Source organism: Xenopus laevis, chromosome 2S (genome assembly GCF_017654675.1).
Source record: "Xenopus laevis strain J_2021 chromosome 2S, Xenopus_laevis_v10.1, whole genome shotgun sequence".
Lineage (NCBI taxonomy): Eukaryota > Metazoa > Chordata > Amphibia > Anura > Pipidae > Xenopus > Xenopus laevis.
In genome coordinates, this window is record NC_054374.1 from 150,868,606 (window position 1) to 150,940,694 (window position 72,089).

A 72,089-nucleotide genomic window follows, 5' to 3' on the forward strand; every position below is an offset into this window, starting at 1 on the left:
AAATAATCTGATGTTTTGGTCAAGTATTCATTCTGAGGATATAGTTTTCCTTTAAAAGGTGCATTGTGCAATGTCAAACAGTGCTTAAGTTACGATTAGAGAGCAAAATATTGTGCTATATGGGAGGGCACAATGCTGAACTTTATGTTTCCGGATGCTATTTAGCTAAATATAATTATATCCAATATTATATCTACTTACATTATTTTGTCTTTGTGATATTTTTGAGAAAAGCTGTACAATACAGTATTATATTGACCTGTTATAGCCCTCGTCAGAGAGATGTTTTATTTAAAAATTCGTAACATCTAAGTGCACTTTTTTCATAATAATCAATATATAAAGTAGGGTTACCACCTTTTGCTGCCTGTTACTCCTAGTGGAAGGAGGGCTCTAGGAGCGGTCCCATGATGTCAGGCACAGGTCTGTGATGTAGTAATTGGCCGATCGCTGCGTCAAACTAAGGGAATCCTACCCGATTTTGCTAATTTGGAAGACTAGTCAGAAAGTTTTAACACGGACAGTCCTTCCAAAAACTGGGCTGTCTGGGTCAAAACTGGACAGGTGGCAACCCTAGGAGAAAAATTAATTCACTGCAGCAGGAATAATAGGCTACACACATTATATACATAACTATTGCCTTGTGTTATTGTTTTTATCTACCATAAATGAAGAATTCAGTATTTCTACAAAGGATCTTTATTAATGTAATTCTTTCATGTGTTTGGGTGTGGGAAGGTTGGGTGCATGGGGAGCTAGTCACAGTGTAACAGACACATTAGCACAAGGGCCCACGTATTTGGAGGGTCCTGTAAACCTAAGAGTATTAAAACATTATTATTATTATCTTCTGAAAGATAATGTGGAAAGGCATGCTGTATATATATATATATATATATATACTGTATATATTGTATATATACTGTCATATGTAACACCTCCAGTCATATGAGTTAATGCAAATATACACAGAAGAGATATGCTTAAATTAAACCTCTCTAAAACTGAAATGGTTCTCTTTCCTCCAACTAGTAACTTCCCGGAAGTATCCATTATAGCTAACAATTCCACTATCACCCCCTTTCCCCAGGCCCGGTGCCTTGGTGTTATCCTAGATTCTGCCCTGTCATTCACTCCTCATATCCAGTCACTTATTAAATCATGTCATATCTCTCGTCATATCACATCTAGACTACTGTAACTCTCTTTTAATTGGCCTTCCCCTCCAGAGACTGTCACCTCTCCAGTCCATAATGAACACTGCTGCGAGGCTCATACACCTCAGCAACCACTCCTCCTCTGCCTCGCCATTCTGTCAATCCCTGCACTGGCTTCCGCTACCTTTCAGAATCAAATTCAAATTAATGACCCTGACATTCAAAGCACTTCATAACTCTGCCCCACCCTACATCTCTGAACTCATCTCTATATACTCACCCAACCGCTTACTACACTCCTCTACTGATCTGCTACTCAACTCTTCTCTCATTACCTCCTCACATGCTCGCATTCAAGACTTTGCAAGGGCTGCACCCCTCCTCTGGAACTCTCTCCCACGGTCTGCCCGACTTTCTCCCAACCTTTCTGCTTTCAAGAAATCTCTGAAAACGCACTTCTTTCGAGAAGCCTACCCTCACTCTGCTTCACTACCAAATGCAACACCACATACAGTACCACATTTCTCACCCACTTAATTCCATCTTGCCCACTCCCACACCTTGTGTATTACTCCCTTCCCTTTAGACTGTATGCCTATGCATAGGGCCTTCCTCACCTTTTGTACCTGTATTAATTGTGATGTTTGTTACTCCATATATTCTATGTATGTAATTCATGTGATTTAGTTGTATAATCACATTTACTTTACAGTGCTACGCAATATGTGGGCGCTTTATTAATACATGTTAATAATAAAATATGCTGCACCAACACGACCTTCTAAAGAAATATATTGTCAAATCCTACTAATAAATTAAGTATATTTCACTTTAAGTTAAACTCATAGCATGTTTAGTGTTTTCAACATTTACAATTTTTTTTCCTTTGATGCCAAAACCCAGTTTTCTCATGAACGAGAGGTGATTGTAACAATCTTCTGAGAACTTTTTTCGCATCCAATCCAGGAACTGGATTTCACAATATTAACCACATCCTCTTTTTCAGCGTCATACTTATAAGCCTTTGGGCCAGAGAAAAAGTAAATAAATCCTGAGAAGAATAAGACAGCATTAATACATTTAGTCAGTGTTTTGAGGTTGAGTCCAACAAGAGAACACAATACATTCATTGTGTTTCTGGTATTGTGACCCAGGGTGGAGGTATCTACTGTATCTTTCAGTCTCCCACTAATCTGCCAAAGGGTATTTTGACTCAAACTTTGCTGATCCATACCTTACATAAATACCTTACATAAATATCTTGCATACAGTAAATACCTTACAGAAATACCTTACATAAATATCTTACATAAATATCTTGCATACAGTAAATACCTTACAGAAATACCTTACATAAATATCTTACATAAATCCAATATCAGAAGATTCTTGTGTTTCTTACCATAAACTTCAACTGCTGCATCAATATTTCCTTCTACACTTGGAAATTCATCATCGATGCTCGTTGGATAATCATCTTCCATTATGCTTCTTGTTTCATCGTAGCTATGGGAGGAATAATGTGTGAGGTTGGTTCAGAAATCACAGATGATCTCTTACCAACTAAAAAGCTAGGGGCTGAGCACATACAATCAAAATCCAGACACACACATTTTTACATTTTGACATTCTGACATTATTTTAAAAGAATAAACATACAGACCCCATGGTGATCTGCTTTACTATAGGTTTGCTTCATACATATCACGTATGATTAACGCGTATTATTACAATTATATTGTTAGTTTCAAGTTCCTGCAAAATATACTTCCGTGAATGACAAGTAAATTGACTGGTTGGTGCCAATTTCTAGGGTCCCCCTTAGTGACTAAAATGTATTACTTTCTACCCCAGGTGGACAATCCATTTCTTGAAGATTCCTGGGAAAATGAAAGAGGGCAGCAGTGTGGTGCTCTGATGGACAACTCCCTCGGGCCAGTGCTTTATTTAAAAAAGAGAAGTGCCAACTTGTGGTAGAGAGTTAGCAATTTTGGTCAATGGGGAGTCCAATGAATTTGAGTTTGACTGGACTTTAAGCATAAAAAACATTAAATATTGTCATCAATACAAGTTTGTGCCATCTGGCCTGCTTATTCTTTGCTTATTCTTTAATGCCTTACCATCTTCCATCACTAGAAGAACCCATACCTACTATTCATTTCCCTTCTCTGATTGACCCTAAAATCACCACCTGATGTACAATCAGTTCCAATACTGCACCCCTTAAAGGACACCATCATTTGTTTAATAGAAATAATTGAAAAAAGGGTTGCGCAACTATTTTCTCATTTTTTTGTAATTTTGGCTCAGCTTGGCATATTTATTCTTGCCTGAGCCACATTTGTCCAAAGCTGGTGGTGACAAGCTTCCTTTTCACCTCTCATAGGAAAATTACCTTATATGAAAATAGTAAAAGCAGTGACAAGGGCCACCTGCCTCTAGAGAAGTAACACATGATGTGAAGAGCATAGAGTAATGTTAGTTCTGTCAGTGATTTCAGCAGGAGTGAGCAGCATTGCTGTTATTGCAGCTGGTATATGGTAAATCTAAATAAGTCCACTGACATTCAATAACTATAGGATCAATGAAGTGAGGTGTACCTACATTCATCTACAGTGTGGTCCAGCATGCCCATCTACTTTGATTCCTGGTCCTAAAAATACATTATGGGGATTATTTATTAAAATCCGAAATGTTCTCTCTATTTTCTGAAAACCACTCCGACCAAATCAGCATAGATTTTCCGCCCTATAAGTCAATACATTTTAACAAAAATTTCATGCGTGGGAAAAGAATCGATAAAATCATGAAAAAAAATCTGAATTGTACAATTTGTTTTGGATTAGTCACAAAAACTGAGACCGATTTAACGCCCAAAAACACGAAATCTTCAGATTATTATATGAAACAAAGCACAGATGGGGATATCTTCAAAATGGCAACGGGACATCTGCATTAACTTCTACATCAATTCGGTAGAGTTTGAGTACTTTTGACACCATCAGGTTTAATAAATCTTGAAAAAAAATTTTTTTTTTTCTACGAAAAAATTGTAATGTCCGACCATACAAAAATCTAACTTTAATAAATAACCCCCTAAGTGCAGCCTGTCCAAACACTCTACAAATTGCTCCAGAGCATTGCTCTCCAACCATTTCCATGGTTTGAGGGCTAGATTTTAAGAAACTGATAATATCATACAAGGAGGCCTATTCAGACCAGCGTTTGTCCTGCAAAAATGTCATTGAAGTTCTCATGTAGCTTGCAGCTCTGCAGTTGAACATGCCTGATCCAGAAGATTAGAATTAGAAACAAGTAGAAGTATGGGATCTGTTATCTGAAAATTATCTTGAAAGCTCCAAATTACTAGAATGCCATCTCCCATTGGGGCAAATTCACTAACCGGCAAAAAAGAAAGACCCCAGGTCCCAAGTATTATGGATAATGGGTCCTATGCCTGCATAGTGAAAGAGACAGTATATATATATATACAGTAGGACAACAGCATTTACATGTTCTTGCACCCATCAATTCTCTTAAAATATATACTGTAGGCTTAGGTTAGACTCCAAGAAGGGAAAAAGTGAAGGGAAAACACCGAAACGGGGGTTCAAGTTAAAATAATTTGAATTCATTGTTTCTATTACTTAAACTGTTTGTGTAGCCATTGTTACGACAACATAAATTGTTTTGCAAAATCTTTCTTCCCACTGCATTGAGAGAGAAATATACTAAACACAAACCAAAATTTTTATGTTCTCTGTTAACAACAGAAACTATGATGGGCATTTGTGCAGATGGTCTAGCACATCTTGTCCAACCTCAGTTGAATAACTTGGTTTCCAGTACCTCTTGTAAATGGATACGCCCTCACATTCCTCATGGATCTGTAATACAGTCATAATTGATTTATCTATTTGGGGATACTTTTTGATGTTACTGACTTTCCAAAAAAACTTCCAAAGTCAGGTCATTCATGACTAATCTCACACTATACAAAGCAAACTGTACATACAAATGCATTTTGAATCACTGCTAAATTGCTGAGAACAATTAATCTTGAAAAGCAATAATTTTTCATAGAGTCGTGGATATTATCATTGGATGGCATGTTCATGAATGGGAAAAAGTTGACCCTTAGATATAGAAATGCAGGACTGATGCCCCCAACTGCTTTTGTCTTTTTGTTTTCTCTCCACACTTCTCCCATTGCTTTCACCTCCTTCATCGTGCTCTTTCGTTTCAGTATTTCTCTTCTTTGTAACGTTTTTCATGTGTTGTAGTTTTCTCTTTATTCTGCATATTTCTCCTCTTTCACATATAGACTCCTTCTTTTCCTTTATCTCAAATTAATTTTCATTCCTCCACTTCTTTTAGTATTTCACCTTTTCCATATGTTCTCATATTTTTATCCTGGCCTCATCTTTATCCTCCTTTCTCCTTCTTTACCAAGAACCCCTTTCTTACGCCCCTCTTTTTTTTATTTTGTTTTGTTTCTCTCCTTTCCACTTTTAGTTGTGGCAATAAGTAGAGGAACATTATAATAATCTCCCAAACTAGGTTGCACCTTGTTTGCACAGTAGTAGTAGCGATAGTTGCTGATGCAGGCAAGCAGGCAAAATGAAGAAGAGAATAGTATGTTGACTTGATGAGCTCAACTAATATGTTGCCAGATATGCAGTCACTCAACATGCATCTCTCGACTGGAGCACTTTAAAATCTGTAGGACTTTATTGTTGGGCATCCCTTTGTCCCATTACAGTTTTGGTCTCCATCACTCAAACAGGACATTATTGTATTAGAGAGGTGTCACGGCCGGCACCCAACACCAGAACAAGTGCTCGAATCCTGGGTCTGAGCTAAGCTTCACCAGTGGTGTGACCACCTTTGAGCTTCGGGAGGAGCCCTCAGCCTAATCGGGTGCCACCTGGTCTTACGAGAGGTTCAAGCAAGTGTTCTGGCAGGCAATGGGGCACGGCTGGTAGCTAGAGTCTTTGGGACCGAGGATCACGGTAACAGACAAGGATAAGGCAGAAGGATCGTCAGACAGGCTGGGTCGTGGCAGGCAGAAAGCAAGGGTCGTCAGGCAGGCAAAGGTCAAAACCGGGTATCAAGCAGGAAGGGTACAAGCAGAAGAGTAGTCGGATATCAGGCACTGGTCAGGATACAGAATTCGGGATGGTCAAGGTACAGGCTGGGTCAAACACGGATAATCAGATTCAAAACAGACAAAATAGCACAAGGCTTCAGAACAGAGCACCAGAAACAAGTTCTATCACGGGCAGTTTGCTGGGAGTGGAAGTGGCCTATTTATACCGTTTGGACGCCAAGGTTTTCGCGCCAAAATCGGCGCACACACGCGTCAGGATCGACGCGCGCGCGTCCGCGTCAATAAAGGAAACGAGACGCGGGCGCGCGCGTCCTAAGGAGGCAAGATGGTGGAACCACGAGGCGGGCGTCCCTGCGGCCGGCGTGGCGGGCGTCCCCGCGGCCGATTTACAGCACCCCCAATCCCAGGTAAAACAGATTTCCTTACATTACCCCCCTCTCTAGGGGGGACACCGGACCCCCAGGCTTCCCAGGAAACTTTAAATGGAACTGCTTCCTAAGACGATCAGCCTTGATGTCATCAACTGAGACCCAGGAGTTCTCCTAGGACCGAATCCCTTCCACCTAGTGAGGTACTGGAGTTTGTTACGTACCATTCGGGAATCAAGGAACTCCTGGATCTCAAATTCAGGCTGACCGACAACTTGCACTGGAGGGGGAACAGAAGTAAGGCGAGTATTAGCGGCAGGTTTAAGCAAAGAAACATGAAAAGAATCAGAAATCTTGAAATTAACGGGCAACTTAAGGCGAACAGACGAAGGGTTGATAACAGTAATGATGGGGTAAGGACCAATGAAACGGGGACCCAGTTTAAGGGAAGGAACCTTTAACTTGATGTTTTTGGTAGAGAGCCACACCAAGTCTCCTACTTTATACTGGGGTGCTTCTCTACGACTTTTATCAGCAGCCCTTTTCTGAGCAGAAGTAGCAGTAGACAAAGAATCATGTACCTGGGACCAAATCATGGAAAATTGTTCGACAGAGGAATTAGCGGAAGGGACAGAAGAACCAGAATTAGAGCAGGAAAAGGCTTTTGGGTGTAACCCATTAACAATAAAAAACGGAGACTCCCCAGTGGAGGAGTGGGTAGCGTTATTGTAGGCAAATTCTGCCCAGGGTAATAGTTCTGCCCAGGAAGATTGATTTTCGGACACAAAACATCTTAAAAATTGCTCTAAAGACTGGTTCACTCTTTCGGTTTGCCCATTGGTTTGTGGGTGATAGGCGGTTGAAAAAGAAAGATCGATCCCCACTAACGAGCAAAATGCGCGCCAGAACTTAGAGATAAATTGGACACCTCTGTCTGAAACAATATTACTGGGAAAACCATGCAACTTAAATATATGTTGAATAAAAAGTTCGGACAAAGTTTTGGCAGATGGGAGGTGAGGAAGAGCAATAAAATGACCCATCTTACTGAATCTATCCACCACCACCCAAATTACTGTCTTCCCCTGGGACACAGGCAACTCCACAATAAAATCCATAGAAAGATGGGTCCATGGTCTTTCAGGAATAGGGAGGGGAATCAGTAACCCTTGGGACAAATTTCTAGAAGTCTTGGAGCGTTGGCAGACAGGACAAGAATCCACAAAAGATTTAACATCTTGTTTACAGGTCGGCCACCAAGCACTTCGAGTAAGTAATGAAATAGTTTTACTTACACCAGGATGTCCTGCCATCTTGGAATCATGAACCTCTCTTAGAACCTGTTCTCTAAGGTCTTCAGGAACAAAAAATCTCCCAACAGGAGTGTTAGAGGGAGCGTCTGTCTGAACAGGGGATAACAAAGAAGAGAGGTCAGATTCCAAAGTAGCCACAATGACTTCACCCGGAATAATTGTACAACAGTCATCAGTTTCAGAATATATTGAGTCAAAACTTCTGGAAAGAGCATCTGCCTTGACGTTCTTTGTACCAGGCCTAAACGTCAAGGTAAAGTTAAATCTAGAAAAGAATAAAGCCCACCTTGCCTGTCTGGGATTTAGACGCTTTGCTGACTCAATATACAACAGATTTTTATGGTCAGTGTAGACCGTACCCTGGTGTTTAGCCCCTTCTAATAGATGCCGCCATTCTTCAAAGGCCCACTTGACAGCTAACAGTTCTCTATTCCCTATGTCATAATTTGCCTCTGCAGGAAGAAATTTTCTAGAGAAAAATGCACAGGGGTGTAACTTATTAGTTATCGGGTGCCTTTGAGAGAGAATTGCCCCTGCTCCCACCTCAGAAGCATCTACCTCGACTATAAAAGGTAGTGTTGTATCAGGATGGCGGAGGATTGGGGCAGAACTAAACTCCCTTTTGAGGAACTCGAAAGCTTGGATAGCTTCCGGAGGCCACATACTGGGGTCAGCACCTTTCTTAGTAAGATTTGTGATAGGAGCCACAATAAGTGAAAAATCTTTAATGAATTGCCTATAATAGTTGGCAAAACCTAGGAACCTTTGGGTTGCACGTAAAGAATAAGGTTGGGTCCACTCCAGGACAGCCCTTACCTTGTCTGGATCCATTTCGAGACCCTTGGAAGAAATATTAAATCCCAAGAACTGTACGGAAGCAACCTCAAAAGTACACTTCTCCAATTTGGCATACAGGTTATTAGCTCTAAGCCTACGCAATACCTCACAAACATGAAGACGATGATCAGACAGATTGGCAGAGAAGATGAGGATGTCATCTAGGTAGACCACTACGTATATCCCCAGCAGGTCCCGAAAGATGTCATTGACAAACTCCTGAAACACTGCTGGGGCGTTACATAGACCAAACGGCATAACAAGGTACTCGTAGTGGCCATCCCTAGTATTAAAAGCCGTTTTCCACTCATCCCCCTCCCTGATCCGAATGAGGTTATAGGCACCCCTCAAATCAAGCTTGGAGTAGATCTTAGCATCCTTGACCTGGTCAAATAGTTCGGAGATTAATGGTAAGGGGTAGCGATTTTTTACAGTGATTTTATTAAGCCCCCTATAATCAATACAGGGGCGTAAACCTCCGTCTTTCTTACCCACAAAAAAGAACCCTGCCCCCGCAGGGGAACAAGAGGGCCTAATGAAGCCCCTGTCAAGATTTTCTTGTATATACTCTTTCATTGCCTGGGCTTCGGGCAATGAAAGAGGGTAGGTTCTACCACGTGGAGGAATTGACCCAGGAACTAAATCAATAGGGCAGTCATACTGCCGATGCGGAGGTAAGGTCTCAGCTGCTTTTTTAGAGAAAACATCAGAAAAAACAGAATATGCTGTGGGTAACCCCTCAAGAGAAGTAGTGGCTACTACAGAGGGAAAACAAACCCCACTACATCCTGTACCCCATTGAGTCACCCCCTTAGAAACCCAGTCTATCAGAGGGTTATGCCTGTGGAGCCATGGTAAACCAAGAATAAGAGGAGAGGAAGCTCCCTCAAAGAGGTATAGAGCTATCTCCTCACAGTGTAGATTATTAGCACACATAGAAAGATTTGTGGTCTTTTGGGAAACCACCCCTGATCCTAAGGGTCTTTTATCGACAGCCAAAATTCTCAAAGGAGGATTGAGGGCAACCAAAGGAATTTTATTTTTAGCAGCGAATGCTGCGTCCAAGAAATTACCCTCCGCCCCAGAATCAATGAAGGCTGACAATTTAACAGTGCCCGTAGGCCAGGTTAATTTAACAGATAATAGGACCTTGGAGGCAGATTGGGGAGAGGAAACGCCTGCACCCAAATGGAGCTCCCCTTCTCCATTTAGGCTAGGGCGTTTCCCGGCCTCTTGGAACACTGATTGAGGAAGTGACCCTTCTCCCCACAATACAAACACAACCCAAGAGACCGCCTCGGTGCCTTTTCCTCAGGAGTAAGGTGAAAAATGCCCAGCTGCATAGGCTCCTCCTGAGGTTGAGACACAGAGGGGTTTGACAACTTAGCACTAAAATTATGCTTATACAAAGAAGAAGTACCCTGTTCCTCCCGATTTTCCCTCTGTCTCCTATCTACCTGGATAACCAGAGACATGAGGTCATCCAGACTGGTAGATAGGGGGTAATTGACCAGGCTGTCTTTGACAGATTTGGCTAGACCGATGCGGAACTGGCTCCTTAGAGCTGCATCGTTCCAGCCAGTCTCCACCGCCCACCTACGAAACTCTGTGCAGTAAATCTCCACCTCCCGTTTACCCTGGCGTAGTTTGCGAATAGCGGAATCGGCCGAAGAGGCGCGATCCGGGTCATCGTAAATAATGGCCATAGAGCGGAAGAAAATATCTAAAGAGAAACGGGCAGGGTCAGTGGCTGGCAATCTAAGTGCCCAGACTTGGGGGTCACCCACTAATAGGGTCATTACGAACCTGACCTTTTCCTCGTCAGAGGGAAATGAGTGGGGGAAAAAGCTGAGGTACAGCTTACAGGCCTCTTGAAAAACAAAAAACTGGGTTCTGTCCCCACCAAACTTGGCAGGAAATGCAATCTTGGGTTCCTGAGGTCTGAATACAGCACCCCTATCGGACAGGGAACCCACAGAAGGAGTAGGAACAGAACTGGCTGGCTGCTGCGAGGGTTCCAGCTGGCGTGTTAGGTTATGAAACCCCTGGAGCAAATAGTTCTGCTTTTGCTCCTGCTCCTCCATGCGTTGCAGCAGAGTAGTTAGCAACAGCTCGGAAGAAGATGGAAGTGGAGCAGCGGCAGCAGCTTCGGTGTGATCGTCGTCCTCCATGGCCCGTGATAATGTCACGGCCGGCACCCAACACCAGAACAAGTGCTCGAATCCTGGGTCTGAGCTAAGCTTCACCAGTGGTGTGACCACCTTTGAGCTTCGGGAGGAGCCCTCAGCCTAATCGGGTGCCACCTGGTCTTACGAGAGGTTCAAGCAAGTGTTCTGGCAGGCAATGGGGCACGGCTGGTAGCTAGATTCTTTGGGACCGAGGATCACGGTAACAGACAAGGATAAGGCAGAAGGATCGTCAGACAGGCTGGGTCGTGGCAGGCAGAAAGCAAGGGTCGTCAGGCAGGCAAAGGTCAAAACCGGGTATCAAGCAGGAAGGGTACAAGCAGAAGAGTAGTCGGATATCAGGCACTGGTCAGGATACAGAATTCGGGATGGTCAAGGTACAGGCTGGGTCAAACACGGATAATCAGATTCAAAACAGACAAAATAGCACAAGGCTTCAGAACAGAGCACCAGAAACAAGTTCTATCACGGGCAGTTTGCTGGGAGTGGAAGTGGCCTATTTATACCCTGTTTGGACGCCAAGGTTTTCGCGCCAAAATCGGCGCACACACGCGTCAGGATCGACGCGCGCGCGTCCGCGTCAATAAAGGAAACGAGACGCGGGCGCGCGCGTCCTAAGGAGGCAAGATGGTGGAACCACGAGGCGGGCGTCCCTGCGGCCGTCCCCGCGGCCGATTTACAGCACCCCCAATCCCAGGTAAAACAGATTTCCTAACAAGAGGGTACAGAGAAGGGCAACTAAGCTGGTAAAAAGTATTGAAAATCTTAGCTATGAGGAAAGACTGGCCAAATTGGGGATGTTTACCCTGGAGAAGAGGTGCTTAAGGGGTGATATGATAACTATGTATAAATATATAAGGGGATCATATAATAATCTCTCTAATGCTTTATTTACCAGTAGGTCTTTCCAGCTGACACGAGGTCACCCATTCCGATTAGAAGAAAAGAGGTTCCGCCTAAATATTCGGAAGGGGTTTGTTACAGTGAAAGCTGTGAAGATGTGGAATTGTCTCCCTGAATCAGTGGTACAGGCTGATACATTAGATAGGTATAAGAAGGGGTTGGATGGCTTTTTAGCAAGTAAGGGAATACAGGGTTATGGAAGATAGCTCATAGTACAAGTTGATCCAGGGACTAGTCTGGTTTTTTGCCTTCCTCTGGATCAACTGGCAGATAGGTAGTTAATAAAAAAATAAAAAAAAAGGTTGAACTCGATGGACATGTGTCTTTTTTCAACCTTACTTACTATGTTACTATGTATGTTGGACCCCTCAGAGATAACCAGAAACCAACACCAATCTCTTGTTATACAGACTGATGAATTATTAACATGAAGAATGCTCAAAATGTAATTGTTTAAAAGGAATCATAAATCTGACCACATAGAAATTCATTGCCCTTATAAACATGGCAGCTATTCCACTGGTTTAAACTTCAAGGGCGATGTAATGCTTGGCATGGTGTTTAGTAGCTAGCATGTAGCCCTTGCCATTTTTCAAAAAAGGACACATTATCAACCGGGAAACGATAGACCTGAAAGCTTAAGCTTAACAGGGTTATTAAGGGATCACATTCTGCAGATGGTTTTTCTTTGTGAGTCAGCATGATGGTAACCTGAGAAATCCTGTTCAGCAAATAATGTAAAAGGGCAGACTATAGACCTGTTTATAGATATGTTGTTTGTGAGTCGTTTTTAAGGTTCAGAAACAATATTTTGTACTTGGAAAAAAAGATAGTGTAAAATAATTCTGTCCTTCGATTTTTTTTATAGTTTTTAATCAATGTACATGGAAAAAGCTCTGGAATTATTAATGGTGACACACCGTGACATGTCCTCAGTGGGATTGTTCACTTCCAAACAGAACGAATGATTTGAATGGATTAGAATGCTGACCATGAGCCAGGCCTGATCCTCAACATTAGTGTCCAACTCCTCCAGTTGTGGCTGAATGGATGCAAATCCCACCAACAAAATCTTATGGAAAAGCCTTCCCAGAATAGTAGTATTAACAAACCTTAATTTGGAAATATATTCTGAACACACGTGTTAAAATAAACTACATTAGTCCGTTTCACCTAACATTCTGTTGGAAATCTCCATCTTATTTTTCCCTAGTAAAATACTATTGAGCAATTAATATGCATACATCACCTAATTTACCAGTAATAATCATCACCAACAAAGAAAAAAGTTTTTCTGGAGTTCTTTAAGTGAACAGCAGCATCTATTTTCTGTACATGAACATGTTTACTCTAGATTTTCATTGATCAGCCAATGCTGTTGAGTTATCCAAAGATTTGAGTTCTTGTGCCAATACCATTATCAGACATTGGTCCTGACAATGGATATATAATTGGGGTGTTTATGTTATATTATGGCAGGCAGACTCTAACAAAAAAGTCCCATTGGGTAAAAAGAACAGGCTAATAAGTGTACGTCATTCATTTTCTATGAGTAATTGCTTTAGTAGGTTGGTGCACTTTTTGGTCCGCAAACTGCAATTGTCTCAAGCAGGATCATGGCAACTTTCTGCATCAATGGTCAGCAAACACAGATTATTGCTCTAAAGTTTACTTTAGACAACTTTCTATGGGTCGGTGAGCAAGCTGTTGCTCCTGAGCCACTTTTTGGGGATCCCTGTACTAGTTGTTCAATTTAGAATCCACTACGTTCCAGTGTTTGCTTGATGGCTGGTCTGCAAGGTTGAATACAATATATCACATTCAAAATACAACTGAAGTGTGAGTCAGGTGTCCTGATAGCCAGAACACCTGTCCTACAACTCCCAGCAACCCAGTTTAGACCGCCATCAACAGTGCTAGTGATAGCTTAACACCAGTTCCCCATAGCTTAAAACATAACTTTTAATAACTTAATAGTTAAAAACCACACACACCCTTAGTGTGCCAAGCTTCCCACGACCAAACAAACCCACTGCGTTAACTACATCAGTGCTGGACAGTGTCCTTAAAAAAACATTAAATAAATTTTAAACCTATGCCCCTGAAGAAGCCGCTGAGTCGGTGAAACGCGTAGGGCAGCATAGGTGGACGGTAGTGAGAGTAGCTCTGACCGCTCCCTACGTAGATAGGCAGGTACTCCTGGAAAAATGGAAGGGAGGGGGTTACTGTCCTGAATGGGGTAGACTTTCCTTTTAGGAACACTTTGATGTAATTGGTCACGCTGCAAGTTGGCACGAGACCATCCACTCGTCCACCTGGGCAATTTTATTTAATGTTTTTTAAGGACACTGTCCAGCACTGACGTAGTTAACGCAGTGGGTTTGTTTGGTCGTGGGAAGCTCACACTAAGGGTGTGTGTGGTTTTTAACTATTAAGTTATTAAAAGTTATGTTTTAAGCTATGGGGAACTGGTGTTAAGCTATCACTAGCACTGTTGATGGCGGTCTGAACTGGGTTGCTGGGAGTTGTAGGACAGGTGTTCTGGCTATCAGGACACCTGACTCACACTTCAGTTGTTTTTTGAATGTGATCCCTGTACTAGAGAGTGAACATTGTTCTAAAAGGCAAAACTTGAGTGAGAGAATTATTCCACAAAATTAAAAATCTGCACATCATCTTCCCATTTCATTATTAGACTGTGTCATTTACAAAAAGAGTTTCAATGACTCTAAAATCAATATTAGAGGATCCACTGGTTATTATGGTTGTGGCAGATGAGGAGATTAGTTGCTAGCAACAAATCTTCTCTTCTGCAGGTGACTAATTTCCCTGAAATGCCTTCCCGTCTGAAAGAATGCAAATCACCGGCGGGATTGGCATACGCCAAAGTCGCCAAATTTTCCTCATTAGGCAACTTCGGAAAACGAATCCCTACGTATGCTATGCTACCAACAATTCTCATTCATCCCGATGGGAAGTTGCCCCCAGGCACCCTTAGGCTGAAGGCACATGGATCTGCTTTCTTTAGCAGCTATGATTATCTGCACTGAAAAGTACTGGCAGAAGTGGGACAGAAAAATGAGAAAGCTGGCATTATGGGTCGACCTCTGCTTCATGTACCTGCACTCTAGCTGAATCTTGTCTTTATATGCTTTCCCTATGAATCAGTTTCTCTCAATTATAGACTTTATTTTGTGCCCTTAGCAAACATTAAAGGGGAAACTATCGTGAAAATGAAAATTTAAAATAAGCTTCCTCATACTGAAAACATAAGAAACTTTCTAAATACAATCAACTAAAAATTCGGCATTGTTTCTGAAATAATCAAGTTTATCTTCACTATTCCTCAATCAACATTTTTTTCTCTTTATTCTGTCTTCATGCAGCAGTTGGGTGTCAGATATTCATTGACAGTTAGATCCAATATATCTTATAGGGGGATCCCTTTCCTAGCAGATGTATTAGAGCTCACTCAAATAACTGATTCCAGTACAAACAAAATCTAACAAAATAACTGCCTTCTGCACAAATTCTGCATGTAGAGAGACAAGATTTTTGGTGACTTTTAATAGAGTGAGCTCTAATACTATGGGGTGCCATTTGTCCAGTGTACATTTTGTACACAATTTATTTTTGCTAACTATTATCAGTTTTGTTCCACAATACATATTTAAGCAAGACTACATATATTTTGTGGCACAAAATCCATGTTCTCATTAATTCTGTCCAAATGATGCAGAAAATCCTATTAACAGATTAATTTTGCTTACAAAATGTACTTTTTGTCAACATAATGTACATGGGACAAACGGCACCCCATATAATACATCTTCTAGGCAAAAGGAGCCCCCCTATAAGATATATTGGATCATTCACCTGATACCCAACTCCTGAATGAAGACACAATGAGGAGAAACAGATCCTGAGAGAGGAATAGTGAAGATAAACTTGATTATTTCAGAAATTGATTGTATTTATAAAGTTTCTTATTGCAGTATGCTGAAGCTAATATTAAACTTTCATTTTCGCAATAGTTCCCCTTTACGGATCATTTCATAAAATTCAGACATTGAGTCATATCCTCTTGCATATGGTAGCAGCACACGCCATTTCTTCTTGTGGTTTTCTTTAACAATTGTGTGAAGATGATCAGCACTTCCGAACCACAACACAACAAGTTTTCCGTGAGCATGACTGTAAGCATGACAGTTAGTAATATCACACTTCATTAATTACATAAAACAATGGCATATTTTTTTCTATACTTTTTGTTTATTTTATTTTGTTTTTTTGGTTTGCTGACATGAGAATAGAAATAACCCATGAATGAGAAATTGCAAGAACACAGAACAAAAAGGGGACAATTATTTATATATACAGGTATAGGATCCCTTATCCGGAAACCCGATATCCAGAAGGCTCCAAATTACAGAACGGCTCCCATAGACTCTATTTTATCCAAATAATCCAAATTTTTGAAAATGATTTCCTTTTTCTCTGTAATAATAAAACAGTAGCTTGTACTTGATCCCAACTAAGATATAATTGATCCTTATTGGAAGCAAAATCCGCCTATTGGGGTTATTTAATGTTTAAATGAATTTCTAGTAGACTTAAGGCATGAAGATCCAAATTACGGAAAGATCCATTATCCGGAAAACCCCAGGTCCCAAGCATTCTGGATAACAGGTCCCATACCTGTATAATTAAATCTTCCACCCTTTTATTATTAATCCTTAATTTGCTGTTTTCATTAAATGAGTAGCCTTACTAATAAAGAAATGGTCTGTTTTTTAGTCTTCAATGTATTTTGCTAATGTTAGCTAATGTTGTATGCTGTTACAGCTATAATTACAGGATGGCTACTCAGTAAAGTTTGTTTTCAGAATGTAGATCATTACACAACATCTGGAGCCAGTGGATTCCTAGAAATGAAGGTATGGGATCCGTTATCCGAAAACCCATTATCCAGAAAGCTGCGAACGAAAAGGCTGTCTCCCATAGACTCCATTTTATCCAAATATTCCAAATTTTAAAAAATAATTACCTTTTTCGCTGTAATAAAAAAACAGTAGCTTGCACTTGATCCCAACTAAGATATAATGAATCGTTATTGGAAGCAAAACCAGCCTATTGGTTTATTTAATGTTTACATGATTTTCTAGTAGACTTAAGGAATGAAGATCCAAATTACAGAAAGATTTGTTATCCGGAAACCCCCAGGTCCTGAGCATTCTGGATAACTGGTCTCATACCTGTACCTATAATTACATTATTCCCAATAGCTCTAATGCAATGCAGATGCTATATTCTAAATAGAATAACCTTTGCACATTTTTACTATTTTATATTTCTATATAAAAAATGCTCTTTCTGCAACTTCATTAGGCAGCATCAACGTTCCACATCAACTATGGGAATGAGCTTGCGATTGGGCTTGGCCAGATGCTGGCAAGGTGGACCTCTCTCCTCCAGAATGAAACAATTCAGATAAACATGGGTTTTGTAGGTCTAGCTTTTTATATGGAGTCTTGCAATCACAAATATGTTTTATATTCATATATTATTAAACCTATGTTATTGGGCCACACCAATGGCCAGCTCATGAACAGTTACAGTTTGTCTGCATCATTTTATGTCATTGTATTTGTAGGAACATTTCTTTATATTCTAGTTTAAAGGAGAATTATCGGCTAAAAATGAATATGGCTAAAAATGCCATATTTTATATACTGAATTTATTGCACCAGCCTAAAGTTTCAGCAGCAATGATCCAGGACTTCAAACTTGTCACAGGGGGTCGCCATCTTGGAAAGTGTCTTTGACACTCACATGCTCAGTGGGCTCTGAGCAGCTGTTGAGAAGCTAAGCTTAGGGCTCATCACTAATTATCCAGCAGAAAATGAGTTTTGTCTGTAATATAAACTGATGCTACAGGGCTGATTATTAAATTCTGATGCTAATTGCACTGATTTCTGTGCTGCCATGTAGTAATTATCTGTATTAATTACTAATCAGCCTTATATTGTGACATTTCTATTCTATGTGTACTGTATATTGTGAGTGGGTCCCTAAGCTCAGTAAGTGACAGCAGCACAGAGCATGTGCAGTGAATCAGCAGAAATGAAGATGGGGAGCTACTGGGGCATCTTTGGAGACACATATCTTTACTGCTAAAGGGATGTGGTTACCTTGGGCTGGTACAGAAGCCCAAAACTTAATGTACAACATTTCTGCCTACTTCTTTAGTTAAGCTTTAGTTTTCCTTTAAAATGTAAAGTTAGCATTTATGCACCATAGCAATGTTTAAGTTATTTGTATACAAATAGAAAGAGAAAGATTGGCAGCCTTTAAAAATAATTATTACAAATGAATAAGGTATTAGTACCACACTTTGGCCATAAAATGTAAGCTCAAGTGCCACGTCAAGGCCCCTTATTGCATGTGAGTCATACACTATCCATTAGCATTTTAAATGCACCACATACTTAGAATGCTAATGGATAGTGTAGGACTAGAGTACAATGAGGGAACTTGACGTGGCACATGAGCTTACGTATTATGGCCGAAGTGTGGTACTGTACTAACACCTCATATAGACTAGACAAAAAGGTGACCTGGCAAGCATTGTGGAAGAAGTTTGCAAACAGAAAACAAAAATTGATTGGTGCAGCATTATTAATTTCACCTCTAGAAAAACACCATACTGTAATCTTGCATTTTCTCTTCTGATGTGTCTAAATTAGGTGGTTGATATTATTATGTTCTAGTAGTGAAAAGTCTGAAGCAACTGGGCTGGCTGTGAAATCCTGAAGCCTATTTGCTTAAGACTTATCAATACTTCATACTGTATATCAGGTGACCCCCCCCTTGTGTGGCCCTCCACATGAAAGTCTGCCTGCTGTGTCTGCTTACCATGTGTAAAATTTAAAAGGTATCAGTACTAGATTAGTAATTGAGATTAACTGGCCCCTGCATTGTTTACACCTCAAATTCAGACTGTAATCCCCTGTATTGTTCACACCTGTAATCACCCTGCATTGTTCACACCTGTAACACCTTTATTGGTCCCATCCTAAAGCCCTGTACTGTTCACACCTGACACCCAGACTGAAACTGCCCACATTGTTCAACTGTTCACACCTCATACAAACTGCTGGAGGGGCACCAGCACTGCGTCACTATATGTAGCACAGTATGAACTGTTCCTCTCAGAGTCCTGATAGGTTTCCCTATATTCTGCTCTATTGCTCCCTGTATGTGCCCTAATCTGCCTGCCCTATGCTCCCTGTGTGTGTCATACTCTGCCTGCCATATGCTCCTTGTGTGTGCCATACTCTACCTGCCCTAAGCTCCCTGTGTGTGCCATACTCTGCCTGTCCTATGCTCCTTGTGTGCCATACTCTGACTGTCCAATGGAGCATGTGTGTGCAATACTCTGCCTGTCCTATGCTTCCTATGCTCCCTGTATGTACCATACTCTGCCTGCCTTATGCTCCCTGTGTGTGCCATACTCTGCCTGTCCTATGATCCCTGTGTGCACCATGTTCTGCCTGCCCTATGCTTCCTGTGTGTACCATACTCTGCCTGCCTTATGCTCCCTGTGTGTGTCATACTCTGACTGCCATATGCTCCCTGTGTGTGCCATACTCTGCCTTATGCTCCCTGTGTGTACCATACTCTGCCTGTCCTATGCTCCTTGTGTGCCATACTCTGCCTGTCCAATGCTCCCTGTGTGCCATACTCTGCCTGTCCAATGCTCCCTGTGTGTGCAATACTCTGCCTGTCCTATGCTTCCTATGCTCCCTGTATGTACCATACTCTGCCTGCCTTATGCTACCTGTGTGTGCCATACTCTGCCTGTCCTATGCTCCTTGTGTGCGCCATGTTCTGCCTGCCTTATGCTTCCTGTGTGTACCATACTCTGCCTGCCTTATGCTCCCTGTGTGTGTCATACTCTGCCTTATGCTCCCTGTGTGTGCCATGCTCTGCCTGCCTTATGCTCCCTGTGTGTGCCATACTCTGCCTTATGCTCCCTGTGTGTACCATACTCTGCCTGCCTTATGCTCCCTGTGTGTGCCATACTCTGCCTTATGCTCCCTGTGTGTACCATACTCTGCCTGCCTTATGCTCCCTGTGTGTGCCATACTCTGCCTGCCTTATGCTCCCTGTGTGTGCCATGCTCTGACTGCCCTATGCTCCCTGTGTGTGCCATACTCTGCCTGCCCTACTCTGTACCCTGTGGGATATAAGCCAGGTAGGGTTTGTACTTGGGGTTTGTTAGCATTTGGAAATTGTTGTTAGGGGCCCCTAAGGTGTTTAATCATGTGCTGGGGGTGCTGTGTTATACATATGGAGGAGGCGGCATATGGATTTAAGGGTATGTTTATGGTATATATAATGGTATAACTTACATTTTTCCTATATGAGTGATATCTCTGCAGTGAGCACTAAACATTTGATTTTTTAGGTGTGTTACCACCATTAATGTGTGAAAATGGTGTGGTTTAAAAGAGGGAATGGTCATCACTGGCTTCCATTATCGTTCCTCCACCATGTAGGCCACAAAAAGTCTGTCCCTTGGTACCACAGAAGTTGGACCCAGTGCTGTATATAATGATCTGGATGAATAAAAAGCTTCAAAGTCATATTTTCTGAAAGCTTTCCTCCAAGATGTTATGCCTTTTTTAGCTTGCCTAAATTTCTATACAAGTAGCCAGAGATTAAAGGAAAACTATACCCCCCAAACAATGTAGGTCTCTATTAAAAGATACTGAGTAAAACAGCTCATGTGTAAAACCCTGCTTCATGTAAATGAATCATTATCATAATAATATACTTTTTTAGTAGTATGTGCCATTGGGTAATCATAAATAGAAAATTGCCATTTTAAAAAATAAGGGCCGCCCCCGGAGATCGTAAGATTCACTGTGCACACATACAAACCACATGTAAGGTCACATGAGCCAATTAACAGACAGAGTTCTGCCTTTTGCTTCCTCACTTCTTCCTGTTACAGTTAGAGTTGTAGTATTTCTGGTCAGGTGATCTCTGAGGCAGCACAGATAGAGTCACGAAATGGGGGTTCAAGGCAAGAGATGTAAAAGGGCAATATTTATGTAAATATATATTCCAGTTTGGTAAGATTCTTTAATATGTCATTCAATTTGATATAAGCTATCTGTTGCTTAAGTATTCATTTTGGGGGTTTAGTTTTCCTTTAAAGTGCCCTATTAGTCATAGGGATGAAGCATGGGGGGTGTGGTCAATCATTCATGGCCATAAATGGCGCTATCCATAGCTGGAAAAAATCCCTTGGTTTCATCACGAGATACAGTAAAATAATGCCTATTCCTGAACTAAGATACATTATCAGGAACATGTTTAGTTAGAATGGAGCTATAAATATCCTTCCTCTATAATTTATTGTAACATAATCCTAATTCAATATCTTTTGTCATTTCCAAGAATATATGTTTACATTACCTTACAAAACTTGGATCCCTTCTACATCGTCTTTTGGCAGCTGGAATCCAATGGGATGCTGGTATCTGTATGTTAATTACATCAAAGCTGAAGGATCACTTGAAAGTCCAAGATCCAATGCGAGGCCAAAATTATGAGCAGCTACAGTAAAAAGATTAAACCCTGAAAAAAGAATTGAACGCAACAGTCAGTTCCTGTATTAATAAAATACCACTGGCTGTGATGTAGGTTGTCATTGATATATGTACATGCTATTTTTTCCTGTTGTCCACCTCTTGAATGAGTATCGCCCCCTAATCCTACACCTGGAGCAAATGCATGAGCCAGAGTGACCATCGAAAGGATAAGAATCTCCGTGATCTAAACATGAAAAATGTCAAACTCATTTTCAAATTGATGCTCAGTTGATGCATTTGGTTGAACTAAACACGTTTGCTATTTCTAAATTAAAGAATCATCTTAAAATATTGTACCTTTTTATTCCCTATAGCATACAAGATAACATGTACTAACATGTCTTTTTAATACAACTGAATAGTATACCAGTGTTTTCCAAAGGCCATTACTGCTATTATAAAGAACATGATGAGTCTGATCATTTAGGGGAGCTACTCTATTGCAATCCATCATGAATCTGAAGGGTGGGTGGGTATTTAGAGAACACGTCATTGAACTGAGATGCTCTTTTCTAGCTCTCTCTGCAGGTGTGCCGCAGCATGAAACACTTCACAGGCATGTAATAATAACTTTCTATTTGTTCTACCTCCAGTTTCAAAGGAAATCATGATGTCAGCTTCTCCTTGAGTTGTTTTGACAAAATTCAGAGGGGCAGAATCACTCCATGCTTTTAACCCCATGTCCACAGCTCAGTAAACATTTTGTGCACTAAAGCCGGAGGTGTAATTTGTAATCCTAAAACAAAAGAGCAAACAGAAATATCAGGAATGTTTCCATTTAGATATTTACTTTGCCCGAACAATTATTTGGTTATGTTCCAGAACTGTTTGGATCATTTTGATTACAGTTCAGGTATGGGATTATTTTGAAAATTAGTATCCAGAAAGCTCAGAATTAGGGGTAGACCATGTTAAATAATTCAGATTTTTAAAAAGGATTTCCCTTTTTCTCTGTAGTAATAAAACAGCAGATTGAACTTGATCCCAGCTAAGATTTTGCAAAATTGTAACAGTTTAGAGTTTGCACCTGAATTACTGAGCTGCCAGACTCAAATACCGGAGACAGGGACATTCAACTTTAAACTTAGATTTTGGAAAAACAGTAAAATTAACCCTCGATAATCGAACCTCGTAGATAAACCCTTTGACTTCGAATATCGAAGTCGAAGGATTTACCGCAATTCGTTCGATTTTAATTCATCGATCGAACGATTTTCCTTCGATCCCAAATTGCTAGGAAAGCCTATGGGGACCTTCCCCATAGGCTAACATTGTACCTCGGTGGGTTGTAGGTGGCGAAGTAGGTGGTCGAAGTTTTTTTTAAAGAGACAGTACTTCGACTATCGAATGGTCGAATAGTCGAACGATTTTTAGTTCGAATCGTTCGATTCGAAGTCAAAGTCGTAGTCGAAGGTCAAAGTAGCCAATTTGATGGTTGAAGTAGCCAAAAAAACCTTCGAGATTCGAAGTTTTTTTCATTCGAATCCTTCACTTGAGCTTAGTAAATGTGCCCATAAATAAACCCAATAGGCTGGTTTTGCTTCCAGTAAGGGTTAATTATATCTTAGTTGGGATCATCAGGTACAAGCTACTGTTTTATTACAGAGAAACATTAAAAAAAACTTGGATTATTTGAATAAAATGGAGTCTATAGGAGACAGCAATCCCATAATTCGGATAATGGGTTTCCGGATAATGGATCCCATACCTGTATTACACTACCTGCTGATCTTTGCTGCTACTTTCTTCTATGATGCACCATGATGGGATAAAAAGGAGGTTCTGTACCCCTAACATTTATTTTTAAGTGACAAAGCAATGATGGGAGCCACTTTTTACTGGATACAAGAAAGGATCACTAGAAATGCCCATGTAGAGTTTCGTGTGTTTGCAAATATCACAACTGCCAAAAAAATGTAATGAGAACAATTGGAGAGCCACATTTATCTCACTATTCACAGCTTTAAGTATAAAGAGGAGACAAAGAAGCTTTTGGCATGTACGCTAAGCAAACAGACCACTCATTCCAAAGCAAAGGTGCAAGCAGTTTCAGAAACATACAGGGGTGATATAATAAAAGGGGCCTAGTTTGTTAAAGGTCTAATCACCTCTAGCAACCAACAGGTAGGGGCAGATTTACTAAGGTTCGAGTGAATTTTCGAAGTTAAAACAGTTCGAATTTCGAAGTAATTTTTTTGGATACTTTGACCATCGAATTTGCTGTTTGGTGAATTTTTGGCAGAGCTAAACAGGAATGAGTACTGACCGTCTGAGTGTTTTCTCACTTAAAAAAAGGAACCCATACATTTCTATTACATTTACAGGTACAATAGCTTCAAGGAGATTAAACTATTTAGCATTACCCCAGGCCGAAGTGCAAGAGCACTAAGGGAAGCAATTCCATTCCATTGTCCATTCAAATATCACTTCTGCCCTGGGGTTGGATATAGTTAAATAGTTAAATAATCTGCAGTATGAGGTGATCCTTGGGGCTTCTTCTGGCAGTCCAACAGGTGATGTAAAATCTCAATTTACTCTTGATAGCCATGTGTCAGACAAGATCAGGTGACTTTCCTAAACTGTTCCAAGTAGAGGATACGTTATTGAGAGTCTCCTCAAGCCCCTCTAGAGATGGGTGGTGGATGCAGTCTAGAACATGGGTTGGGAAACACAGTTAGGGTGATAGTATTGAGGCCAGGGAGTGTGGTCTGATGTCATTGTTGGACTCTGTAAGTGACTGGATATGGGTTATTCCAGACAGAATATTAGCAAGAACAATGTCCTTTGTTCTCTCACAGATAATACAGAAAGACTCCAAAATACTATGTAAGCATAGGTAGCCCACGGCAGTAAGGCTATAGTAAATTGAGCAATTAGTACCCAGGATGGTAGTCCCACTCCAAACCTCCTCAATGGAGCCTGTGCTGCTCAGATAAATAGCCCTAACTATCTATTACTCCTAGAGTGTCCTATTAAAGTGAGTAGCCTAACACTAGCTAGTTTAGGTTCCAAGTGCAAAACCTTTCTGCCTGCTCAGGTAAGGGGATTTACTGAGTGGACCCTGAGCACATGTGCTCATCTTACATATTAGAACACCGTGTCATTTAGTGTCTAAACTCGGGAAATTGATTTGACCCAGGAAGAGGAGCCTAACTCCAGCATAAATGAAGGGGCCCTCAAGTGGCCAAATTTAAGGGAATGCATTATTCTATTCATTGTTATTTTAAGTTTCCCCTACCATGTGTACCTTCACCCCTTCTTATTCAAAATCAAATGGAATTGAAATTGTGTGAAATGGAATTTTCACACATAAAACAGGGACATGCTGTTCACAAAACATCATTTGCAATATGATTTTTCCATTCTGAGTGTTTCTGTGTAATGGTTTGTTTGCTGTGTCTCATTTGTTTTCTTATTTCTCTCATTTCCTTAATTTACATTTATTACAGGCGTCAAAAAGCCATTACTGACGTAGATTGAAACAAGCCTTGTTTTGTCTTGTGAGTCTGTGGCTCTAACCACAAGTGTCTGTTTAGTATTCATCCTTAAAGTAAGGCAGGACCTTAAAGTAAGGAAGTATTCTACTCTAGTTGTCTAGTACCACAAAATACAAGTATGGGACCTGTTTTCCAGAATGCTCGGGACTTGGGGTTTTCCAGATAACGGATCTTTCCGTAGTTTGGATTTTTCATACCTTAAGGGGCAGATTTATCAAGGGTCGAATTTCGAAGTGAAAAAACTTCGACCATCGAATAGGTGTAGTACGATAGTCGAAGTCGAAGGTTTTTTCCGCTAAATTGAAATCATACGATCGTACGATGAAATCCTTTGAATAGTTCGATTTGTACGATTTTACAAAAAAAACCTTTGACTTCTCAAAACGTAGCCAATGGCTCATATAGGTTATAGGAGGTTCCCCCATAGGCTAAACAGCAATTCGGCAAGTTTAAGATGGTGAAGTGTCGAAGTCGAAGTTTTTTAAAGAGACAGTACTTAGATTTTCGAATGGTCGAATTTGTGAAGTATTTTCAATTCGAATCTAATTTTGGCCTATTCAATGGTCGAAGTACCCAAAAATTACTTCGAAATTTGGAGTTTTTGAATTCGAAAATTCACTTTGACCCTTAGCAAAAGGGCCCCCTAGTCTACTAGACGTCAGGTAGTGTAATTAATACTGTACTAATCACACAGTTGCTTGCTTGTTTGTTTCCTACAAAAAATGTTTCTGTAGTTAAATAGGACCTGTAATCCAGAATGCTCATGACCTGGGGAATCTTTCCATATTTTGGATCTCCATCCTTTAAGTCTTCAAAAAATCATCTAAATGTTAAATATACCCAATAGGCTGGTTTTGCTTCCAATAAGGATTAATTATATCTTAGTTGGAATCAAGTACAAGGTACTGTTTTATTATTACAGAGAAAAAGGAAATCGTTTATAAAGATTTGGATTATTTGGATAAAATGGAGTCTAAGGGAAATGGCCATTCTGTAATTCTGAGCTTTCTGGATAACGGGTTTCTGGTTAACGGATCCCATGCCTGTACACCAATTGGGTAGAAACAAGTTTACATTAATTTGACTTGAGGGAATTCATTTCCTTTAAAGGGGTGGTTGACTTTAGTTAACTCTTGGTTATGTCAAGCAACTTTTAGGGGGTTATTTATCAAGGTCCGAATATCCGAACCGCAAATAATTTGTGGTTTAAGAGGAAAAAAAACAATGAATTTTTCGAGATTTATTAAAGTCTAATGGTCTAAAACTCAGAATCCGAAATCCCGGCATCTAAAAGCTCTCAAGGTCCTGTATAAGTCAATGGGGAAGGTCCCAGTGTCTGCGCTGATGTCTGTACTGATATCCGATGAGTTTGTGGTTTCAGCGCAAAAAACTCAGATTTTTTTCCTAGATTTCTGAGTTTTTTGTGCAGAAACCATGAACTATTCAGAGTTTTCAGGGAAAGCTACGAAGTTTGCCCGGCCCTATTTTTTCCGGCTTTTTGTTCATAAATAAGGTCCATTTGGGCAATTGGAGTTGCTCGGATTTCTAACATAGAAATTTGGACCTTGCTAAATAACCCCCTTAAATTAGTCTTCATTATTTATTTTTTATAGGTTTTTTTTGTTATTATTTGCCTTTTTTCTTCTGACTCTTTCTTGCTTTCACTGACCCCCTCTAAAAAACAAATACTCTGTAAGGCTACAAATGTATTGTTATTGCTACTTTTTATGACTCCTCTTTCTATTCAGGCCTCTTCTATTCCTATTCCAGTCTCTTATTCAAATCAATGCAAGGTTGCTAGTTTAATTTGGACCCTAGCAACCAGATTGCTGAAATTGCAAACTGGAGAGCTGCTGAATAAAAAGCTAAAACACTAAAAAAAACACAAATGAAAAACAATAGCAAATGGTCTCAGAATATCACTCTCTACATCATACTAAAAGTTAATTTAAAAGTGAACAAACCCTTTAGAAACTAAAGAAAAATATTTGCAAAACATATATTAAGACATCCAGACATTTCTCTAATTAATTGTATGCCTCACTTTCCATTTACTGTATCATAAAAAGCTTGTTTGATTCACCTTTCAAATTCCCACACAGAATTGGGAAATATTAAAGCACTTTTGTCACCATGGGGAGGTTGTGATTCTGGTCCTACATGAACAGTTTGATAGTCGGATTTCAGGAGATGGATCAGCCCAGAGCATTGCAAATGGCATTTTGTTTGATTAATATTACACTAATAATTGATGTAGTATAAAAGCTGTGATGTAATGGCTGCTGGGAAGTATCAATTGAATGACATTTGTTCTACAGTCACGTAGCCTGTGTTGAAATGCTCTGTTCAAACAAAGGAAAAGGTATTTTTCTCACCAGCATCACAGCCTCCCTGCAGTTATTTATCCATCCATTCGTATTTGCAACAATACAAACTACAGGACAAAGCAATACCCGAGCACATGCAGAAGAGTCACACTGATACACACCTTTGCCGTACGTAGAGACCCAAGAATTTAGTTGGGTAGTTAGAGTAAACCACCACTAGAGGGCAGAGGGAGTTTATAAATAGGGAAGACATTAAGGGATCTGGGTCTTTTCTCCGCTGGGCGCCTCCCAGTGAGGTACTATAGGACCAGGGACCTGGTTCTGGATAGAATAGGTATATTTAGTGTGAGAAGTCACCTGTGTTATAGTCGCTCTAGGAGTGAAAGGTGAGCTAGGTTGAGTAGTGAGCAGCCATCGCTCCAACGAGGAGGAATAGTGGGGTTAGAACCCCGTGGTATTTGGGCCACTAGCATAGGGACTGAGTCTCAAGGGTGAGTTCAGGACTAGATAGAGTGCCAAGATCCAAGACCCCGGAAAGGGTGAGGTGAGGACCAGATCGAAGCCAAGACACAAGACCCCAAGGGAACTTCCTGACTGTTAGGATTGCCCACTAAGAGGGATTTACCATCCGGTGAGAGAGGGTGAGATCCAAAGGAAGATCCTCTGAGAGTGGTGTATTAACTTTCTATATTGTTCACGTAATAATACCTGCCTCAAACTGGTCCATCAAGACTGGAAAGTCTACAACACAATTTATTCCTGTGATCCTTTTCAAATAAATCAGTTATGTTTGATTGCACAGTAACCGTGTTGGATTGATTTTCTACTGCATTGATCTACACCAGGTACCGGGAGTTGCAGGGAGTTGCACGGGTACACTGGGGGTCTGGGCACACTACAAGCAGTTCTAGCCTGATCACACACAGCCTTTAATACACAGCAAAAGCTACACCTACGGGTGCACTACATTTGGGGGCTCGTCCGGGATATCTTTATTGAACTCATTGCTGTGAGAGAAAAGTGTGACAGGCGCTGCAGTGCCGGACCAGAGAGGAAAAAGGCATCTGGGCCTAGCGCAGCTTGCAGCCTGAGTTCCGACCGCCTTAAATTTACTGTTGCCTGAAGGAGAGGGCCGACCGGAAAGTTGTATGCCCACCTTTCCAGATAGGTGGGGAGAACCAATAGGGATCGTGTAAATTGGCGCCAGAGGAAAGGCGCGAAACAAGTGTGAGTGACGTGGTTACCAGCGTCAGTAGCCGCCACCCTGTCTGGCCCCTCCTCCCTGAACGACGCAAGTCATCGGTGCCCAATCAGGATTTGAAGCAGTGGCGCCAAACAGGAGGGGGAGGAGTAAAACCGTTGATGTCACGGGGGCCATTTTGTCAGGCATTGTGTAATTAGCGCAGGACGTGAGTGGACGCATGATAGAGAGTCACAGAGACTTTGAGTGAAAAGAAAAAAAATCATCATGTCGGATATCTCAGGAGGCAGCGCTGGCTTGTTACCGACCAAACCAGAGGACGGAATAGCATATGATACTGGATATCGGCACATGTGGATGGGGGTCTTTGCAGAGAAAATCACCCAACATGGCGACCGAATCATCGTGCCTCTGTGTGGTGGCTGCGGGTCCGAGGCCTATAGAGCTTTGAATGTGGCAGGAGGTCGATGTTCTGCGTGTCACCAAGTCTGTTGGTTGGGACCGCTGAAGAATGAGGCCAAGTATCGAGCACCAGGTGCCGTGGTCGCATTGATGGCGGCTATTCAGAAAAGCTCACGGACCGGATCGGCCACAATTTCCAGTCTGTCTGACCACCCGGAGGTGGAAGAGAAAGAGAGAGAGGTAGTGGAAGGAATCACCGCTATGTTCGCAGAGCCGATTGCAAGTCTGGAGGAGAAGCTAGCAGCCCTTCCAGACGTTCCGGAGAGCGAGGAGGCCCAGGAAGGGGAGATCTCGAGCGGGAATGACACCGCAAGTAAGACCTTGAACTTATTACCCTCGGGAAGGGGAGATGGCGCCCAAAGAGCAAGTGGTGTTAGAGGCTCAGGAGGGAAGATGTACACCAAAGCCCATGCAGGGAGCCGAGCAGGAGGCGACTGCACCCCCTCCGTACCGGCAGGTTATACAAGAAGTGTTGCCGGTCAGTGCTGCCGGAGTGCAGTCACCCCAACCGTCCCTCGGGGCGGAATCCGTTCCTGGCTGGGAAGGAGAGTTGGTGGAGGCCGAGCCAGATGGAGCGACACAAGCACCCCTGTTTCATTTGCCTCATAGTTTTTGGGCACCAGAGAAGATTTCGAAGGAAGAGGAGAGGAATTTCTGGGTTTTGCCTGGGAAAACTGATCCGGACATTTTCTGTCGGGTTTCACGCATCCAACGTGTGATCAACTTCTGAGTATTTCGGCTGTGGGGCTATTATATGCCATATGCCCCCCTCTGGGTATATGACAAAATGGAGCAGCTAGTGGATGACTGGGTGGTGGAGGACATATGTTCCAATGAGAAAAGTATCGGTAATTCTTTGACCCACCCTGATACGGTGAAGAGGATGGCAACGTGGAAGTTCGTCCGTTCCATCGAAAAGGAATGGTGGTGGGGTCGCACAGTCTTACGTCATCGCGTGCATAGTTGCGGACGCAACAACCCAAATCCCAGATTTTTTTGCATCGATGTGGCTACACCCGGTGGTGGCATGGTGGAGAAGCCACACCCAAAGTATTACATACCGTACGAGGACTTAAAGGTGCGGTACACATACATGGTGTGAGTATACATTGATGTTGTAACAAGGACTGTTTCCTTTGTTTGCTGTTTTTTTCTTACCACACTCAGGAGGGTGTGAAATTACAAAGGGGGAAGGTGCAGTAACCGCGCCCCAAGAAGTTGACCGCAGGAGGTCTGTCATGGTTGGAGGAAGATTTTTTTTTTGGTTTGTTTGTCTGCTGAGACTCCGGTGGACTTTGCACTCTGGGTGCAGTAGGAGTTAATGGAAGAGGACTGTTCCCAACATTTTTTTTTTTGGTCAAGGAGGAGTGGAGACCATTGGTTAATAAAGTCTTTCGTTCTTGAAGTATTGTTTGTCTGTGAAACTTTTTCTCCTTTCCTGAATTTTGCTAATATGTAGTGTGGGTAACAGGGAAGATTGTGGTTTATCTTGTTCATAAATTTGGGCATGTATAATTTGTTTGCCTATTGCTTAGTACTGATACCATGCATTCATGTTGTTTCCTTATTTAGTAGTCAACGGGGATGTTGCTATTTTTCAGTGGGGGGAAAATGTAGAGACCCCAGAATTTAGTTGGGTAGTTAGAGTAAACCACCACTAGAGGGCAGAGGGAGTTTATAAATAGGGAATACATTAAGGGATCTGGGTCTTTTCTCCACTGGGCGCCTCCCAGCGAGGTACTAGGGACCTGGTTCTGGATAGAATAGGTATATTTAGTGTGAGAAGTCACCTGTGTTATAGTCGCTCTAGGAGTGAAAGGTGAGCTAGGTTGAGTAGTGAGCAGCCATTGCTCCAACGAGGAGGAATAGTGGGGTTAGAACCCCGTGGTATTTGGGCCACTAGCATAGGGACTGAGTCTCAAGGGTGAGTTGAGGACTAGATAGAGTGCCAAGATCCAAGACCCCAAGGGAACTTCCTGACTGTTAGGATTGCCCACTAAGAGGGATTTATTATCCGGTGAGAGAGGGTGAGATCCAAAGGAAGATCCTCTGAGAGTGGTGTATTAACTTTCTATATTGTTCACGTAATAATACCTGCCTCAAACTGGTCCATCAAGACTGGAAAGTCTACAACACAATTTATTCCTGTGATCCCTTTCAAATAAATCAGTTACGTTTGATTGCACAGTAACCGTGTTGGATTGATTTTCTACTGCATTGATCTACACCAGGTACCTGGAGTTGCAGGGAGTTGCACGGGTACACTGGGGGTCTGGGCACACTACAAGCAGTTCTAGCCTGATCACACACAGCCTTTAATACGCAGCAAAAGCTACACCTACGGGTGCACTACACGTATAAATGTCCTTCCAGTCTATAGGCTGAGACAGTACAAAATGCAGCAGAGCAGCTAAAAATAATTTCCAACAAAAAAGCAAAAAATCCGAAACAACTCGAACGTCTCATGTACGATCGAATACAAACGACTCAAAAATTCAAATCAAATTGAATTGAATTTGAATTGAGTTTTCTTCAGAAAAAAAAAAACTTGATTGTAACTTGTAAATGAACTCGGCAGTGTTTTAGGTGGCGAATATTCGAATTAGAACTGTTTCCAGCCCTAAAGCAGCCCTATATGACAAAATGGGAAGGGGAGGAGATCAAACCAGCAAAATGGCAAATTATCTGGGATAAGGCAGGAAGAACATCAGTGTGTGCAACAATAATGGAAAAAGCATACAAATTGATATTTAGGTGGTATTATACCCCCACAAGGTTAGCTCATATCTCTAACAATACTCTGTCCATGCAATGTTTTGGGGGATGTGGAGAGAGAGAGGCACATTTTATCACATGTGGTGGATCTGCACATTGGTCAGAGAATATTGGGACATGGTAGCTCACAATCTATCACACTGTTGTACCAGATCCATTATCATTTCTCCTGGGGCTAAACATTAAAGGAAAACTATACCCCCAAAATGAATACTTAAGCAACAGATAGTTTATATCAAATTGAATGACATATTAAAGAATCTTACCAAACTGGAATATACTGTATATTTACATAAATATTGCCCTTTTACATCTCTTGCCTTGAACCACCATTTCGTGACTCTATCTGTGCTGCCTCAGAGATCACCTGACCAGAAATACTGCAGCTCTAACTGTAACAGGAAGAAGTGAGGAAGCAAAAGGCAGAACTCTGTCTGTTAATTGGCTCATGTGACCTTACATGTGGTTTGTATGTGTGCACAGTGAATCTTACGATCTCAGGGGGCGGCCCTTATTTTTTAAAATGGCAATTTTCTATTTTTGATTACCCAATGGCACATACTACTAAAAAAGTATATTATTATGATAATGGTTCATTTACATGAAGCAGGGTTTTACACATGAGCTGTTTTACTCAGTATCTTTTAATAGAGACCTACATTGTTTGGGGGGTATAGTTTTCCTTTAAAACATTAAAAGCCGCTGAGACTAATAAACTGGCAACACACATTTTGACGGCTGCAAAAACACTCCGAGCAGCTCAATGGAAAAGTACCTCTTTCCCAAAACAACAAGCTCTAATTACCAAAGTCAAATGGGTCAAAACAATGGAAACTATTAGAGCATATATACAAGGGCTGGGATACGAAAACGAACTGTTATGGCGCCCCTGGGTGGAATTTGAAACGGCCCAAACAGAAACAACATGATTTATTGGATGGATCCCTCAATAATTAATCCTTAGACCCCCCCCCAATTTACCTTCCCGGGTTACCCCTATACTTTACATAGTATACAGTGGGCAAAAATTAGGAAGATTACAGGACACCTATTAGCAATGTAAATGATGTATGTAAAAATGTATTTGAATGATTTTATGTACGGAACTGAACTACCATTGTGTACTTATTACATTACAACTGTTACCTGTCCTAAAATACATTGGATTATAACTGATATGTAAAAACCAATAAAAACGTAAATATATAAAAAAAAAAGAACTGTTTCCAAGGTAGAGGTGTGATAAATCTTAGGTTGGTGATTTATAATTCGAATTTGCGAGTTTTGACCACAAATGTATTTATAATTTGGATTCGAATTTACCATTCAAGTATTAATAAATCTATGTATGGAGACCCAAATTCTGGAAAAGGGGCCCTTTCTTCAGTGCTAGCCCATCACTAACTAGTACCTTGTAATTACGCTATAGCCGTGGTTTTCAAATAGTGAGGCTGCCATCTAGGGGGTAATTGTAGAAAGTGGTGTAGTGTGCCAAAACAAATTATTTAAGCACTGCCAATAAATCCATAACAAAAAAGATAAAAAAAAATAAAGAGAAGAACTCAGAACAATTCACCCCAGTCCAGGTGCCCATGAATATACTGTGAGGCTCAAATGAGAGAATTTTCAAAAATGACATATGCTGAATTAGTAAAATAAAACAACATTTATTCGGACACAAGGAACAAGGCCTAACGCGTTTCATGCCTACTGGGGCACTTACTCATAGGAAAATGGACACTCCCCTGTTCATTCCTTACATAGGGGCTGTGGCCAATCAAAAGCATACATACATTCACCAATAACAATTGTGGTTGAATTCAAGCATGGGCTTTTTACATGGGGAAATTAAACAAAATTGCCACACAAAGTAAATGGGGAAACAAAGCAATAAAGGAAAAAGAAAAAATAGAAAAATATATGTGGAAAATATGTGGAAAAATAAAAAATAATTCAACCACAATTGTGACTAATGAATGTATGAATGCTTGTGATTGGCCACAGCCCCTATTTAAGGAACGTACAGGGGAGTCTCCATTAGCCTATGAGTAAGTGCCTCAGTAGGCGTGAAACGCGTTAGGCCTTGTTCCTTATGTCCGAATAAATGTTATTTTATTTTACTAATTCAGCATATGTAATTTTTGCAAATTCTCTCATTTGAGCTTCACAGTATATTGATGGGCACCTGGACTGGGGTGAGTTCTTCTATTTATTTTTTTTTAATTTTTTTTGTTCTGGTTTTATTATATTTTGGCAGTGCTTATATAATTTGTTTTGGCACTCCACACCACTATCTACAATTACCCCCTAGATGGCAGCCTCACTATTTGGAAACCACGGCTATAGCGTAATTACAAGGATATGTGCCTTATATTTTTGTTAGGCCTTGTCCCTTATGTACTAATACATGTTGTTTGATTTTAACTAATTCGGCATGTCATTTTTAAAGATTCTCACATTTGAGCTTTGCATGCCATCTAGGGGGCCTGGAACAGTGGCAGACAGGTTTCAACCTGAAAGCTGCTGTCATTATGCTGAATGCCTATTTGATCTCCTAGAGCCTTTGAAAGCCTTTCTAAAAGGTCAGTTAGGGTGAGATTAGGGGGTGAACACATTTTCAGATGTTATTGGAACCAAAGCTGAATGGCTCATACAGAAATGTCTGTAACTTTGTTATGAAATAAGGAGTACCTTGGAACGATGGATGTCCAAAGTTGGCTTGAGCTTGCGCCCACTAAGTATGGTGTCTTCATCAGGTGGATGGTGGTCAGAAGACAGACCAAAACATGTGTGTATGAATAAAAATACATTATTTCACAAAGAAGGAGAGTGCTGATCCTGGAATGAGTTATTCCATACAGTATATATATATATATATATATATATATATATAACAAACAAGGGAAAGTTGTGCTCACCACTAGTTTTTAAAATCATTAGGCGGGGGTGCAATGAGGGTGTGACCACAAAATACATATAGACACATACAAGAGTCCTCTGCACTCAACCCATTATCAATATATTTAAGACAGCGACATTTTGTGCATACTGCTACTGAAAAATGCCTTACCCTTTAAACAAAACAGGGATTGTTTGTCCATATATTGCAATATATTTAAGCTGGCCAACTACGTCAAAGTCATCCCATATCTGGCCAGTCCTACGCTCAATTTTATCTGATTCATTAAGAATTCTATGGTTTAATTATACATTTTAAAAAAGGGACGAATACGTTTTACCTGCAACTTACTAGCTGCTTTCAAAGTAAAACTCCCAAACTTGGCTGCCCTTTTATTAGACACCAGTGGGATCACCTGACTATAGTTGGAGGGGGTGGGAGCTACAACATGAAGCTGGTCACTGCTTCTGTATAACTATAACAAACAAGGGAAAGTTGTGCTCACCACTAGTTTTTAAAATCATTAGGCGGGGGTGCAAAGAGGGTGTGTCTAATAAAAGGGCAGCCAAGTTTGGGAGTTTTACTTTGAAAGCAGCTAGTAAGTTGCAGGTAAAACGTATTCGTCCCTTTTATAAAATGTATAATTAAACCATAGAATTCTTAATGAATCAGATGAAAATCGAGCATAGGACTGGCCAGATATGGGATGACTTTGACGTAGTTGGCCATCTTAAATATATTGCAATATATGGACAAACAATCCCTGTGTTGTTTAAAGGGTAAGGCATTTTTCAGTAGCAGTATGCACAAAATGTCGCTGTCTTAAATATATTGATAATGGGTTGAGTGCAGAGGAATCTTGTATTTGTATATGTATATATACATACATACACATACAGATAGGGAATCTGTTATCCGGACACCTGTTATCCAGAAAGGTCTGAATTATGGGAAGGCCGTCTTAATAGACTCCATTTTATCTAAAACTTTTTCCTTTTTCCCTGTAATAATAAAACAGTAGCTTGTACTTGATCCAAACTAAGATATAATTAATCCTTATTGGAAGCAAAACCAGCCTATTGGGTTTATTTAATGTTTACATGATTTTCTAGTAGACTAGAGTGGTCTGAAGATCCAAATTAGGGAAAATTTGGATAACAGATCTCATACCTGTGTGTGTGTGTATATATATATATATATATATATATATATATATATATATATAAAATACTCTAGGGATGTATGATTAAACCCAAAGAGAGTAACTGTCATAAACAAGTGGTAGGCAACAATGTGCATTATTATTAAAAACTTGTACAGATAAGGGATAAGTTATTTAGAAATCCCTTATCCAGAAAGCTCAGAATAACAGGAAGGCTGTCTCCCATACAGTCCACAAATAATCAAAATGTTAATACATATTCTTTTTTCTCTCTGTAATAATAAAACAGTACCTTCTACTTGATCCAAACTAAGATATAATTAATGCTTATTGGAGGCAAAACCAGCCTATTGGGTTTATTTACATTATTTTCCAGTAGTCTTAAGATATGAAGATTCAAATTACGGATAGATCCCTTATCCTGCAATGTCCAGGTCCCATACATTCTGGATAAGAGGTTCCATATCTGTAGTAGTTCAAAATAACCACTAGATGTCAGTAGACATTTAGCACTTATTTATTGGAAGATCACGCAAGGAAAACATAGCTGCAAATAATGGAGATTGCATTAAAGTGATACTGAAACATTCACAATCTATAACAATGTTTATTAGTTTTTTTTCAGTTCAGACATTTGTTCAGGGCCCCGTTTGGCCATATGCAGATATATTTTGGCATTGTTCTGAGATTATCTAGCACATCAAAACACAAATTAGCCCTAATCTCGCCCCCAAATGACATTTAAGATGGGGTTTCAGTTGTATCAAGGAGACCAAACAAGCATTCTCACCACATTTTATCATAGACGCTGCCAATAACCCCCAAGCTTCTGCTCTGGGTATAGTTACATTATAAGGGAGCTTAATTATCAGTGTAATGATTTTATCATCAGAACAACATAGTGAACAATGAAAAACAAGTGTGGGTAAGAAAAGTTTTATGTCTTGTAATTTATTTGTAAAGTGTAAGCAGCGTAAGTGCAGTTATATAGTTACACAGTTAGTTTGGGTTGAAGTTATCAGGTTCACCCCCTCCAAAAGATCCCCTGTGTATATATTTTTAAACACAACTCTTATGTGAATGTAAATGTTGTGCTCCTTACCATACTTTTTTTCCCTCATAAATGTATCTCATAAGCTTGTTCTAATTCATATAGGATGCGAGTTCTAGCTTAAATATGTTGGCACACTCACTTACTTTGGTGCAGTTGCTATGAAATTCGGGTAGCCTGAACCACCTTTTTGTATTTAAATGTGAAAGATACTGGGAACTGGCATTTACAGTTTAGTGCCTCCTCCTAGTGGGCACTGAGGAATTACACCTCATGGGAATTCCACTAGGAAAAATAAAACACACAATGGCTAAAAACAACAATGGCTTTTATATAGAAAATGTAAGGGAAAGAAAAGGGGCAGACTTATACATAGAATACTCCTGCACTGGGGACACAGCGGCTCTACCTCTCTAGTAGATATCTCACTGATTCTCTTACTTACTCAGTCCTTTTACAATCACAGTCCCAATCAACGGAAGGGATTAAATAAGGTATAGTTCAGCTGAATCCACAACGTACATGCCGAAGAGCTTTTATTTCCCCAGGTATTACAACCTTTTCCCAAACACTACTTCTCCCTTTGGAATGCACACAAAGAAGACCTGTCTTCACACAGGGGCCCACACTTGCATATTTGTCAATATCCTCCCTTGCAGAATCAGTTGGGGGCATCAGGGACCCACACCACACCCTGGCCCCCAGCCACAAATGCTCCCTCTGCCCCCCTAGCTGCAACCCCCCTCTGGGCTCACCATCCCAGTGACAACCAGGATCTGGCCCCCGCAAGTACCTTTTCCTTCACTCTGCAGTGACCAGGGGTAGGGAGGGAGGTCAGGGCAGCAACTGGACCAGGGAAAGAGTTCGGGAGAGCCAAACACTGGTTACACTGGACTTGCTATACTAGTAATTTAAAGTATTTTTAACTGTTTAACTGTAGTATCACTGAAGATATAAAAACAGATCTTAAGCAGTATAATTCACTGAATATAACAACCTCTAAATTATAAATGAGTATCTTGGTGGCCTTCATCAGTAGATGATTCACTGTAGGTATAGCTTGTCTTTTGTTGTGGGAGAAAATATTGACGTAATATGTTGTGTAAGAGATGCACTGGGAAACAGGTTGATGCAGTGTATTTTTCCCCTATATTCCTGCCATTTGTATGATAACTTCAGCAAAAGTCAGTTTTGCAATGGAGAAAAATAAAATGTTTTGTTTTACTATTGTTCATCTTAAGTAAAAGTTGGGTTACAAGGTCCCTGGAGTCAATGGACAAAAGTGGGTGAATCCTCCATTCCAGTAGGCCGCTCCAGGTGAATTGGGTTACAAACAGGTCCTCCGACGCCCCCTCCCTCACAAAAGAAAACCTGTCCTGGGTTAGTAAAGAAAAGCCTACATGTATTAGTTAAAGTCAGACAGTCTTAGGTTTTTTGTTTTCTGTATTTTGTGTTTCTTTTCTCTCTCTGCAAATGCCTCCACTAAACTAGTCAAAGACTAGTTATGCTCAATGGAACTGTCTGTGCCTCTGTTTTAGTGTGAGCAAAGGTCTATTCCCCAGTGAGACCACAGTGCAACTACCCGAAATCTCTACATTTGTTGATGGTGAATTTTCTTCTTTATGGCTAACATGGCTAGCACGGACTGGTTAGATTAAAGTGCAACAATATTTCCATGTGACTGACATATAACTATTACACTACCCATTAGAGTCCTGCATTTGGTCAGGTACCTGCGGAATACCCACAATATGGTCATGCTTTGGGTGGAAAGATCACTATTCCCTAAGTATGCGGGTGCTCCGCTCGCTTGCATTGCTCCCACCTCCCAAAGTTAAAGGTACGGTTTTCCCCCTGACCGGGTTGATCCAGCTCCAGAGTGACACCACTTCCGCCCACCATTTACATCACTTTCGGTTTACATGTTTCCAGGGTCGGTTTAAAGTTTTCACCAGGTTTGTGTAGGTTCCAGTGGCAAGACAGGACCCTTGAGGGTTTGGGTCAGTTTGTGTTTTAGCAAGTCTGGGTTGGGCATGGGTTTACCCAAAGTGACCCCCTCAGGACTCTATTACCCATACACAGTTGCACCTCCTTAAAGGGCATGTAAATGCAAAAAATAAATAAAATCCCATTTTTACTTTCTGTAATGAAACCTATCTCCAATATACTTTAATTAAAAAATGTGTACCATATTTATAATAAAACTGACTGTATGCAGTGAAATTCTCTCTTCATTTACTGCTGTGGATAGGAATTGTCAGACGGTCCCTAACTGCTGAGCAGGGAAACAATCATACTTATGAACAGCAGGGGGAGCCCCCACCTTACTTCCCAGCCATGCAGAACTCAAGCAGCTTTGTTTGTTTCCCTGTAGAGCAGTTGGCGACTGTGTAGAGATTTGTACTGGATTTTATTTTTGACTTTACATCCCCTTTACTGTTTCCAACTCCAGCTGCAGGGACAAAGATCATGGAGCCAGATTTAAACAGATAAACTGGGATTCTATTTGGAGGATTATTTTGCTGCAGCCACTGGTTCTGCAGAATTGGAGAAAGTTTGTATTAAAGAAAACAAAAACTATAAAACCCACATTAGATTACATGACAAAACAGGACCCGGTGCAGTCTGTATAATCTGATTATTAATCAGTCTTGCTGTATCGGCTTCTGACAGATATTATTTGACTTGTGCTGTTTTGATAATTTATGATGATCCCTAAGCAGCCCAGACCACACTGAGCATGTGCACAGTCTTGGTCTTGCAAAGATGTTTAACAAATTTGCAAGATGGTGACCCCCTGTGGCCAACTTTGAAAGCATAAATCATTTCTTTTATAAGACTTGTGGTTCAGTAAGTTCATGTTTATGTTTAGTATACAAAATACAGCATTTCTAGCTTTATTCTATTTTAGACTTTACTTCCCCTTTAACAGAGGAAATTAAGTTTAGCTGCTTAGTTCCTTTTTTCTAATAATACACCCATTTTAGCATAATATCTGTTATTTTTGTGGTTCCTCAGGGGCTCCAACAAGAGCCCACTCATTTCAAGTATAGATGAAAAATGTAACAACTTAACCCATATCCTCCTTCTTCAAGTCACAAATGGTGACATCCTGTATAGCAATTTATAGCTATTACTAAGGCATTCACACAGCAGACTATTTCCCAATCCAGACCTCTCACTACTATAACTATAGTTTGTAAACATCCCTTTTCGAGTTTACTCATGTTTATTCTGAATGATAAGGGAACCCACTCATTTAATTATAAGGACTCATTTGCTCTATCCCATCAGTGGGTTGATATCCTTAAAGATTCATGTGTTTAATAGTTTTGCTATCTCAAACTCAAAGTGTAGGCTTCTAGAAGTAGTTGTTTATATACTCTATTATAATATATTTATTTCTTTATATAGCACAACAAATGTAGGCAGTACTGTACAAGGAATAAATAGAAACAGGTACAGTTATTATAAACCAGACAGCGAAAACAAATGCTTAAGCACTAGGAGTTTAAATACACAGTAAGTACGAGTTCTGCCCTGAAGAGCTCACAATCTATAAGGAACATGAAGTCATTGTGTTGCAGCTTGGCGCTAAATTCCAAATAAATGTATGCCTGAGATGTGATATGTCTTTTAACCCCATGGATACACCGTTATACCTTGATCTGTTCTAGAGTGTCAAGGCTTTTTGTTAAAGGGGTGGTCCACCTTTGAGTTATCGTTTAGTATGATGTAGGGATCAATATTTGAAGACAATTTGCAATTGGTTTTTGTTTTTTATTATTTGTGGTTTTTGAATTATTTAGCTTTTTATTTAGCATCTCTGTAGTTTGCAGTTTCAGTATTCAGGTTGCTAGGGTCCAAATTACCCTAGCAACCGTGCGTTGATTTGAATTACAATGTGGAATAATAATAGGAGAGGGTCTGAGTAGAAGGATGAGTAATAAAAAGTAGCAATAACAGTAAATTTGCAGTCTTACAGAGCATTCGTTTTTAGAAGGGGGTCAGTGACCCCCATTTGAAAGCTGGAAAAAGTCAGAAAAAGAAGGTAAATAATTCAAAAACGATAAAAAATAAATAATGATGGCCAAATGGCCATTCTATAACATACTAAAAGTTAACTTAAAGGTGAATCACCCCTATAAGGCACAGCTTCTGGATCCTAAAAACCTGGTGGTCCTGACACAAATTCATGATAAGAATCATGGGGAACCGGTGTCCATAGCAGGATTTTTTTCTTTTATAACTAACTGAGGCCAACTGTCAGATCCTTCTGAAGGAATCGAGTGATATGTTTGTATTTTATTAAGTAATGGAAAATGAAATCAGAAGGTTAAAGGAACAGTAACACCAAAAAAACAAAAGTATATCAAAGTAATTAAAATATAATGTAGTGCTGCTCAGCACTAGGAAAAGTTCTGTGTTTGCTCCAGAAACACTACTATAGTTTATATAAACAAGCTGCTGTGTAGCCATGGAGGCAGCCATTCAAGCACAGGATACACAGTAGATAACAGGTAAGTAATACTATAGTTTATATAAACAAGCTGCTGTGTAGCCATGAGGGCAGCCATTCAAGCACAGGATACACAGTAGATAACAGATAAGTACTACTATAGTTTATATAAACAAGCTGCTGTGTAGCCATGGGGGCAGCCATTCAAGCACAGGATACACAGTAGATAACAGATAAGTACTACTATAGTTTATATAAACAAGCTGCTGTGTAGCCATGGAGGCAGCCATTCAAGCACAGGATACACAGTAGATAAGAGATAAGTACTACTATAGTTTATATAAACAAGCTGCTGTGTAGCCATGGGGGCAGCCATTCAAGCACAGGATACACAGTAGATTACAGATAAGCACTACTATAGTTTATATAAACAAGCTGCTGTGTAGCCATGGGGCAGCCATTGAAGCTGGAAAAAAGGTGAAAAGGCACAGGGAACAAAGCAGATAACAGATAAACACCATTGTATTGTACAGGTCTTATCTGTTATCTGCTATGTGACCTGTGCCTTTTCTCCAGCCTGAATGCGTGTCCCCACAGCAACGTGTTTATATAAGCTATAGTAAAGGTTCTGAAGCAAACACAGAACTTTTACCAGTGCAGAGCAACAGAACATTATATTGCAATTTTTGGTGTTACTGTTCCTTTAATTTTTTTACTTGTAAAAAAGCAAAAAAACTAAGTAAAGAATGATGGAAATTAGCTTGCCAAAAATCTCATTTTGAAAGCCAAAAAGTAACAAAATATATAGCTAAAATAGTATCTATTTTATTCTGTGAGCTGTATGATCACGTTGCAATTAAAAAAGCATATGCACTGTGCACTTTATTGGTCTTACACAATAAGTCTGTATTCACTGACACTTTTGGGATTTTCTATTCTTCTGCGCTTCTTCATAGTTGATGTATCTGTTCATTGAAACTAGTGATGGGCGAATTTCTCTTGTTTCGCTTCGCCGAAAAATTTCCGCTTGTCTGAAAAGTCGCTAGCATCAATTTTGACACCAGTGTTAAAGTCAGTAGGCATCCGAATAGTAGACCAACATTTCTTGATGCCTGGGAATTTTGGCAAATTTATTCGCAGGCGGCGAAACGTGGAAATTTGCGGCAAATTCACACCAGGAGAATTTATACGCCCATCACTAATTGAGACCAATGAGAGGAACAAAAGGGGGCTGGAAGCAATGATCTACTCTACACACACAATCCAAACCACCCACAGAGCCAGTTCTAATTTTGTATTTGGTCTCTGTGGTTTCTGCTATTAATGCAACTTCCACTTTTTCCATCTATGTCTTAATTAGGCTAAAACTTATTTCAGCTCTGTGCAGGGGCGATCCTGGTAATTTTGCGCCTGAGGCGACCTTCCTTTTGCTGCCCCCACCCTCTCCACGGCACTCACCTCTTCAGTGCCCGAGGGGGTCGGGGGCAGTCCAAGTTGCACCGGAGGGGTTGGGGGTGGTCCACGTCGCTAGTGCAGAGAATGCGATTGCACTCTATGCACTAGAAGAGCCGAATTTCCGGGTTGAAAAGCAGAAATTTGGCTCCTAGTTACCAGGAGAGCCATTTTGCTGCCCCTGGCAAACAGGGGGGGCAATGTCGCCTGAGGCGAGCGCCTCACCTCGCCTCATTGGTGGAGCGCCCCTGGCTCCGTGCACAATAAATGATTAACAGGACCCTTGAAGTTCCTGAGTTTAATTACCCCATCTCCACCAAAGGATAATGCTAATTAACAGCCATAATTTGCTTTCCATCTTCATTTCCCCCTATTTCCCCTATGCTGTTTTAATTAAATCAAAGACTAAGTGGGGCTAAATTAATGAAAATATTTGCACATTTATTTGTGCCATGAATTGCACTTTGCACGCAGACCATGCGGCTGCAATGGGACAATCTAAAATCAATAAAAATATACAATACAGGCTGGAAATGGAGATACTTTGATGGATATTATCTAAGGGTTTGGTTTACTGACATTCAAATTTATGTTTTTTTTCATGAATTCAATTTCTGTTTTTTTTATTTCTCTAAAACTCTAAAAACTCTCAAACTTTAAAAAATTTAGATTTATAAAGTGCAAAAACCATGAAAAACTCAGGTATGGGATCCGTTATCCAGAAACCTGTTGTCCAGAAAGTTCCAAATTACGGAAAGACCGTCTCCCATATACTCCATTATAATCAAATAACCCAAATTTTTAAAAATGATTTCCTTTTTCTCTGTTATAATCAAAGAGTACTTTGTACTTGATCTCAACTAAGATATAATTAATCCTTATTGGAAGCAAAACAATAAGATTTTCTAGTAGTCTTAAAGTGTGAAGATCCAAATTACAGAAAGGCACGTAATCTGGAAAGCCCCAGGTCCCAAGCATTCTGGATAATAGGTCCCATACCTGTATAAAACTTTGCCAAGTAAAGGCAGTCTGTAACGTATGGTATCCCAAAACCCAGAACAAGCCCCAAGGCCCTGGTCTCGGCTCACGATTCTGCCTTTAACAACTACCTTTCGCTTTGGGAGGGGCCCTCCGCTACTCGGATGTTGCCAGGTTTTAAAGGGGAAGTAACGTCTAAAATAGAATAAAGCTATAAATGCTGTATTTTGTATACTAAACGTAAACACGAACTTACTGCTCCACAAGCCTAATCAAACAAATGTTTTATGTTTTCATGTTGTAACTTTGTTAAACATCTTCACAGGACCAAGACTGTGCACATGCTCAGTATGGTCTGGGCTGCTGCTTAGGGATTGTCATAAAACAAATCAAAACAGCACAAGTAAAATAAAATCTGCCAGAAGCCGATACAGCAAGACTGATTAATAATCAGAATATGCAGACTGCACTGGGTCCTGTGTTGTCATGTAATCTAATGTGGATTTTATAGTTTTTGTATTGTTTAATACAAACTTTCTCCAATTCTGCAGAACCAGTGGCTGCAGCAAAATAATCCTCCAAATAAAATCCCAGTTTATCTGTTTCAATCTGGCTCCATGATCTTTGTCCATGCAGCTGGAGTTGGAAACAGTAAAGGGGATGTAAAGGCAAAAATAAAATCCAATACAAATCTCTATACAGTCGCCGACTGCTCTACAGGTAAACAAACAAAGCTGCTTGAGTTCTGCATGGCTGGGAAGTAAGGCGGGGGCTCCCCCTGCTGTTCATAAGTATGATTGTTTCCCTGCTCAGCAGTTAGGGACGTCTGACAATTCCTATCCACAGCAGTAAATGAAGGGAGAATTTCACTGCATACCGTCAGGTTTTTTTAATTAACGTATATTGGAGATAGGTTTCTTTTTCATTAGAGAAAGTTAAAATGGGATTTTATTTTTTTGTCTTTACATGCCCTTTAAAGTGAGAGGACCAGGGAGAATGTTCTGGGCAGGAAAGGGAACCGTAACGTATACAGGAAGGACTGGGAACAGATAGCGAATTCGTGGAACAGGCAGGGACAGACAGTGCAGTGCAGGATCAGGAACCAGTAGTGTAGTCAGGGTCAAATCCAAACAGACAGCTCGGTACAGAATCAGAATCCAGAAGATTAGACAGTAATCAGGCAAGGTCGGTTCATCCAGCGAACCAGCAAAGATCAAGGACCAGCAATGATCAGGAACAGTAAATCAGATCATGAGCACACCCAGGAACTATCTGAGAATAGACCTACATTGGGCAATTAGTCAGTGAAGAGCAGGGGGTTATATAGCCAGACTAATAGTTTACACCGATCAGCTGTGGCCAAATTGGCAACAGGTTAAACAAGTCATGCCTACTTGCAATTATAGAGATAGAGCAGAAACAATTCAGACCGGGCCAGATGTTATACAGTCGAGCTTCCATAAAAGTCAATGGGACCTGTGCTGTTCCTATTGGACCTTCTTCTAGCCATTCAGCTTTTAGAGGTTTTTGGATTTATATTTTGCTCGTAATTGTCTGAAAAACTAAAATTTTTAAACATTTTATTATTTTTTTCATTCATGCTTTTTTATTTTCTGATCCTTTAATAAATGACAATGCATTCCTGATTTTAGAGAAGTAAGAGTTTAATTGTAGTTTTAAAATGAAAAAACTCTAAAACCGCTAAAATTTTATCTTAGCTTACTATACTGTGACCACAAAAATATAATATACTGACACCAAATAAAATAAGTGCTCATGTTCGAGAAAATACATTGAAATGATTCCAGCATGCCTTGCAGGTTGGATTGCATCACAGTTTAGTAGAGGGTATCTGTCAAAGAAAGTTCCCAATAGTTTCGAAACTACCAACTCATGCAGAGTATCTGGGGTCAGCACCTTGCAGAACACTGGTGGGTATGAGTTTAGTATTTCCTACTTCTTCTGGGGGACAGGATAGGGCTATTCCAGTGTAACGAACGAAGAAAGTGTGGACTTCAATCAGTCCTGTGGTTGATATAAAGTGCTTTAATCTCAAACATTCTACAATTTATCATGCAGCGGTGGGGGATCAATCCAATTCACTGCAAAACACTTCCTCTTCTCTCCGTGGGTAGCCAATGTGTCATTTTTATCAAGTAGTTGAGAGTTCTGTTAATCACTTTATTTATATGCAGCAGTTACTGGTTTGCTGGTATTGAAAGGACAGCTTGTTCTTCAGTAGACTTTGTTGTCCGAGTTGATTTCTCTAGAGCATACTGAAATTACTTATAGAGCAGCTGCAAAAAAGCATGAAGATTTAGCAAAACAGAAAAGAGTGGGACTGACGTGTAATCTGTGTCCTACTGGTGTAGCTGAGGGATCTATCTATCTATCTATCTATCTATCTATCATCTATCTATCTATCTATCTATCTATCTATCTTCTATCTATTATCTATCTATCTATCATCTATCTATCTATCTATCTATCCATCCATCCATCCATCCATCCATCCATCCATCCATCCATCCATCCATCCATCCATCTATCTATCTATCTATCTATCTATCTATCTATCTATCTATCTATCTATCTATCTATCTATCTATCATCTATCACTAAAACTATATATATCTATTGTTGAGTTCTTCGTGCTGTATTATTGCTGATATGTTATGAGCTTTTCCTCACAACCAACTTTTGTTTTCACCCCCCTCAGGCAGGTGTATAACATACATTGATTGGGTAACATTGTAAATTACTTGTACCAGCCTATCTCTACATGTGCTGAAGGTTTTCACATTTGGTTTTTGCCTAACTACATTGATGTTGAATGACCATGGGCCAGTATCTCTTCATTTTGGTTTTGACTAACTTACATATCATATAATAATTAAAAGCTGAATGTATATTTATTATCCAGCCATCAGTTTTTGCCTTTGTCTTTCTGCTGACAAGTTCCTTATCCCCTCCCAAAGGCAGGCTTGGATTTGTAGAAAGGCCATAAAGGTGGGCCTAGGGCGGCAGAATTTTAGGGGGCAGCATGTCACCCAACCACACCCGCATTGGTTTGGAAGCACTGGGGATTCACAGGAGATACAGTAGGTTTTTAAAATTCCCTGTGCACCAATCCCCAGTACTCTGGACTCGATGCTGAAAATTTGCACATGTGCACAAAGGAAGAGGAAGGGACGGGCCGATTAAAATCTGTGGGCCTAGGGGCTCCTATTATGTAAATACAGATACACAGACAAGTCACTCTGGATCCATTTAAATAATGTCTAGTGCCTAATTTATGGTGGCTATAACCTGTCCAATCCTGTATGGAATTAAACCAACTTGCAGACCTAACAGATGGATACATTGTATGGCCACATTTCTGTTGTTTGGATGATTGTAATGTAATTGTAACTACAGATAACATTTTCTAAAATGTGAAAATTAAATTGTTAAACCTCATGGTATATATTTCATGACAATTGTGGTAATTGTTATAAGTGAGAGAAACAGGGAAGTTTGGCATTTTGAATGTCACCAGCACCCTACTCAATCCATTGCTGGCACCACATGATTTTGGGTGATAAAATGACAGCACCAAGAGCTGATTCACCTTCATCTGTGAACTAAATCTGATCCTCTCTGACTGCAAACTGGGGTTATTAGATTTTGAGTGATGCTATGGCACAATGAGTGACTGCCCTACCTAGTTACATAGTTAAACTGGATTGAAAAAAGAGCAAAGTCCATTGAGTTCAAGCTCCCCGAATCCATACCTATAGACTCCCATATATAACTATATATATATATATATATATATGCACCAACATTTATACTAAACTAACTTTAGATGTTAAGGTCACAAAAAGCCTTCATTCAAGACATCTCTAGAACCTGCCATCACAGCATCACCCATCAGGGCATTGCATAACCTCACTGCCCTGGGATTTGTAGTCTTCATAATTATTATTATTATTTCTTTTTGTGAAAGATCGAGGTTGTGCTTTCTAACACTGATAAGTGCACAGTGCATAAATTGCAATTTGTGGGTGCCCCAGTAAGTCATACCCAAAGACATGGGCTCCAAATACTCAAGAGCCACAGGCCAAAAGGCACTGAAAGCACAATAGTCTGTGGACTCACCTTCTGTGCACAAAAGGCACTGATGAAGGGCAAGGGAGAGTCCCTTTAACCCTGGGTTCTGCCAAAGCTTCCCCCAGGGCACCAAAAGCATGGGGCAGAGCCCAAAAGGACAATTTTTTCCCCCTGCAAAAAAGGATAAATGTACAATGCACATGTCAAAACACATAAAAATACTGTATATAAATAAGAATTTATTATTATTATGTAGGGACCCATAGGTTTCATATGCCCCTATGGCTTTAAATCCCTACCCTTCCTCATTTTCCCTAGTTGCTGGGCAAAAGCCCATGTATCTAGCTTAAGTATTTAGATATCCAGTGTTAATGGCCAAGAGATGTAATGACTACTTCCTACCACAATTCCATATAGTGTTTGGAAACGGGTGGATCTTCCTCTTTGGCTGCTGGTGTCCTGATTGACTGGTTGTTCCCATTGATCCTGGATACACCAATGCCCAGTAAAGCCTTTTGCCCTGGAGGGACCTGAACCTCTAGTGTCTGAGTCGGAGACCACGGAACTCAGTGAACGAGGTTGGCTAGAGACAGGGTTATATCTGTTATAGACTCTCTAGGAGAGTAAGTTAGAGAGTACAGCTAGTAAAAGCAGATTTGTGCTCCATCAAGGATCTGTAGCAGGGAGTAGCTTCCCAAGGCTCCTAAATCGCCTTTTGTGAAGGGATCACAGTGGATAGGGCATCAGGCTTAGATTCCTTCTCCCTGATCACTCCACTGGGTGGTATCCGGAACACTTAAAGGTAAGATCTGCCTAGTGATGTTCCTTACAATGCCTTATGGGAGTCACATTCCTCAGCTGTGTGATCCAACCTGTTTCAGCCTGATAATACCACTTGCATATACCTCTGACTGTAAGTAAACCTGTGGTCATTTGTCTTGGTACAAATAAACTTGTTACTCATTTGTTTCACCATAAGAACCTCCTGGCATCCATTATTCCTATTTTTATTGCACAGTAGCCTGAGAGTTGTAGTTGCACTACATCATTCCTGAAATCTTCCACTTAGCAAAAGGTCCTAGCCTGAAGTGTTGAGTCACATGTAACCCATGCTCCTATCACTAGCTGGACATTAACTTCTTTTTGGTCTGCCTAGCCAAATTAGCGTTACAATTATTATTATTAATACTGCAGTTGCTAGTGACATAATGGCCTCATAGAGGCTGAGTGCCTATTCTTATGCCATTGCTGCAGTTATGTAAGTAAAAATGGGATATGGATATTCTAAAGACTAACCTTACCAGCAGTGTCGGACTAGTCCACCAGGAAAACTCCCGGTGGGCCCAGGTGTCAGTGGACCCTATTGCTTCTAACCATTTAGCCTATTTCATGGTCATTACCTATTTCTTTATGGGAAAAAATGTCTAATAATGGAAGAATATAGTAAGTAAATTGATAAAACTAGGAGAATAAAAAGGTTGAGTGAGGAGAGGAGGAATAATAGTTTGGAAAGTGGGTCCACAATCTAAGGTTTTCTGGTATTCCTGGCATCCCAGTCCGACACTGCTTATGAATAACATAAGCTAATTACAATGTAAAAAGGTAGACCTGTGGTGTTTTTATATGGTCACAGAACTCCTTGGTGTGACTTTTTATAACTTATAAATAACACTGTCAATGGATATTGAGTACCATCTGTCTATCACCAGATGTTATTAGCAATGTTCCTCTTTTAGCTGAATGCTAAACACACACACACAAGCAATTGTGTATTTGTTGTCTACAAGAAACAAACCCCCGCTACAGATCTTTTGAAAAATGAATACATTTAATAGACTTAATATAAAACATAAATACCAAAAAATGTAGAATGCATATTATAATAATACAAAACAACACAAATATTTATGTTTATATAAATTAAAAATTAAATTAAATGTTAAAAAGAGCATAAGGTGCTTATTGAACGCTGTTCATTAGATTGCTTGCATCACTGCTGGTGTCTCTGGATTAGCAGTTCAACCAACTGGTGTGCTTTAGCAGGCGCAAGACTCTCTTCTTCGTTATGCTGAATTCGTACTGTCGATTGCCATTGAAGAAATAGAGCATTCCTGAAATGTACCACAAGGAAAAGTCAATTCAGGGATCTGAAGATTCTATTGTACCGAACATTGATTAATAACTTGACCAGCCTGATCATTTAAGTTTGTTTCTAATAATTCATGTAAAAATATATATATACAGGTATTGGGACCTGTTATGAAGAATGCTCGGGATCTGGGGCTTTCCGCATAACGGATATTTCCGTAATTTAGATCTTTATACCATAAGTCGACTGAAAAATCATGTAAACATTAAATAATCCCAACAGGCTGGTTTTGCTTCCCATAATGATTAATTATATCTTAGTTTAGAATCAAGTACAAGCTTCTGTTTTATTATTACAGAGAAAAAGGAAATCATTTTTAAAAATTTTGATTATTTGGACAAAATAGAGCCTATGGGACACGCCTTTTTCCAAATCGGATAACAGATTTCCGGGTAACAGATCCCATATGGTATATTTACATTAACCTGTTATCCAGAAAGTCATCTCCCATAGACTCCATTTTATTCAAGTAATCCAAATATTTAATAATTATTTCCTTTTTATAATGTTATGTGTTTCAACGAAAGTGAATGGGTCTACTCACCATTTGACTGGAAGACTGCTTGCACCTTGTTTGGAACACCTGGGAAACCATTAATGATGCTCCGAGGAGAGTCTTTATCCATTTGCAATTTTTCTTCATCATAACTGTAAAGGAGTAAAAATTGATAATAAAGTATTTGTCTCTCTACAAGGTAGCCATGAATGTACAGATTTGGTTACACAGCTTGGTCAATTGGACTTTACTGTCCAAGCTTTGGCACTTCAGGGTTTAGTTTGGACAGTCACAGGATGTTTTCTGTGTGGACAGAAAATGAAATCTGGAGATGTCCCTTCTTAGCATATATCTGAGGCAGGAGCAAATCTACAAGTTCATTTATTTATTTTAAGAAATGATGGTGGTCTTACCTCCAATACTGATCATTAACAAAGAAGTATGTTTTTCCCGTTTCTTCAACGTGTACAGCTGCATCAATTTTCTTTACAGTCTGGGGAAATCCAAGTTGGTAGATGCTCTTTGGGAATCCCTCCTCAATGTCATAGCCTTTAAGAGCCCAGTATTTTGTTCCTATGTAAAATCAAGGAAATGTTTCTGATTATTAACATATCTTTAAAATTCTAGCAGAATTGTACTTAGTACCGGTGACTACCTCTGCTAACATATGTTGCATTTATTTGTTTAGGCTATAAGAAATGCAAAAGATTTGTCAGGTCATTAAACCTTGCACATTGGGTCATGCACCTTCCTGGCTTCTTGTAATAACATTATAAGCACAATAACACCAATAAACATGTCTGCTGAGACTGAAGGCTAAAAATGGCCATGTAAGTATGTAAAGATCCACTCATTTGGCAAGGTTGTTGGCACAGTTTTGATCATACAGTAGGTCTTCAGGGACCTAGAAGATGAGGACTATATCCATGCACTGATGCAGTCCTCACCCAGTGGGATTTTAAATCCTGTCTAATATAAATTTGACTGATTTTTGGCCAGATACTGGTTGGGCATTCAGAGCTGAGTACCCCATACATTCGTCATGTATGGCCAGGCAAGGGAGACAAGAAGCTTCTTTAGGCCCTGTAGGTGGCATTTTCCTTCAGTATAATAAGGTGAGGAAAAAGCCTGTCTGATCCCTTTGGTAACCATTCTGCATATGAGAACTGTGTGGTGCCGGATGCCTGAGGTACGAGGCCTCGTTAAGACCATACAGTCTTATTGGAAGGTATATGTAGAATATGAGAACATTACCCTTTTGGCAGTTATTGGTTTAGTAACCCAGATGATCAACTGCATATGTGCAGTTAAAGGAGAAGGAAAGGATAAAATTAAGTAAGCTTTACCAGAAAGGTCTATATAAATACCAGTAAACACTCAAATTAATGCTGCTCTGAGACCTCTGTCAAAAGAAACACTGTTCTTCTATTGTGTACACATGGGCTTCTGTATCGGACTTCCTGTTTTCAGCTTAAACCTCCAGGGCAGGGCTTGAGCATGCTCAGTTAGCTCCTCTCTCCCTCTCCCCCTACCTTTCCCCCCTCCCTGCTGTAATCTGAGCCCAGAGCTATGAATGGGCAGGGAGAGACTCAGGCAGGAAGTGATGTCACACCAATCTAATATGGCAGCTGCTATCCCAAACAAACAGAGAGAGCTTCTAGAGCTGTTTACTCAGCTATGGTAAAACATTCTGCAGAATACATATAGTGTTATAGCTTGCATTATTGCTGCTAATCTATTGGCAATACAGTCTCTGTAACTTTCCTTCTCCTTTAAGGAACAACCTCATTTTGTTTTAGTTGGCAATGGCATGCCTTTTCCATTGCTCTTTTAGTAGCTCTCATATGCCCTTTAATGGAGTGGATGAAGAAGGCAAGTAAAAAAGTTCTAGAATATCAGAAAATGCTGAGGACTTCCCACACCAGTTGAACTGATGAAGCTGCTCGGATGAGTACTGAAACGTCTTCAATGATAACTCAGCCCAGTTGAATTACTTATATAAGATATACCATGACCTGGATGATTGAATAACTTCATATTCATCAGTGAGAAAAGTATAAAATAATGTACCTTTAAAGAGAAGCACTTGGTCCTTTTCCTGATTTTCATAGGCTGCCTGAATTCCACTGGGAAGAGAACTCCAGAATGTCCTGATCTCATGATGCTCAATTTCTGAATTATTGGGGATCTTACGCCAGAAGGATCTAAATAATGATAACGTAAATTGTATTTACATTGTTTTTGTCATTTCATGGAAACCTAAATTAACATTTATCAAACAGGGAACAAAAATAGGATTTACCTGTGTTTAAAGAACAAAATTTCCCCACGCAATGTTGTTATAGCATCAAATGTTATGTTTGGGGGGCAGTTTGTTGGGTTGCTTGGTGTTGATGGTTCAGCAGGCTTTGTCCTTGCTCCTGTCAATTGATAGAAGACATAAGTCATGGGATTTATTGAGTAAAGATATCAGGATTTTTTTTCTAAAGCAGATAAACAGTGCAGCATATTTCAATATAACATGTAAGTTATAAAAATATTTTTTTAAGCATTTATGCAAAAATATGTTCTTGCTGCACTCATGTTATGCAGAGTCTCAGTCTACTTTTACTGGGTCTTCACTGTTAGGACCTTCAATTGATTGTTCATTGCCATTGAATTACGAGCCCAAAAACTAAAATATTGTACACGAGTGTCAAGATTCGCAAGTAACTGGACATTGTTTTTCCTTACCATATAGCGACTGGATTCCATTGACGTCATCCTGAGGAAGCTGGAATGTACTGGGATCGACGTAATGGTAGGTTGGGTACATAAGGGCACTAGGGTCATTAGAATGGAAGAGCCCAAGTGAATGACCAAACTCATGAGCAGCCACAAGGAACAAGTTGAAACCTTCAGAAAAAGTGAAAGTGCACATCAACATTTGGTATATTTTCAATTATGCAATGTCCCTCATCTTCCCTGTTTAATCTCCTGGGAGCAGTGGGTTGCCAGTTGCTTTTAGGGAATATATAAAGACCTACCAACTGATCCACTTGTCCAGTCTTCGTCTTCGTCAAAATGTGCATCCCCTCCAATGTTATTTCCAGGGGCAAATGCATGTGCCAGGGTACCATAGGGGCCATCAAAAGGATAAAAATCATTATGAACTGTAGGGAAAGAATATTAAGAAATATTATTGGTATTTGTAAAAAGTACAGTAGAACCCCCATTTTACTTTTTTCAGGGGACCAGAAAAAAAGGGTGTAAAATCCAGGAAAATGTAAAATCAGGAAAATGTATTATGCATAATATATAGGTGGGACCACAAAACAACAATGTAAAATGACGGAAAACTTAAAATCAGGGGATGTAAAATGGGGTTTCTACTGTAATTACAGAGACTGTACCATACATTACAAAATAATAGATACCTTGAGCTGCAAATGAGATCTCAATATCAGCGACACCATCATTGACCCTTGTGAAGGTTAGTGGGGTAACATCACTCCAGACCTTGAAAGCCTTTTGAATGGCCCGATCCACCTCCTCCCTGGTCATATCTGGGGTATAGTTCAGAATTCTGCGGGAAAGGTGTGATTAAATTAGTAACATAATCATAATTCTATAATATGTATGAAATTCTACAACTGGACAGTTTTCTTTGATTAAATATTATGAAATTACATATTTTAAAGCTGCTATGGGGTTGTTTCTGCCCTTGTTATGTCAAGCACTTTGCTAAGTAACCTGATGAGGACTCAGAACCCTGCAGTGATCCAAGCCTTGGGGTTCAGATAACTGCAGTCTAAATGCTCTGTAGAGCTAGTATCTCAGCTATAAAGTGGAACAGAGCTGTTGCTTTGTGAAAGTAAAGCAATTTAGCATTAAAGTCATTTGATCAAATGTAACATATTCAATCCTTATGAAGCATGGACAAATGTAAGTGTCACTAGCTAGTTGGCAGCAACGTAGGTAAATAAGATTCCGTTTGACTTCACAATAATAGTTATAATATGTTAAAGGGGCCTTTATACTCCGTTGTGTACCTGTATGTCAGGTCTTTCTTCTTCCACACAGGGTTTCCAGGGAAGGCTCTAAAATTGCCCACGTCAGAAATCCCACAACGAGGTTGTTGCATCACATCTAAGGTTTCTTCGTCCAGTGTTCCAGTGACCTCCAAACCATAGAAGTCTTGCATTTCACGGATTTTCTCTGAAAATGCATTGCTGCCCTTCTTTTTTGCAAGGCGGAGCCCGTCTGTCTGAAGGCTGAAGTATTTTTTCAAGAACTCCTGGGAAGGTGTGAAACAATGGGTTGAGTTTAACACCCTACTGCAAGAAACTTATGTTTCTCTAAGTGATTAGTAGACTCTTTAGACTCTTGATTCTATTGTATTACTACTACTATTGTATTACTACTTGTGTAAATGATCAGCTAGGCAGGATGGCTCTTGTTGCCAGTTCCTGGTGCCAATTTTTAGACTTCAAAATAATCAGTTTCCTACAACTACAGCATCTTTATAAGATTTCAAATCATTAGCTTGTTTGAAAACAACAAAAGTGTTTACTGAGTACATGTTTTAAATGCTCTGAATGACTGCGTTCTGGGTGGAAAGTTTTGCTTTCATCATGAGAAACAACTTGCCTTAAGGCTACTAAAAACATTTACACACTGTACATTCCAATAAGGTTGTTTTCCTATGAGCACACATTTATGTTAGCTTAGTTAGCATCAAATCCAATGAATAGTTTTCATTTTACTGTGCTTTTTACTAAGCCTTGGGTACTAACAGTAAATCTGGAGGTTAGCTTATTAACTGATTATACTGTAATTTCACTATGCACTAAAATCAGTTCTGTACTTTGTATTGTATTGTAAACCTTGCAATAAAAGCAATAGATAAATAGCTAGAAATAGAATAATATATGGATAGACAGACAGATAGATACCATAGGCAAATAGAAAAAGAAACAGGCAGAGAAAAAAAAATTCAATTGGATAACAGACTTAATATAGTAAATAGACACATAGGGGATTATTTACTAAACTCTGAATGCCAAAAACCTGAAAACTTCATGTTGTTTTAGTATAAAATCCAAATTTTTAGTGGATTCTTTGGAATTTATTTGACCCCAAGGATGGAAAAAGTCTGAATCCGAAAATCCGGTATCTCAGACCTGCTGAGGTTGCGTATAAGTCAGTGGGAGAAGTCCCAACAATTTTTTTATCTGTGCTTCTATTCTTGCAATAATCCGAAGTTTTAGGGCAAAAATCAGAAAAAAATCAGAGTTTTCGGTTGGAAATTCCAACAGATTCGTAAAATTTGTATTTTTATCGGATTTTTGGGAAAGTGCATTAATAAATAAGACAGAAAAACCCGTGCGGATTTGGTTAGAGTTTTTTTTCCAGAAAATATTGAGATACATTCGGACTTTGATAAATAACTCCCCATAGGGTATGGGTAGGTTTACAAATAGGCCAAATTATATATATATATATATATATAGATATAGATAAATAGATATAAGACAGAGAGAGATAATAGATGGATAGATAGATGGATGGACAGATAGATAGATAGATAGGATAGATAGATAGGATAGATAGGATAGATAGATAGATTAGATAGATAGATAGATAGATAGATAGATAGATAGATAGATTAGATAGATAGATAGATAGATAGATAGATAGATAGATAGATAGATAGATAGATAGATGGATAGATGGAAAGATAGATAGATAGATGATATATAGATATTAGATAGATAGATAGATAGATAGATAGATAGATAATAGATAGATTTAGAATAGATAGATAGAAAGATAGATAGAATGATGGATGGAGAGATACATAGATAGATAATGGATGGATGGATGGATGAATAGACAGATAGTGTAGGCAGCTAGATAAAGAGACAGGCAGAGAAAACATGAGATAAAGACCAATCAATTGGATATATTGACAGATAAAAGGGTTGACAGACACATAAATGATAAATAGATTAGACACAAAGACGTTAGATCATAGATAGATATATAGATAAATAATGGATGGATAGATAGTGGATGTATAGATGGAAAGATAGATAAAAACATAGACATGAAAACCAATCTACTTACCTCAGCAAACTTCCCATCATTCTTTTCTGTGTCTGTCAGGGTCCCAGCAGGGAATGCCGTGCAACATGCTATACACAGCAGCAAAAGAATCCAGGACTTCATAGCTGCTCTTGGCTGGTTATCTGTTTCTTGGAGTTTACCGCTTCAATGTTGAAGTTTCCAACCTTGCTCTGAATTTCCATGTGTTGAACATGCCTATTTATATGATACCTGGATGCCTTAGCTAGCCCGAGGAACATGATTCATCCTTTACAGCTTCCTTTAATTCCATGTAAAAGCATGTTTTTTTTTTTTTTTCACAGCCAACAAGTTGTGACACAAGTACACAGAGTAAACCCCACCGTTGTGCAACATTTCTGCATGATGATTAAACCATTAAGAGTCTTGAGAAGAGAGGGGAATAAGTCTATTAAACCCATAGAGATATCATATAGAGATATCATATAGAGATATCCATATTCTCCTGCCTATCCGATATGTACTTTCTGCATTGAATGGACTTGTATTTATAACAATTAAAGCTGCATCAGGGGATCCTTCATAAAGGCTCGACTGAATAACTGAATACAATCATCTTATTTGATTTGACCACTGGTATTTCCACTCAGAATGTAATATAAAATAACCATAATAGACATTAATGTAAGGATTCCATTCAGGGTCTTCCCTGGGATAACATAACATTACATTTTAAGTCCTGGTATTTTCATTGCAATTTATTTATTTGTTTATTTCTATCAGTTACAACTTCCATGGTCAACTTATTGTGTTCTATGACACAGATAATATACAATAGATCCAGTATGCATTAACTGCCCTATCTGAAAAAGTACAGGAATGTGCCATAAAAATATCATTATCACCAGCTGCACATATTTATATAGCACCAGTATATTTTCCAGTATTGTACAACAAAAATGGGGTTATATCAACATACAGATTACATACATACAAATATTGTCCAATTTAGGAGATAGAGAGGACGCTTCTCCCAGTTATGCTTTCTGGCAAAGGTGCAAGATAGGTAATCTTCTTTATGTAAATTCCATTATAACATGTTCATGGTCTTGCTCCTTTAAAGGAGAAGTAAACCCTAAAAATGAATATGTCTAAATATGCCATATTTTATATACTGAACTTATTGCACCAGCCTAAAGTTTCAGCTTGTCAATAGCAGCAATGATCCAGGACTTCAAACTTGTCACAGGGGGTCACCATCTTGGAAAGTGTCTGTGACACTCACATGCTCAGTGGGCTCTGAGCAGCTGTTGAGAAGCTAAGCTTAGGGGTCATCACTAATTATCCAGCAAAAAATGAGGTTGGTCTGTAATATAAGCTGATGCTACAAGACTAATTATTACATTTTGATGCTAGTTGCACTGGTCAGCCTAATATCGTGACATTTTTATTCTATGGGTGTTATTTTAAGTCCAAATTTATGTCAATATTTTCTGAAAAAAACTCCGACCAAATCCGCACAGGTTTTTTTGGCTTATTTATTAATTCAAGAAAAATTTTGTTTAATTTCAAGAAAATTTTGTTTGTGGGAAAAAATCACAAAAAATTGTGAAAAATACAAATTTTACCATTTTTTTGGAATTTCCACCCAAAAACTTCGGATTATTGCACGAAACCGAGCACAGATCAAAATATTCTTGGGACTTCTCCCATTGACTTATATGCAACTTTGGCAGGTCTGAGATCCCAGATTTTCAGATTTGGACTTTTTCCATCCTTGAGGTATAATAAATCCAGAAAAAATCGTGATTTCTTTTTTCCACTAAAAATTCAGATTTTATACTAAAAAAACATTGTTAAAATATAAAATATTAAAATAATAAAATATTTTGAGTTTGCTCCCTAAGCTCAGTAAGTGACAGCAGGACAGAGCATGTGCAGTGAATCAGCAGAAAAGAAGATGGGTGTCACGGTCGGCACCCAACACCAGAACAGATGCCAAGCACCCTGGTCTTGGCTCGTACTTCACCAGTTAAGTGACCGCCTTTGGCCTCAGGAGGAGCCCTCGGCTTACTCAGATGCCACCTGGACTCAATGAGAGGTGCAAGGCATAAGTTCTGGCAGGCAATAGGGCACGACTGTTTACAAGGATGCTGGAAGATAGGAAGCCACCAGGAACCGGCAGGCCGGGCCAGCACAAGCAGTTAGAATAGTCAGACAGGCCAGAATCAGGAGATCGCAGAATAGTCGGAAGACAGGCAAGGTTTCAGGATTGGAGAGGTCAGAGTAGTTTCAGGCAGGCAAGGTCAGGATTGGAGAGGTCAGAGTAGTTTCAGGCAGGCAAGGTCAGGATTGGAGAGGTCAGAGTAGTAAGCAGGCAGGCAAGGTCAGGATTGGAGAGGTCAGAGTAGTAAGCAGGCAGGCAAGGGTCAAACACAGTAGGTCAAACAGGAATCACAGGTAATCAACACCCAGAAACAAGCTAATTGAACCTAACAATGGGCAAGGTCCTGTAATCTAAATGGGCTTTATATACATTTGAATCTCGCGCCAATTGCGCGCTGGCGTGATGACACCAGCGCGACTGCGCCTTTAAATGCCGAACGTGCGCGCGGCGCACGGCCCAGAAGAAGCCGAGAACGCGGCGGTGGACCCCGCTGCCCACTAAGCCACCAGGGTAAGCCTTCCTTACAATGGGGAGCTACTGTTGCATCTTTGGAGACACAGATCTTTATTGCTAAAGTTCTGTGGTTGCCTTGGTCTGGTACAGAAGCACAAAACATAATGTACTGTATAACATTTCTAGCTACTTCTTTAGTTATGCTTTAGTTCTCCTTTAATCCATGTTACCATGCAGTCACCATGTTAAACATGAGGATGAATTAACTTTATAATTTAAAATCTGAAACATATGGCACATCTTTGCGACAATAAATATACATTTTGTTTATTGTTTAAAGTTAATGGGGCTCTTCTGTAGAGAAGCTTAGGAGGAGGAACCTTGACTAGACAAGGGGCAACACTTGGGTTTGGGCATGTGCTTCTTACATTCTGGGAGTAGGGTGAGGGACCTTATGGGAAATCAAGCATTTTACAGGCAGGGGAAACATGACACCCATTTTCACTAATTGAAGACTCTTTTATTTGTCGAGGAGCAGAGGGCAATCCTACACTGGAGATTCTGATCTGACTATGACTATATGGCAAATCTTTCCTGTAGTTTATATATTATATTTTAGTCAGTCTCATTATTTTTCAACCCATGCAGCTAGATACGACTAGTAGGATGCTACCAACCTTGTGCCTTAGAGTTTAACCCAATAGCACAAAAGTGATGATGTTGGTCAAAAGAATCCTCAGGCCTGGAGCTCCAGGTGCTTTTTCTTTGGTTGCCCACTTGATGTAGCTGTAGAAGGTGGCAGGCATAGCATAGATTATTGGTTAAAATGCTGATTATGAGAAATACTTTTAAAATTATTGGTGTGGAATCCATTATTCAGAAACACATTATCTACAAAGCTCCAAATTCCGGGAAGGTCATCTGCCATAGACTCCATTTTAATCAATTAAAATTTTTAATTTTCAAGGTATTTTCCAGGTCATAATAAAACAGTACCTTGTATTTGATCACAACCCAGATATAATTAATCCTTATTGGAGGCAAAACAATTCAAAAATGTATTATTTTTTAAATTGTTTTTTTTTGTAGGCTCAGATATGGAGATACAAATAACTGAAAGATCCTGGAATACCATCTGCTCTAGATAACAGGTCTCATATCTGTATTTTCTTTTAAATTATTCTGTTTCTGCTAATGCATAGACAAAATGAGCACAAAATAACAATGGAATGTGCCCTTCTTCCAAGCCTACCCCAGTTTGGCATATGCCAAAAAATGCAAAGAAGTCTAACTTGTCATTGGATGTACTGTATTGTATTGACAATGAACACATACTGTAAAGGTGGACATACACGGGCCGATAAGACCGACCGAGAGTGTATGGGGCCCTCCGACTGGTTTCCCCGATCGATATCTGGCCGAAAGTCGGCCAGATGTCGATCGGACAGGGCTAAAAAATCCCGTTGGATCGCGGCCGCATCTGTTCATTGATGCGGTCCCGTGATCCGACCACCCGTTAGGCATCATTAGGATCTGATCGCTGGGCCCTAGGTGGGCATATAGGGGAGAGATCCGCTCGTTTGGCGACATTGCTAGTGATGGGCGAATTTATTCGCCAGGCGCGAATTCGTGGCGAATTTGCGCGATTCGCCGCCAGCGAATAAATTCGCGAAACGCCCGCGAAAATTTGCGTCAAAAATTCGCCGTCGTCAAAAAAAATAGATGCCGGCGCCATTTCGCGAATTTTTCGCCGTTTCGCGCGAAATTCGCTAATTTTTCGGCGAAGCCAAACGGCGCATCACTAGACATTGCCAAACGAGCGGATCTCTCCATGTTTGACCACCTTTACACATACTTTTCTGATCAGTGGGCAGCCCTATTCTTATTCTAACCCCTATGTAGTGTGATTTATATGCCTGGCAGTGCCCTAGGTAGCCCACCACTGCCCACCACCCTCCTGATAGTGGAAGAGAGTGGTACCCCCTCCATCTAAGCCCCACCCTTAGATTTAGCTTCAAGTGTCCATCATAGGCTGGGGGAATTTCTTTATGCAATCATTTTATCTACCCTGTATTCTAGAGAGTTGCTGAAAACAATAAACATGCATTATTTATACACAAAAAGAGTAGAAAACCTTTGCCAGTGCATGTGTTTAGCTTGTGTAAATATATATCAATGACAAGAATATTTTTATGAAAGCAAATCAGTGAGTTTGTATGGGAGGCGCAAGATACGAAGAGGCTGAATATTTGAATAATAGTGCTTTTGGTTTATTTCCACTAGGTGTCATGCGACGTGCAGCAATGTGAATGTCTTACAGCTTTTTCCCTTGAACATCTGTCATATTTCTGTTATTAAAAAAATATAATACAGGCATGGGACCTGTTATCAAAAATGCTCGGGAACCTGGGGTTTTCTGGATAACAGATCTTTCTGTAATTTGCATCTTCATACCTTAAGTCTACTAGAAAATCAAGTAATTAATTAATAGAAATTAAATAAACCCAATAGGCTGGTTTTGCTTCCAATAAGGATTAATTATATCTTAGTTGGGATCAAGTACAAGCTACTGTTTTATTATTACAGAGAAAAAGGAAATCATTTCCGTAATTTGGATCTTTCTGGATAACGGGTTTTCCAGATAATGGATCCCATGCCTTTAATAGATATAGAAAATGCCTTATTTCAGCAAAGTAAAAATATAATATGCACAAAACATATATATATATATATTTACCACCTAACATTTAGAGGCAAATTTATCAATGGGCAAGACTTTGAAGAAAAAGATCTAAGGGAAGCCGGTGCTAGTTTTTAGCTAAAAAAATATTTAAACATGAAATAAACCCAATAGGATTGTTTTGCCTCCAATAAGGATTAATTATATTTTAGTTGGGATCAAGTTCAAGGTACTGTTTTATTATTACAGAGAAAAAGGGAATGTTAGATGTTTGTGCAAAATGCTCACTACTGGGGGCAAATTCACTAAAGGCTTGGCCCCACTTCGTGCCACTTTGCAAGGCAAGTACCACTACACTAATTTACTAAAATGCAAAGTTCTGTCCCCGCAGCTGAATGCTGGCCAAGTTTAACTAACGTTAATTCATCATCGCGAGCATTTCATAGTGAACTTTTGCTGAAAAACTTCATTAGTACACTTGCGCTTAGGTCAATATGAATAGGGGCAGGGCAGGTACATATACTGTAGGTTGTATATATGATTTTATTAGAGATTTTGATGTTTATGCTTGAAGTGGCCACTTGTTATTAAAAATGTCCAAGGAAGCAAAATAAAGACAAAAGAGATCCTCTAATGCCCTAGACATGAGCCCACCCTAAAACAAATGTTAAAATAATTTTTTTTTATAGTTACAACTTTTAAAGACAATTCCTCTTTAAAATATGAAAAAACCCCAGTGTTTTGTAAAAATCTTTCTAACGTTTTGGCAGACAGGATATGACTGAGGAGGATGTAGCTTCATCTTATCAGTTCGCCAGGTCTAAGGTGAGGAAGGAAACTCTGACGAAACTCTAACGTTCTGTAAAATTTGCCCTTTAGTGAATGAGGGAGTAACAATCGTTCTCCTGAGAGAAAATGCGCCTGTCGAACGGGAGCGAAACTGCAAAACTGGCGAATTGTTCTCTATGTCTGTTAGCAAATTGGCGATGTTCCTGCGGATGGTATTTCTGGCGAATTTTCTATAGCGATGGCCACTTCGCCCTTTAGTAAATCTCCCCCTGGAGTGCAAAGAATTAGCGTCATGTGATGGGTTCCAGAAATGTTCATCACCTTTGCAGAATTAAAAAAACCCCACAAACACTGCATGTCCGGTTACATATGTTTATACACTCTCACTCAAGGATGTTTCATTTACAGAGCCATAATCAGGACTGAAAACCTCATTAACTTTTTTCCCCTTTACTAGCTGTCTCTTACTGGCTGATATAATTGCCCCAAGCTTTATCAGCAGTGTGTAATTTCTGAAGGTGCTGAAGGTTGAAACACGTTCAGGCACGACAAAGCGGACGTTTGCAGCAAACACCCATTGCGTGTGTGAGATTCCCATCAACTGACAGAAAAGCAACTCCAAAACATTCATTTCTTTGGCATTTTTAGAGTAATGATTAAAAACATCAATATTTATTTTCTCCCCCCGTTTATTGATGAAGGGAAAAAAACATCTGCCTCTATATGTGTGGGGCTATTTCCCGCTACTGCTCAGTCTCAGTTCTTAAGTGAGAAAACTGCATCACCAATGTAACAAAAATTATTATAGGATGGATATGTTCCGCAGGGTTGTAAATAGATTTACATATAATTAAAGAAAGAACACTAGGATTGGAGTCGTGCCCCCTGCTGCTGCAGGAGCAACGTGCCCCGCCCCTCTGCAACCCAGTTCAGAACACCAGCCCCAAAGTTCTATGTTATAAGGAATAATAAAATTTAACCTTTAATGTTGCCGTTAAAAATGTAAACACATAACACGTGAACCACCAAAACGCTCCACAACCCAAATAATAACAACAACAAAATCACTGCGTGTGATGACGCAATGCAAGACCGTGTCCTTAAAAAACAATTAATTAAAAACTCGCAAAGGTGGATGGACGGTGAGACATACATCCAGTAGCACAATAGTAGCTAAATTATCTCAATGGTTTGAGAGTAAAGTGGATGGAAGTTCACAAAAATGAGGCCCCCCTCCCTTCCATTCCCATGCAGATCACCTGCCTGTCTACGTAGGGAGTATGGGAGCTTGTCTCACCGTCCTCCACCTATGCCGCCTAGCCCTACGCGTTTCGCCGCGTGAACGGCTTCCTCAGGGGCATAAGTGAGTTGCCGTCGTGGAGTGACCGTTTAAATACCCTTTCGCCGGTATTTTCAGTGTATACTTCCGCCGTCTTACGTCATTTCCGGAAGATGCGGTTCAGCTTGGTCTATTCAAGTGCGCATGCGTATATTGCGTCATTTCCGGAAGATGCGGTTCAACTTGGTCTATTCAAGTGCGCATGCGTATATTACCGCTCTACTACGTCATTTCCGGTCATTGCGGTTCAGCCTGGCTACTCTTCCAATGCGCATGTCAGTGCTGCGCTGTATCGCCAATATCTATTTGCTAGGAGATCAGTAACGCATTTGTGCCTCCAGGGGGTATAGACAATATAAACAATACCCTGTAATCTTTTTGCTACAAAGTTGCATGCACCTGCGTATGTCCTCCAGATATGGGGGATAACTTTATATTATGGATCTAGGTCGTAACACCTTATAACATAAGATCCATGTTATGTGTTTAATGAGAAGTGTTCAGCTGAAGTAAATCAAATGTGAACACGTCATACCGTATCCTTATATCGATAAATGAGTAAAATAAAACAAAATAAATTAAATAAATCAATAGATGGGGAATACTGCAAACATGTATATATTTTTATAGGAGCCCCACAATATACTGCTCCCTATTGTTATAAAAATGGAGAGAAGGTGAAACCTTCATTGAGGCCATTTGGGGATTTGCTGTTCATGGTATAAATCCATCTGGCTTCTGCCTGTAATAGTTTATTATTTACATCCCCTATTCTCGAGGTCTGTTGTAACTGCTCCACGGCAAAGAACTGCATCACTTTAGTGTTACCACTATGTTGTTCATTTACATGTACTGCTACAGACGTGTTTCGCCTGTTTTTAACATCACCCACATGTTCCAGGATTCTCCTCCGGAATTCGCGTAGAGTTTTCCCCACATATATTTTTCCACATGTGCATTGCATTATGTATATGACGCAAGTACTCTTACAGTTGATATAGTTCTTTATAGTATATTCAATATAATCCCGTGATTGGTTAACTCTTAATGTTCTTACCACGTAAGGGCACGCTGAACAGTCCCCACATCTGTGGCAGCCCTTAATTTTCGATGATAGCCATGTTGTTTTAGTGGCTTGAGTATAATGGCTCCTTGTTAATGTGTCCCTCAAGTTCTTACTCCGTCTAAAAGTTATAAGCGGAGTATCTCCAATCACTTCCTTTAACTGAGAGTCTTGCTGCAATATGTGCCAGTGTTTGTTTATTATAAGTTTGATTTTATCTTGTTCAGCACTGAAGTCACCAATTAATCTAAAGGGTTTTGTTTTATTCCTGCCAATTCGGTTCTTATTGGAGGTGTTATTGGAGGTTAACAGGGATTGTCTATCAGTCTCCAGGGCCCTTTTGTACGCTTTTTTTAGGCAATTGTGACTATATCCCCTCTCACGAAAGCGTTCGTATAGCTGTTTAGCCTCTCTTTTAAAATCCTCTTGATTACTGCATATACGTTTAATTCTTAAATATTGTCCCACTGGAATCCCAGTAACCGTTCTATGGGGATGTTGGCTGCGTGCGTGAAGTAAACTGTTGGTGGCCGTCTCTTTCCTATATAGTGTAGTGGCCAGGTTACCCTGTTGATCCCGGAAAATCTTGATGTCCAAGAAGTTAACCATATCTTTGTGTATCTGTGCAGTAACCTTCAGATTGATATTATTGATGTTGAGATTGTCAACAAATGCAAAGAATTGTTCTTTGGTACCTGACCATATGATGACTACGTCATCTATATAGCGGAGCCATAACGATATTAATTGTGCGTATTCAGCTAGTTGTTCGTTGAATACGAAATTCCTTTCCCACCAACCCAAAAATATATTGGCATAGGTGGGTGCGCACGGACTCCCCATCGCGGTACCCCTGATTTGATGATAATATTTGTTATTGAACGTAAAATAATTATGCGTTAGTACGAATTCTAGTAATTCGACAATAAAGGCATTGTGTTTGATGTATTGTTGGCCCCTCTGTTTGAGGGTGTCCCTAACTGATTCCAGTCCACTCATATGTAATATACTGGTATACAAGGACTCTACATCAAGACAGGCCAAAAATTGGGACTCTTCTAGTACGATGCCATCTAGATGGCGAATGGCATCTGTTGTATCTTGTACGAACGAGGGCAAACTATTCACGAAAGGTTTCAAAATTTCATCCAGATAAATACTAGAATTTTCCGTAAGACTACCAATGCCCGAAACAATTGGGCGACCTGGGGGAGATTTTGAATTTTTATGAATCTTGGGAATGGTATAGAAGGTAGGTATTATCGGATGTTTAACTGTCATGAAGTTATATTCCTCATTGCTCAATACTTCTAAGTCCCTGCCCTTTTTCAAGATATTAAGTAAGTCTGACTGGAATTTGGTGGTGGGGTCCGCCGATAATTTCTTGTAGCAATCCTTATCATTTAGAAGTCTTAGGCACTCTGCTACATATGCTTTCCTGTCTTGGATGACAATGTTGCCACCCTTGTCACTTGGTTTTATGATGATGTCTGTATTAGACTCTAAATCTTTTAACCCTTTCCGTTCTTTCCATGTGAGATTATTAAGTGGCCTGGATCCAAATTTATTTTTATTATGAAGTGTTTTAAGTTCTGCTGTACATGCCTCTATAAAGACTTCTATTTTGGGACACAAAGAGAACGGTGGGGTAAAGGTACTTTTTGGTTTCAATGAGGAAAAAGGGCCTTTTATATCACTTCTGTATTGCTCATTGTCCTCTAAGAGATAACATAGAGATAATTTAGCTACTATTGTGCTACTGGATGTATGTCTCACCGTCCATCCACCTTTGCGAGTTTTTAATTAATTGTTTTTTAAGGACACGGTCTTGCATTGCGTCATCACACGCAGTGATTTTGTTGTTGTTATTATTTGGGTTGTGGAGCGTTTTGGTGGTTCACGTGTTATGTGTTTACATTTTTAACGGCAACATTAAAGGTTAAATTTTATTATTCCTTATAACATAGAACTTTGGGGCTGGTGTTCTGAACTGGGTTGCAGAGGGGCGGGGCACGTTGCTCCTGCAGCAGCAGGGGGCACGACTCCAATCCTAGTGTTCTTTCTTTAATTATATGTCAGTCTCAGTTCTGTTACCTATGCTCCATGGGAGGTTTTCAGATTATCTAACAGGGATCTTGTAATCAGTTCTTGCCCTTAGGTTATATAATGGGAGGGAGCACATGGTTCTTTTCTTTGGTCTTCACCAAGTACCAGGGGTTGTGGCACAGTGTGTGGGAAAACTCTAGAGGGAAGGTACATATCTCAAAGAAAGATATTAATTAAGAATGCAATATGCAATTTCCAATGCATTTTATAATTAATTTTTTACCCATAAAGCAGTTTTTCTGTATAATTTGAACATATTGCATCTAGTGTAGTGATGGGCGAATTTGCGTCGGTTCGCCGAAAAATTCGTGAATTTCGCGTGAAATTCGCAAAACGGCAAAAACTCGTGAAACGGCGCCGGCGTCTCTTTTTTGAGGCCGGCGAATTTTTGCCACGAATTTTCGCGGGCGTTTCGCGAATTTATTCGCTGGCGGCGAATCGCGCAAATTCGCGCCTGGCGAATAAATTCACCCATCACTAATCCAGTGCATCAAGGCAAATGTAATAGCTCTTGTGTATTGACACAAATTGGGTGAAAGCTGTGCCTACTGTTTTGAGGGTGACATCACTTTCAGAGCATCAATTTAAAATAACAGTTGCATCCGATGCTCTGCTGAGCTTGTTGGTGCAACCCAATGTGGCAACCCTAGAACTATTGCCAGGTGCACCAATTTTTGACGTGTGCGTGCATAAATTACCTCTTACATATTTTATATACAGTAGAACCCCCATTTCACGGGAAATGTGTCAAAGTAACTTTTTCTTCTATTACTGAAAGGATATAAGCACAGGAGTCAATTTTACTTTGAGATACAATATTTACTGTGTTAATAACAAGGGTTAAAGATTGCAGTGTTAATGTTACACTATGGGGGACATGTGCAAGTCTCTCTGTCAGTCACATACACAACCTAAAGCAATAAGTGATTGGTGCAGGACTGTATAAGGGGCAGACTAATAGGAATTAATCATTTACAGGCAGAACCATGGCAAAATATACATCTGGTTTTAACCCTCTTTATTTCACAAATAATAATATTCATAGAGGAAAAAAAAGCAGTTTTTGGGAACATCAGGACACAATTTTGATGAAAAATCCAGGAAAACATTACTTAAAATCAGGGAAATGCACCCATTGAAATGCATTATAAATTGGTGGGACCACAAATAAAAAATGTAAAATGCGGGAAAACGTAAAATCAAGGTTTCACTGTAGCTAGTGGACCTGTTATCCAGAATGCTTGTTACCTGGGGTTTCCCGGTTAATGAATCCTTCTGTAATTTGGATCTGCATACGGTCTACTAGAAAGTAATTTAAACATTAAATAAACCCAATAGGCTGATTTTGCGTCCAATAAGGATTAATTTTATCTTAATTGGGATCAAGTACAAGTTACTGTTTTATTATTACAGAGAAAAAGGAAATCATTTGTAAAAATGTGGATTATTTGGATAAAATGTCTTTAGGAGACAACCTTTCATGAGTTAGAGCTTTCTGGATAATGGATACCTGTAGCAGTGCCAGGCCAAGTCGGTCGGGCGCCCTAGGCAACCTGGCCGACCATGCCTCCCTTTCCTAGTGCGCATGCGCGAAAGAGCAGACATGCGAGGAAGAGCGCACACGCCAGAGCATGGAAGAGCGCTCTGCAGACGTAGTTGGTGAGGCACAAGGGTCTGAACCATGGAAAGGTATCAGAAGAGAAGCGCCCCTCTACCTTTGCACCCTAGGCACGTGCCTCTTCTGCCTACCCCTAGTTCCAGCCCTGACCTGTACAAGTCTTTTATCTTACATACTACTACTTGCAAAAGTGCTAAATTGACCTAGATCTAGAAATGTGGTTCATGGCTTCTTAATGAAATTGAGTGCTACCAGGGAGCTGTTATATTGTGCCAGGGAGGTGTTGTCTTGTTACCTTCCCATTGCTCTGCTGATACGCTTCTGCGGGGGAAAGCAGTGAATGAAGTTTATCAGAGCACAAGTCACATGACTGGGGGTACCTGTCATGTCTAGCCCCATGCCAAATTTCATGTGTTTATGTGTTTATAGTGAACCTTATTGGATATTGCTTGCACAACTTGATAAAACAGAAGTGCAACTGAATAATCACTTTGTCTCCTAGTCACTCGGCCATGCTACTGTCAGAAATCAAGGGAAAAATACACCCCTATTAACTGAGTTTTCTGGTTTTTTTTTTTTAAACAATCACATTATACTTCCCTTGTTTAGAAGTTGGGTAGTAAAAAATATTTAACCACATCCTCCATTCTCATACTCACTCATATGGTGATATCCCCCCAGTTATTGATATAACCAAAGCATTTATTCTGTTAGTTTAACTTCCTCTATAAACATACTCAGCTCAGGCTGTTTCATAATCCAAATTGCATATTCATACACTACAGCTAATTATAGCTTCCTAAACAGCCTTTTTCTAAACATGGTGGTAATGTTTCCACGGAGATTATGTGGACTCCTCTATTGTTGAATATTTGATCTTGTAAAAGAGTGGCTCAAGATGCATTTAAACATGGAGGGACTGAATTGGAATAGATCCCAGTCTATTCTGTCTATTCCCAGATTTATTCACAAAATAAAGCTTCTCTATATTTTGAAATTAAAGTGTCACCAGAGGCCAATGGCTTCAACAATCTCTGTTTAGACAATCCTGGAGAAGGAATAATTTCTGTGACATTTATGAGATTTCCCAGTGGACAGTCACATCCAAAAAAACGTTGAACGTTGGTGGTGGTTGATAAGATGGTATTGATCTTATTATGTACCAATTATAGGAAGATGTTTAAAGGGACAATAGAGGGCAGTGTTCAACGTGAATCTCTACACACATTCAAGTTAATTGTTTAAAGACTATAATCATTTTTTAATCATCATCATCATCATATTTATTCTTTGTTTATTGAGGTATGTTGTCTTCCTGCCAAACCAGTGCTGCAACTCCTTCCCATCAACTGATTTTATATCATCTACATCTAACGCCGTATTTACCAGCACATTCTCTGACTTGTTTGACTTGATATTCTATTGCTGCACAAGGCACTGCCTATTTAATTGCAGTTGTGTAATCAGATAGCTAGGACTCAGAGGTTTCTGGATAAGGTCTAGTAGATCAGGTACCAACCCACCTCACATTTGAGCCACTACCCCTATATCTGAAAGTAAGAGGTACTGTGGAATCACATTGGTGTACAAAAACAGAAATGGAAAGTAATGGAATGGAGCAGAACCCAACAAGCCCAACAACCCTGGCTAAACAGGCCAAACAGGTTAACTGATCCCCTAGCTGCAGCTCCATTTCCTCTTCAACATCCAACCAGTTAAAGGAAAACTATACCCCCAAAATGAATACTTAAGCAACAGATAGTTTATATCAAATTGAATGACATATTAAAGAATCTTACCAAACTGGAATATATATTTACATAAATATTTCCCTTTTACATCTCTTGCCTTGAACCACCATTTCATGACTCTATCTGTGCTGCCTCAGAGATCACCTGACCAGAAATACTACAACACTAACTGTAACAGGAAGAAGTGAGGAAGCAAAAGGCAGAACTCTGTCTGTTAATTGGCTCATGTGACCTTACATGTGGTTTGTATGTGTGCACAGTGAATCGTACGATCTCAGGGGGCGGCCCTTATTTTTTAAAATGGCAATTTTCTATTTATGATTACCCAATGGCACATACTACTAAAAAAGTATATTATTAGGATAATGGTTCATTTACATGAAGCAGGGTTTTACACATGAGCTGTTTTACTCAGTATCTTTTAATAGAGACCTACATTGTTTGGGGGGTATAGTTTTCCTTTAAATGTATACTGTATATGAATTTATTTAATTCATCCAGGTCAAGGTTTACAGAGTCTAGTATTTCTCACTCAACTGGACTTGCTGAGTAATTTTAAAACTGTTTCACTAGTCACCCAAGCAGCTTCTTCAGTTCACCTGAATGCTAGGGAATTCCCCTACATCTTCAACCCTTAAGTAATCTGATCACCATAATCCAATAAGAATGGAAGTTACTCAGGCAGTTGTTAACTGACGGTGTGAATGTTAGGTCACTATGATCAAATAATCAGTCCATATAATTGAGTCTGGTGTTAATTATTCATGTTATGTCTCTGGGAGCATTAATTGCTGTGACATTGCTGGAGTATAGATGCCAGGAGTTATGTCTAAAGATTATGTGAGTGGGGTGGGGGTAGTAAAGACACCAACGCAATGCCTAACATTCTAAGGGGCACATTTACCATGGGTCGAATATCGAGGGTTAAATAACCCTCGATATTCGACCATCGAAGTAAAATCCTTTCGACTTAGAATATCGAAGTCGAAGGATTTACCGCATTTCATTCGATCGAAGGAAAAATCGTTCGATTGAACGATTACATCCTTCAAATCGAACGATTTTCCTTCGATCAGAAATTAGTTAGAAAGCCTATGGGGAAGGTCCCCATAGGCTAACATTGGTGCTCGGTAGGTTTTAGCTGGCGAAGTAGCTAGTCAAAGTTTTTTTTAAAGAGACAGTACTTCGACTATCGAATGGTCGAACGTTTTTAAGTTCGAATTGTTTGATTCGAAGTCGTAGTCGAAGGTCAAAGTAGCCAATTCGATGGTCGAAGTAGCCAAAAAACACTTTGAAATTCGAAGTATTTTTCATTCTAATCCTTCACTCGAGCTAAGTAAATGTGCCCCTAACATGTTTAGATATTTGGTGGGTTATACTCGTCTTTTCTGTGTGATGGTGTTCCTCAAGTCTGAGCGTTACTTGCTTTTCTGACTCTACACAAACTCTATGGGGGTTATTTACTAAAACCCAATTTTTACTGGTTGGGGTTTTAAAAAAAAAAAGCAATTCAAATTTTTC

The 72,089-nt window shown here is 39.8% G+C and overlaps 2 protein-coding genes across 2 annotated transcripts; both read right to left on the minus strand.

Moving 5' to 3' along the window:
• Positions 1-2,065: 2,065 nt before the first annotated feature.
• Positions 2,066-22,217, minus strand: LOC108709020 (matrix metalloproteinase-20-like). Its single transcript, XM_018248651.1, has 6 exons — positions 22,124-22,217; positions 21,441-21,522; positions 13,869-13,938; positions 13,133-13,224; positions 2,560-2,663; positions 2,066-2,208 (listed from the first exon to the last, which is right to left on the minus strand). The coding sequence occupies exons 1-6, from the start codon at positions 22,215-22,217 to the stop codon at positions 2,066-2,068; spliced, it is 585 nt and encodes a 194-aa protein (XP_018104140.1).
• A 27,487-nt stretch (positions 22,218-49,704) lies between these two features.
• mmp8.S (matrix metallopeptidase 8 S homeolog) lies at positions 49,705-56,816 on the minus strand. Its single transcript, NM_001095034.2, is given in 10 exon segments — positions 49,705-50,002; positions 50,585-50,688; positions 50,950-51,109; positions 52,607-52,740; positions 52,839-52,956; positions 53,270-53,431; positions 53,563-53,688; positions 53,953-54,101; positions 54,568-54,812; positions 56,645-56,816. Coding segments are annotated over 10 exon segments (1,401 nt in total). The 5' UTR covers positions 56,747-56,816; the 3' UTR covers positions 49,705-49,901.
• Positions 56,817-72,089: the final 15,273 nt, after the last annotated feature.

What these genes read in the sequence shown, in the direction of transcription:
- LOC108709020 (XM_018248651.1), bottom strand. Translation starts at nt 22,217, where the DNA reads ATGGGGTTAAAAGCATGGAGTGATTCTGCCCCTCTGAATTTTGTCAAA. An exon ending in GATTTCCTTTGAAACTGGAG is followed by an intron (nt 21,523 to 22,123) that starts GTAGAACAAATA and finishes TTCTTTTTTCAG; the next exon opens with GGTTTAATCTTTTTACTGTA. An exon ending in GTTGGTGATGATTATTACTG is followed by an intron (nt 2,664 to 13,132) that starts GTAAATTAGGTG and finishes TTCCTCCCATAG; the next exon opens with CTACGATGAAACAAGAAGCA.